Source organism: Chiloscyllium punctatum, chromosome 7, assembly GCF_047496795.1.
Source record: "Chiloscyllium punctatum isolate Juve2018m chromosome 7, sChiPun1.3, whole genome shotgun sequence".
Taxonomy (NCBI): domain Eukaryota; kingdom Metazoa; phylum Chordata; class Chondrichthyes; order Orectolobiformes; family Hemiscylliidae; genus Chiloscyllium; species Chiloscyllium punctatum.
The window spans coordinates 34,359,115-34,431,203 of NC_092745.1; the positions used below are offsets into that span (position 1 = coordinate 34,359,115).

Consider the following 72,089-nt stretch of genomic DNA (forward strand, 5'->3'; position numbering starts at 1 on the left):
TTGGATGAAGAAGCAGAGAGGCACGTCTCTAAGATTGCTGACCACACTGAGTGAGGCAGCTTGGAGGAGGTTACAGAGATAGGGAGGGTGGAGGGCAGGGAGGGATTTGAGAACAAGAATGAGAAGTTGAAAACTGAGGTGTTGCTGGACCTGGAGCCTATGTCGGTCAGTGAGGATGGGGGTGGTCGTGGTGGGGTGGGGTGGGGTGGGGGACTTGGTGAGAGTTCGAATACTGACAGCAGAATTTGGGATGAGCTGAGGTGTGTCGGCCGTTGTGATGTGAGCCAGGATAACATTGATTAGGAGACGCCGGTGTTGGAGTGGGGAGCAATGGCTGTTGTCTGTAGGGAATTCCGGAAGACATTTAAGAATGTTCCACAAAAGAAACATGGAATCAGATCTTATTCTCCACAGCTACCTAATGAAGGAGCAGCGCTCCGACAGCTGCTGCTTCCAAGTAAACCTGTTGGACTAGGACCTGGTGTTCTGTGATTTTTAACTTTGTACACGACAGCCCAACACCAGCACCTCCAACATTGCACTATACAACATATACACAGGTAAACGGACACACACACACATATATATAAGTTTGTGGGGTGAATTCGTATTTGCAGAATTACATTTTATTTTGCTCAAAAACTGCATGAATCCATGTAAGATTCTGTATATCCGTTTTTTGAATGAGTATCAGTCTGACCATTGTGGCACAGACAACCTCACAGGGAGTTAACACCTTCAATACCTTATCAGAGCCAACATGACACCAATTGTTGAAGTTCACAAGAGAATGTAACTTTTAAAAAATGTTTTACAATTTACATATGAAAGAACTGAAACCAACATGATCATTCTAAAAGATGAGAGACTTAACAAACAATCGGGTCTTTTTCAATATATAATTCCAGTTACATCACACTGGAAACTTTTGCCATAAATTCTGTGTCTTACAATCTTATTCTCCACAACCACCTGGTGAAGGAGCAGTGCTCCGAAAGCTAGTGCTTCCAAATAAACCTGTTGGACTATAACCTGGTGTTGTGTGATTTATAACCAGGATAACATTGGAATGGTCATGTTTGGAGTCCCCATGACATTGCTGAGATTTTCAGTGGCTGATCTTTGTGATGTGGAGGATATGGGGCTCAAATCAGCCTCAAATATGAGGCTACCATTGTAAAGAGTCTGGTTGAGCAGCAGACAGTGCTCAGGGAGAGGGATGGAGTTTGGACCGGGAGCTGAAGAGGATGGTTTTGATCTTCCCAATGTGTTTTTCAGTGAACCTGACTCCTCAGTCCTGACTGCTCTTAGCTGCTGTGATTGTCACTGATTGGACACTTATTATTAGAGATTCTGACCACAGCAGAAAGCCCCAGTATAAAAAATAACTGCAAATGCTGTCAGATCGCAAGGTTGAAACTTCACCAATAGAGGAAGTGAAAGAAGGAGCTCAGAGCAGCTGGACATTTGTGACTGAGTCGGAAGAAAGCTGTGAATTGTCTGAACTCCCTGGAATCTTACAGCACAGGACGAGGCCATTCAGCCCATCATGCCTTTGAATGACCCAATTAGTCCCACTGCTCCTCCCTCTCCCCAAAAACCCAGCATATCTTTCCTTTTCAGCTCAATCTCCAATTCCCACTTATAGACCTGGGACCACAGAATGAGACTGCCCTGAAGCTGGGTTCCAAATTGGCATCTCATTCATTCATTGGGAGATAAACTGCCTGGGCTGGGAAATGGAGCTCAGGACCCTGAACATTCCCACTCCCCTCCTGAGGGACACTTCATTTGGTTTTGTATATTCACTCGTGGGAAGTGGGCTTCAAAGGCTGGGCCAGCATTTTTTACCCTGTCCTAGTTGCCCTTGAGGATTTTAGATTAGATTCCTTTCAATACGGAAACAGGCCCTTCGGCCCAACAAGTCCACACCGACCCTCCAAAGAGTAACCCACCAGATCCATTACTCATGACTAATGCACCTTTCACTCTAGCAATTTAACATGGCCTGCGCATCCTTGGATTGTGGGAGGACACCCACAGAGACATGGGGAGAATATGAAAACTTTACACAGACAGTTGACCAAGGCTGGAATCGAACCTGTGAGGCAGCAGTGCTAAACATTTGAGCCACCGTACCATCCCAAAGGTGATGGGAAGCTGCCTTCTTGAATCTTTATAGTCCATAAGCTGTAAGTTGACCTACAATGTTCTTGGGAGGGAATGCCAGCATTTTGACCCAGCAACCGTAAAGGAACAGCAATATATTTTCAAGTCAGGATGCGAAGTTTTTTTTGAGGGAAATGTGTAGCTCATAGTGTTCCCCTGTATCTGCTGCTCTTGTTCTAAATGGAAGAGGACGTGGGCTTGGAAGGAAACCAAAAGAACTGCAGATGCTGTAAATCCGAGACAAAAATAGAAATTGCTGGAAAAGCTCAGCAGGTCTGGTAGCATCTGTGAAGAGAAATCAGAATTAATATTTCATGCTTGATCCAAAATGTTAACTCTGTTTTCTCTCCCCAGATGCTGCCAGACCTGCTGAGCTTTCCTGCTTTTCTATTTCTGTCCAAGGGTTTGGAAGGTGCTATCGGAGGATCTTTGGTGAGTTTCTGCAGCACATCTTATCGATAAGACACACTGCTGCTACTGAGCATCGGTGATGGTGAGAGTGGATGTGATGCCAATCAAGCAGGCTGCTTTGCTCTGGATGGTATCAAGCTTTTTGAGTGGACATAGGATACAATAGACATAGACAGGAATCGATTAGAGGGATATGGGCCAAATGCAAATGAGACGAGTTCACTTCAGAAAACCTGGTCAGCATGTAAAAGTTTGGCCAAAGGGTTTGTTTCTGTGCTGTACGACTCTGTGACACTATCAATCTATAAATGTTATTGGAGCTGCACCCATCCAGGCAAGTGGGGAGTATTCGATCACACTCCAGACCTGATTGACAGGCTTTGGGGGAATCAGGAGGTGAGTTACTCGATACAGTATTCGTTGCCTCTAACCTGCTCTTGTCATCATTCTGTTTCTGTGGTGAGTCCAGTTGAGGTTCTGGTCAATGGTACCTCAAAATGTTGATAGTGGGGATTCAGTGACGGTGATAGCATTGACTGTCAAGGGGCGATAGCGAGATTGTCTGTTATTGCTGATGGTCATTGGCTGGCATTTGCATGGCACCAATGGGAAATGTTGCTTCTCAGATGAAACCTGGGTATTGTGCAGATATTGCTGCATTTGAACATGGACTGTTTCTGTATATGAGACGTTGAGATTGTGCACTCATTGGCAATGATCCACATTCATGCTCTTGCCTTGAGTTGCAATATCTGTTTGGAGTCTGTCCAATAGTAGATAGATAGTACCACACACCAAAATGGAGGGTAGTCTCAATGCAAAGGTCAAACATTGTTTCTACAAAGACAGTGTTATGGTCACTCTTACAAATTCTGTCAAGGACAGATGCATCTACAGCTGAGGTGAGGATGGGGTCAAGTACGTTTTTCCATCTTTTTGGTTCCTTCACCACCAGCTGCAGAGTCAGTCCCTCAGCTACGCCATTAGGAACCAACCAGCTCGATCAGTAGTGCTACTGCCGAGCCACTCTCAGTGGTGGACATTGAAATCCCACACCCAGCGTACAATCTGTGCCTGTCACCACCCTTAGTGCTTCCTCCAAATGCTGTTCAACATGGAGGTGACCAATTCTTCAGCTGAGGGAGGAGACCAATTCATCAGCTGAGGGAGCAAGTATCTGAGGTTTCCTCGCCCATGTTTAACCTGGGTTCATAAGACTTCATGGGGTCCGGAGTCAACTTTGAGGCTTTTCAGTATAATTATCTCCTGGCTGTCGACCACTGTGTCATCAGCTCTGCTGGGTCTGCCTTTCTGGTTGGACAGGACACATGCGGGACAGTGATGGTGGTGTCTGGGGCATTGTCTGTAAGGTATGGTTCTGTGAGTATGACTGTGTCAGGCTGTTGCATGACTAGTCTGTGAGACAGCTCTCCTGAATTTGGCACTTGCCCCCAGATGTCAGTAAGGAGGATGGAGCAGGGAAGACAGGGCTGTTTCTGTCAATACCTTTACTGTGTCAAGATTGATGCCAGGCAGTCCGTTTGGTTTCATTTCTTTGTTGAGATGTTGTCACAATTGATACAACTGAGAGCCTTGCTCGGCCATCTCAGAAGGCAGTTAAGGGTCACCCACATTGCTGGGGGACAGTGCCATGGATCCCAACATCACATTCTGACTTCCCCGACTTTCCCATTCTGTATGTGGAAGGCCGAAGCCTGCCAGTAGGATATTCAACTGCAGGAGCTATCACAGTCCCTGCATAATTCTTTCCCCACATTAATTCAACACAAATCTTGAATTAACATCGCACCTTCAATATCCAAAACATTCCAGGATGTTTCACAAATTTGCAGTATGAGGAATGGGGGAGGGTGGTGGATGAACATAAGAACTAGGAGCAGGAGCAGGCAATTCAGCCCCTCGAGCCCACTCCACCATTTAATACAATCATGGCTGATCCCGTCTCAGCCTCAACTCCACTTTCCTGCCCACTCTCCATCATCCTTTAACCCATTACTCAGTAAATATCTGCCCATTTCCTCCTTGGTGTGAGACAGGGAAGGGACCACTCCATTTCAGACAGTTGGGCTGTATGGAGTGGGTGGAAGGAAGGTGAGAGAGGACACCGGAATTATGGAATTAGGAGGTGGGATGAACAGGAATAAGGGTTTCTGCAGTCAAGGGACTGACGTAGTGATGGAGGGGATGTGGGGTTTAAAGCTAAGATACTGGAGGGTGCCGTGGTAAGGAAGCCCATGTTTACTGGTCTCTATTGGAAGATCCAGTGGTAACAGGATGCATGTCTACTGGTCTCCATTGTAGGGTCCAGGACAAAGAAGGCCCTAGTTTACTGGCCTCTACTGAAGTGTCTTGTGAGATGGTGACCCATGCTTATTGGAGTCTATTAGAGCATCCAGTGGGCTGGGGGCCTGCGATTACTGGTATCTGTTGAAGGGCCCAGTGTAATGGAGGTCCATGTTTACTGATATGTATTGGATGATCCAATGGTATGGAGATCCATATATACTGGTCTCTGTTGGACATTCAGTGGGAAGGAGGCTTATGTTTACTGGTCTGCATTGGATAGTCCAGTGCACCATGGACACCATGGTGGGTGTGGGGCTCAGTTCCTTTCCGTTGTAATTGTGTGATGGTCCTGACCTCATCCCAGTAAAACACCCTCACCCAGAACCTGACCGTGGAAGGAGAAAGAGAAGGGAAGGGATTAGGTCATGTTGTGAATGGACGGGATGTGTCAGTGGGTCAGAACCTGTCCTGTCCTTCCAGCTTACACTGATGACCTGAGGATCTCCTCTCTCTGCTGGGCCTTCATGGAATGAGGTTTGTGTCCAAACCAGTCCTCAGTGAGAACAGGCCAACAGCACAGAACTGCCCTTTGTTTAACAAGAATCTGTCCAACATCATGAGACAGGCTAATGCCTGGTCAATGTGGAAAATGGGGACTTAGTCCTGGAGAAGACATGCTTCTGGGGTCAACATCCATTAGTGGGCCAGAGCAGAGGGAAATTTGCCCTGCAATTAACTGTCACCACCTGGGATACTGTGAGAGAGAGGGAAGAGAGACAGAATGAGAGTTGGAGGGAGAGTGTGTGTGTGTGTGAGAGAGAGAGAGGGTGGTGTGTCTGCAATAGTGTGAGATGTGTGGAGGGAGTGAGAGAGATGCAGACCTGGAAGTAGAGATGGTGAGGTTGAAGGATATGGGGAGAGAAATAGAGTGGGAGACAGCGTGACTGAGAGGGACGGAGAGAGAGACAGAAAGAGACCAGGAGATGTGAGACCAAGAGTGAAGGGAATCAAGAGAGAGATGGTAGGGTTGAAAGTGTGTTTGTGTGTGTGTGTGTGTGTGTGTATGTGTGTGTGTGTGTGTGTGTGTGTGTGAAGTGTGTGTGTGATAGAGAGAGAGAGAGAGAGAGGATGGGAGAGATTAAGAGTGCCAAAGAGAGAGAAAGAGAGAAAGAATTGGCAGATGTGAGACAGAATGGGAAGAGAGGGAGTGATAAAGAGAGAAAGTGATAAAAAGAGAGAGACAGCGTCTGGTCACCAAATTGTGGGAAGGAAATGATTGTACTCGGGAGGGTGCAGAGATTTCCCAGGATGCTGCCTGGGCTGTAGGGTCTGAGTGATGAGGAAAGATTGGAAAGACTGGGGTTGTTTTCTTTGGAGCAGTGAAGGTTGAGAAGAGACCTGACAGAGGACTATAAGATTACGAGGGGCACAGATAGATTCGACAGGAAGGTAGTTTTTATATGAGTAGAGGGGTCAAAAACCAGGGTCAGAAACTGAAGGTAACACAGACACAGAAACACAGAAACGAGAAGCAGGAGTAGGCAATTCGGCCCTTTGAGTCTACTCTGTCATTCACATTGACCAGGCATTAGTCTGTCTCATGGCTGATCCGCCATCTCAAAGCCATATTCCTGATTCCTCCCCATTCCCTTCATGCTGTGAAAAGGCAAAACAATAATCTGAAATACATTCAATTCCCTCTCCTCCATAGCCGTCTGCATTGTAGGTACAGAATTTAACAGGTTGACTATCCTCAGAGTGAAGAAATGTTTCCTCATCTCAGCCCTAAATGGTCAACCTTGTATCCCCCAAGTCTGGGTCCCCTGGTTCCAGAATTCCCAACTAGGGGAAACCTCCTCCTTGCCCAGCTCTGTTAGAATTTTATACATTTCAATCAGATCCCCTTTTATCCTTCCGAACTCGAGTGAGTCTCGGCCCAGTGGAGTTGGAGAATGAGAGGAGAGTTGAGGCAAAATGTTTTCACCCAGAGGGTGGTAGGATTCTGGAACTCACTGCCTGAAAGAATGGTTGAGTCACAAACTCTCATGACATTGGAGCAGATAATCACTTGTGTTGCTGTAGCTTCCAGGACGATGGAACAAGAGCGGGAAAATGGGATTAGTTTGTCAAGGACTTTGTTGTCTAGCACAGACACAATGGGCCAAATGGCCTCATTCAGAGCTGTTCACATCAATGACTCTCTCAGACAGACAGAGAGAGAGAGAGAGAGTGCAGGGCTGACGTGGCTCTCCCTGCCTGATGCCATTTACATACTGAGGTACACCCAATCAGACTCTCACAGGCTGAAGCTTTATAAAGCAGAGCCCAGTGAAGGGAAAGTTTATCAGGGACCAGGCACAGGGACAGGAGCACACACCATGATTTCACACATCCAGCTGATCTGGCCCCTGGCATTCTGTGTCACAGGTACAAATCTCTCTCCTTCCACCTTGAATCATTAGCTCCTTTCCATTTCTCTTCAATTCCACTGACTTGTGATTGAAGGGAAAATGCTGAAACCAGAGGAATGCTCAGTGTCTCCAACAATTTCTCATTTGATCGGCTCTTTCTGTGACAGTTCTGACTTCACTGTGTTTCTCTCTGACCCCTCAGGTATCAGTGGGGACATCACCATGAGCCAATCTCCCCCGGTGCTGTCAGTGGGACTGGGCCAGACCGCAACCATCACCTGTACGGCCAGTCAATCTGTTAGCAACTATGTTAGCTGGTACCAGCAACGAGACGGTCAGAAACCTTCTCTCCTGATCTATGCTGCAACAAGTCGATTCACAGGAGTCTCCGATCGATTCACCGGCAAGGGCTCAGGGACCAGTTTCACCCTGACAATCAGCAACGTTCAGAATGAGGATGTCGCTGACTATTACTGTTTTCAAGGTTACAGCATCCCTTGACACAGTGTTGCAGAGCCATACAAAAACCTCAATAGGCACAGTCCCACTGCCAGTACTGACACATCCAGTCACATATAAATGCAAATGAACAAACTAATCCATGCTGGATTGTCACTCTCCACTACACACTCCAGTCTCTGTGGTGTCCACCATTTACTGAAGGCCTCACGTTTCCCTCTTACACTCCATTGCCACACGTGAAGAACAGCTGCAAAACTTAACATTTGAAAAATACATTTGACAAACCGCCCTGGCCCAGCTGGACACAACCCAGAGAGACAGAGGCAGAAAGACACATGAATGAGGGAGAGAGAAAGAGAGTGAGAGGGAGAGTGTGAGAGTGAGTGAGAAAGGGAAGCAAAGAGCAGAGGTTTTTGTACAGCCTCTGCACTGGGAGCTCTCACTGTGGCATACGTTCGGTAAAGGAACCAAGCTCCGACTGAGTAAGTAAACCTCAATCCTCCGTTATGAATCCTGTCAATACTGAAATACACTTTCTAAAACATAAATGCTGAATTGTTGAAGGTGTTGGTGGGGAGCTGCAGTGAATGAAATGTTTGATTGAGGAGCACTGAGTCTGACAGGGTGTCCAGCTGTATTTCTGTAGTTCCATTGTCCGTTTAAGCAGCAAGATATAAGTCTGTTAGTTTTACTCACCGTGTGGAGGAGTTCTGTCCATTTGCAGCCTGTGGTCCCATTTCTGCAGCATGGAGTGAAATCAGCGAGTAGCCTCCTGCCAGTCTCAGTGTGACAGACACGGGCAGAGTTTGATGTGAGCTCTGGCTCCCTGTCCCAGTCTCTGATCTCACTGACCTCAGCAGCAGGAACAGCAGCAGCAGCAGCAACACAGTGAGACACCGAGCTCCCACCTCCCCCAGCTTTAACTCTGCTCAACCACACAATCACAGAATTGTTACAGTGCACAAGGAGGCCATTCCGCCAATCCTGTCCATACTGGCTCTCTGAATGAGCAATTCACAGAGTGTGATTCTCCTGCCTTCTCCCTGTCACCCTGCACATTGTTCCTTTTCGAACAACAGTCTCATTCAATTCAGAATGTTTCAATTGAAGCTGCCTCCACCCCACTCTCAGGCAGTGCATTCCACACCTTAACCACTCACTGGCTGAGAATGATTTTCCTCATCTCACTTTTGATTCCCTCACCAATTACTTTAAATCTGTGCCCTCTCCTTTTCAACCCTTTCATGAGTGGGAACATTTTTTCCCTATTTACGCTGGCCAGACACTTTCTGATTTTGAATTAAATAGACAATAGACAATAGACAATAGATGCAGGAGTAGGCCATTCAGCCCTTCGAGTCTGCACCGCCATTCAATATGATCATGGCTGATCATTCCTAATCAGTATCCTGTTCCAGCCTTATCTCCATACCCCTTGACTCCACTATCTTTAAGAGCTCTATCCAATTCTTTCTTAAATGAATCCAGAGACTGGGCCTCCACTGCCCTCTGGGGCAGAGCATTCCACACAGCCACCACTCTCTGGGTGAAGTAGTTTCTCCTCATCTCTGTCCTAAATGGTCTACCCCGTATTTTTAAGTTGTGTCCTCTGGTTCGGCACTCCCCCATCAACGGAAATATGTTCCCTCCTGCCAGAGTGTCCAGTCCTTTCATAATCCTCTACGTTTCAATCAGATCCCCTCTCAGTCTTCTAAACTCAAGGGTATACAAGCCCAGTCGCTTCAGTCTTTCCGTGTAAGGCAATCCTGCCATTCCAGGAATTGACCTCGTGAACCTACGCTGCACTCCCTCAATAGCCAGAATGTCTTTCCTCAAATTTGGAGACCAGAACTGTACACAGTACTCCAGGTGTGGTCTCACCAGGGCCCTGTACAGCTGCAGAAGCACCTCTTTGCTTCTATACTCAATTCCTCTTGTTATGAAGGCCAGCATGCTATTAGCCTTCTTCACGACCTGCTGTACCTGCATGCTTGCCTTCATTGACTGGTGGACAAGAACACCCAGATCTCTCTGAACAGCCCCTTTACCTAATTTGATACCATTGAGGTAGTAATCTGCCTTCCTGTTCTTGCCACCAAAGTGGATAACCAAACATTTATCCACATTAAACTGCATCTGCCATGCATCTGCCCACTCACCTAACTTGTCCAGGTCACCCTGTAATCTCCTAACATCCTCATCACATTTCACCCTACCACCTAGCTTTGTGTCATCAGCAAATTTGCTAATGTTATTGCTGATACCATCTTCTATATCATTTACATATATTGTAAAAAGCTGCGGTCCCAGCACGGATCCCTGCGGTACCCCATTGGTCACTGCCTGCCATTCTGAAATGGAGCCGTTAATCACTACCATTTGTTTCTCTATCCAATCTAGTACTTTGCCCCCAATCCCGTGCGCCCTAATTTTACTCACTAACCTCTTGTGTGGGACTTTATCAAAAGCTTTCTGAAAGTCCAGGTACAGTACATCCACTGGATCTCCCTCGTCCATCTTCCGAGTTACATCCTCAAAAAATTCAAGAAGATTAGTCAAGCATGATTTCCCCTTCATAAATCCATGCTGACTCTGTCCTATCCTGTTACTATTATCCAGATGTGCCGTAATTTCATCCTTTATAATAGACTCCAGCATCTTTCCCACCACTGAGGTCAGACTAACTGGTCTATAATTTCCTGCTTTCTCCCGCTCACCCTTCTTAAAAAGTGTCACAACATTAGTCGCCCTCCAATCCTCAGGAACCGACCCCGATTCTATTGAACTCTGGAAAATAATCACCAGCGCATCCACGATTTCCCGAGCCACCTCCTTCAGTACCCTGGGATGCAGGCCATCAGGTCCCGGAGACTTATCAACCTTCAGACCTAACAGTCTCTCCAACACCAAATCCTGGCAAATATAAATTCCCTTAAGTTCAGGTCCTTCAGCCACTGTTACCTCAGGGAGATTGCTTGTGTCTTCCCCAGTGAACACAGATCTGATGTACCCATTTAATTCCTCTGCCATTTCTTCGTTCCCAGTAATATATTCCCCTGCTTCTGTCTTCAAGGGCCCAATTTTTGTCCTAACCATTTTTTTGCCTTGGACATACCTAAAAAAGCTTTTACTATCCTCCTTTATATTCTTGGCCAGTTTACCTTCGTACCTCATTTTTTCTCTGCGTATTTCCTTCTTACTAATCCTCTGTTGTTCTTTAAAAGCTTCCCAGTCCTCAGTTTTCCCACTTATCTTCGCTAAGTTATACTTTTTCTCTTTTAACCTTATATGTTTCTTTACTTCCCTCGTCAGCCACGGCCACCCATGTCTCCTCCTGGGATGTTTCTTCCTTTTAGGAATGAACTGATCCTGCAACTTCTGCATTATACACAGAAATATCCGCCATTGTTCCTCCACGGTCTTCCCTGTTAAGGTATTGAACCATTGAACTCTGGCAGTTGCTCCCTCATAGCTCCATATTTCCCTTTATTCAACTGAAATATTGTCACTTCAGATTGTACCCACTCCCTCTCAAATTGCAGATTGAAGCTTATTGTATTATGGTCACTACTTCCCAATGGCTCCTTCACTTCGAGGTCACTGACCAATTCTGGTTCGTTACACAATACCAGATCCAGAATCGCCTTATCCCTGGTCGGCTCCAGCACCAGCTGCTCTAAAAATCCATCTCTGAGGCACTCCACAAAGTCTCTTTCTTGAGGCCCGATACCATCCTGATTCTCCCAGTCTACCTGCATGTTAAAATCCCCCATAACAACTGTAGTAACATCTTTGCGACAAAGCCAATTTCAGCTCCTGATTCAACTTACATCCGACATCCAGACTACTGTTTGGGGGCCTGTAGATGACTCCCATGAGGGTCTTTTTACCCTTAGTGTTTCTAAGCTCTATCCACACTGACTCTACATCCCCTACTCTAGGTCCCCCCGCGCAAGGGACTGAATATCCTCCCTTACCAACAAGGCCACCCCACCCCCTCTGCCCATCAGTCTGTCCTTACGATAGCACGTGTAGCCTTGAATATTCATTTCCCAGGCCCTGTCCCCATGAAGCCACGTCTCAGTTATCCCCACAATATCGTATCTGCCAATTTCCAAAAGAGCCTCAAGCTCATCCACCTTGTGTCTAATGCTTCGTGCATTCATATATAGAATTTTTGATTTGTTACTGCTCTCACCCTTCCCCTCAACCCTTATTTCACCCATCTTTACAGCATGATGCCTTTTCCAGTTTTCTGCCTCCTTGATACAGTTGTCTTTCTTGACTTCTCTTGTTCTAACTACCCCTTCAATTTCCTTTTTAAACATCCAGCTTGTCCCCTCCCCCCCACTACTTAGTTTAAATGTAGCGGTGTTGCAGCAGAAAACCTGCCTGCCAGAATGCCGATCCCTGATCTATTAAGGTGCAAGCCGTCTCTCTTGTAGAATTTATGGTTACCATAAAATATACCCCAGTGATCCAAGAACTTGAAACCTTGCTTCCTGCACCAGTTCCCCAACCACACGTTCAAGTCCATTATCTCCCGGTTTCTGGCCACACTAGCTCGAGGAACTGGAAGCAAACTGGAGATAACCACCTTGGACGTCCTGCTTTTTAGCCTTCTTCCTAGTTCTCCGAAGTCTCGCTGTAGTATGTTCCTCCTATTCTTCCCGACATCATTTGTGCCGACGTGTACCACCACCTCGGGCTCTTCACCCTCGTCCTTGAGGATGTCCTGCACTCTGTCCGCGATGTCTAGCACCAGGAAAGCAACACACCATCCTTAAATCCCGTCTGCTGCCACAAAAACCATGGTCAGTTCCTCTCATGATGGAGTCCCCTATTACCACGGCTCTGTGCGATGTCCGACTCTTCCGCTCTGCTTCTGCGGCAACTTTTGATGGACAAACATGGCCGCCTTGCGAACTGGCAGTGTCATCAGACTTTACTGTTTCCTAAAGCTTCAACTTGTTCCTGACAGGTACTTCTCCCGGCGTCTCTTGCACCTGTCTTCTCTCTGCCTACCTCATCGTCTGCACTCTTCTGCTCTCTTCTGGCATGATTGGTGTAATAACATCACTGAAGGTCTTGTCCAGAAAGATCTTGTTCTCTCGGATGAGCCTAAGGTCTTCGAGTTCTTTCGTCAAACAAATTTCCTCTCAGCCTTCACTTCTCCAAGGAAGACAGTCCAAATTTCTCCAAAGTTTGTTCATGACTGACTTTCCTCGTCCCTGAACCTTCCATGGAATTTTTTTACCCCATCTCCAAAATATTATAACTCAAACCCTCCAGTCTCGGTGACATCCTTGTCATCCTTTTTACACCCTTTCCAATATAATGACATCCTTCCAATAGCAGGGTGACTGGGAATGGGCCTGATCAATACCTTGGAGAGTCGGAACAACTCCCACATGTAATGCTCTGACCGATAGAAGCAATTGTACCAAATGCTTTCTTCACCACCCTATCTCCATGTGACACTAGTTTTAATCCTCTATGTGCCTCCACCCCTTGGTCTCCCTGTTTGACAACACTCCCCATGGCCCCACAGTTAACTGTGTTAGCCCTGGCCTGGTTTTTGTACCAAAATGCAACACCTTGCTATTATCTTAATGTGTAATGTAAATGTACTCTCAAATAGCCTTCTTCCCTGTCCATGAAACCACCAATGTTAGTGTCATCTGCAAACTCACAAACCATGCCTCCTATATTCTCATTCAATTTGTTTCTATAAATGACGAACAATGATGAACCCAGAAACAATCCTTTTGCCACATCGCTGGTCACAGGCTTCCAGTCTGAACAACAACCACTCTCTGTCTCCAACCATTCAGCCAATTTGGTATCAGTTATCTTGCCCTCCCTGGATCCAACTTGATCTAACTTACTAACCAGTTGTCCATGCAATACCTCGTCAAAGGTCTTGCTAAAGTCAATGTAGACAATGTCTACCACTCTGCCCTCAGCTATCTTCTTGGTCATGTCTTCAAAAAACTCAATCAAATTTGTGAGACATGATTTCCCACTGACAAAGCCTTGTGGACTATCCTTAATCAATCCTTGTCTTTCCAAATGCATTCAGATCCTGCCTGTCAAAATCGCCTCCAACAACTTACCACTATCAAACTCACCGGTCTATAATTCCCGGGGTAATCCTTGCAGACCTTCCTAAATATCAGCACAAAATTAGCCATGCTCCAGTCTTCCAGCACATCATCCGTGACTGTTGATGATACAAACATCTCACCAAGGGGTGTCAAAAGTCTCTTCCCAAGCTTCCCACAAAGTACTGGGATGGAACTGATCAGGTCCTGGGGATTTATCTACCTTTATGAGTTTAAAGAACAGATTACTGCACCTCTTCTTCTGTAATATGGACTTTTCTCAAGACATCAACATTTATTTCCGGAATTTTCTTCACTTCGATGTCCTTCGCAACCATAAATACTGCGGCAAAATATTAGATGGTAACTCATTCATATTCTGTTTTAAAATAAAATATGAAAATTCTAAGAGTGAGATATGTGGAGGTGATCCATGGGATATGATCCAGGGTCATGACTTTACTCTAGATTGTCCTTTGTCCTTTTCCACTGTCTCCCTAAACCTTGTGATACAATTATCACTCTTCCCTAAATGTCCTCCCACTGACACTTGATATGCTTGGGCTTCCTCATTCCCAAGATCCAGGTCTGGCAGAGCTTCCTTTCTGATTGGAATGGGAACACATGGCTGGAGAAAGTTCACCCGAGCACACTCTCCCAACTCTGGCCCCTCTCTGCCCTTCACACTGCTCTGATTTCATTCTATATTCTGATAATTAAAGTTACCCAAATGTGTGCTGTGAATTTCTTGCAGATTTCTTCCTCTACATCCTTCCCTCGAGTTGATGACCGACAGACTGCACTGAACAACCTGATTGCACCTTTCTTGTTCCTTATCTCAAACCAAATTGATTCTGCCCTTGACCCCTCTGGGACATCCTCTTTCTCCTGCTCTGCACAGATCTCAACCAATTCCACACCTTCTTCCCCTTTTCCTATCTTTATTGAAAACTTTGTATCCAGGAATATTTAATACCCAGTCCTGTCCTCATTTGAGCCTCATCTGTAAGAGCAACAACCCCAGATTTCCACTTGGTAATATGCTTCTGTAACTCCCCGATCTTACTCCCCATACTCCACGCAGGCACACAGTCAGTTGGATTTAGAAATTATCACTCTCTCCCTCACTGTGACCCGGCCAAATAAGTTACTATTCCTTACTTTAGAGTATCTATCTCTTCCATGATTCTGTTTTTCTTGGTGTTCCTCTTTGATATTTCCTCCTGGTTCCCACAGCCCCCCTTCCATATTCATTAACAGCCTCTCCAACAGCACCAGCAAATCACCCCACAAGGAGCTCAGTTCTGTTCAGGAGCAACCCATCTGGTCTATAGAGGTCACATCTCCCACAAAGTCATTCCAATGTCCCAAGAATCTCAAACGCTCCCTCCTGGACCACCTTTCCAGCCTCAGATACACACTGCCTTATCCTTCTGTTCCTATCCTCACTTGCATTGGCCACTGGGAGTAGTCCAGAGATTCACAATTTTGAGCTCCTGTTGCTAATTGCCTCCAGAGATCCCTAAATTCTGACTGCAGGACCACATCCCTTTTTTCCCTCTGTCACTGGGACCACAACTGCTGCCTGTTCCCCCTCTACCCTCAGGATGGGAGACAACACACCATCCTGGAATCCCATCTGCAGCTGCAGAAACACCTATCGATTGCCCTCACTCTTGAATCTCCTCTCACTATTGCTCTTCCAGTCTTCCTTGTGCCCCCCTGTACAGCTGAGTCCCCGTGGTGCCATGGACTTAGCTCCAGCTGCACTCCCAAGATGAACCATCATTCTCATCAGGATTCCAAACTGAATCCTGGTTGGACAGTGGGATGCAGTCAGGAGATTCCTGTACTAGTGGCCTAGTCCTGTTGGACTGTCTGCTGCTCCCCATTCCCTCTCTCCCTGCATACTCTGAGGCTGCAGAGTGACCACATCTAGAAATGCTCTCCATGGAGCTCTCAGCCTCAGGGACTCTCCGCACTGACACCAGCTGCTGCTCAAGCTCCAAAACCCAGAACTCCAACTGCTGTCACTGACCACACTTCCTGAACTCATGGTATTCCAGGAGATGGGAAGCATCCTGAAGTTCCCACATGGAACAGGGTGCACACTCTCACTACTCCCTGGTTATCCCTTGATAAAGGCCTGATAACAAACAGCTCCAGCTGGGCTCAAATCCTGGCCTTCCAGTGTTCTAGGGTTTTGCAGAGTCTGTTCAAAAGACAATATAATAACAGAGCAGAATTAGGCCATTCACCCCATCAAGTCTGCTGTGCCGTTTGGTCATGGCTGATGTGTTTCTCATGACCATTCTCTTGTCTTCTTCCCATTATGTTTGATCGCCTTCCCAATCAGGAACCTATCAATGTCCGTCCGAAACACACTCAATGCCTTCACCTCCACAGCATGAGTTCCACAGATTAACCACCCTCTGGCAGAAGAAATTCCTCCTCATCTCAGTCCTAATGGATTATCCCTAAATTCTGTGGCTGTGCCCTCTGGTCCATGTTTCTCTTACTGGTGGAAACATCTCATTCCTGCCCACTCTATTCAGGCCTCTCAGTATTCTGTAAGTTTCAATGTGATCTCCCCATGCCCTTCAGAACTCTATCAAGGACACATCCAGAGTCCTCAATCTCTCCTCAATAGACCAGGCTGTCACCCCCAGGGTCATTCTCATAAACCTCCTCTGGATCTTCCCCATTGCAAGCACATCCCTCCTTAGATACAGGTCCCAAAACTGTTCACAATATTCCAAATGCAGTCTGGCCAGAGTCTCATACAGCCTCAGCAGTACACACCTGCTCTTGTATTCTAACTCAGTTGAAATGAATGCTAACATTGCATTTGTCTTCCTAAATGCCAACTGAACGCACATATTAACCTGAAGTAAAATCTGAAAGAGGACTCCTAAGTCCTTTTATGTGTCAGAATTCCAAATTTCCCCATTTAGAAAACAGTTTGTGTCTCTATTCTTCCAACCTAAGGTCAAATAACCTCATACTTTCCCACTTTGTATTCCATCTGTCACTTCTTTGCCCATTCTCTGAGCCTTTCCAAGTCCTTCTGCAGCCTCCCTGCTTTCTCAACTCTCCCTGTCCCTCCCCTCCTCTTTGTGTCATCAGCAAATTTAGGAACAATGCCCTCAGTTCCTTTTTCCAGATCGTTAATATATAATTAATTGTTACATGAATAGCTGAGGTCCCAAAACTACCCTCTGCTGAACTGCATGAGGCACCAGCTGCCATCCTGCAAAAGACCCATTTTTTTCCACTCTCTATCCATGTCAGTACCGGGCCCCAAACCCCATGGGCTCTTATGTTGTTTAGCAGCCTCCTGTGTGGCAACTTGTCAAAGGCCTTCTGGAAACCCAAATAGATCATGTCCATTGGCTCTCCTTTGTCGAATTGACTCCTATTATTACATATAATTCCCAGCTTCTCTCTCGAACTGCAGGGTGAATTGTATCACATTATGGTCACTGCCCCCTCAGGGGTCACTCACCTTCAGCTCCCCAATCAGGGCTGCCTCATTACGTATCACCGAATCCGGAATTACCTGTTTCCTGGTGGGTCTACCACAAACTGTTCCAAAATAAAAGCATCTCGCAGACATTCCATGAATTCCTTTCCTTGAGATCCATTCCCAACCTGACTTTCCCAGTCCACCTGCATATTGTAGTCCCCATGATTATTGTAATAATCCCTTTCTTATGTGTGTTTTCTATCTCCTGATTTATTTTCTGCCCCACATCCCGACTACTGAGAGGAGACTTGTACATAATTCCCATCAAGTGCTTTGCTATTTTGTGGGTCCTTAAGTTGACTCACACAGATTCTATGCTTTCCAACTCCATATTTCCTCTTGCTGTCGATGTAATTACAGTTCTTCCTGACAGGGTAAACCTGCTCCTCCCACACACACACCCACCACCCTCACACATCTACCATCATTAGAAACATAGAAAATAGCTGCAGGAATAGGCCACTCAGCCCTTTGAGTTTGCACCATCGTTCAATGTGATCATGGCTGATGACGCAATCTATTATCCCATTCCCACTCCACCCCCATATCCCTTGATTCCACAGGTTCACAACATCGGAATAACTTAACCCTTAATCTTCGACTGTGACCCCTAGTTTTGGACTTTCCTAATATCAACAACATTCTTCCTGCATCAAGCCTGCCAAATCCCATCTTTGAGGTTCCTCTCATTCTTCTAAATCCCAGTGAGTACAAGCCCAGTTGATCCAGTCTTTCCTCATATGTCAGTCCTGCTGTACAGGGAATCAGTCTGGTGAACCTTCGCTAGACTCCCTCAATCGTAAGAATGTCCTTCCTCAGACTAGGAGACCAAACTTGCACATAATACTCAAGCTGAGGCCTTAATTCTGCAAGACCATCCTTACTCCAGTACACAAATCCTCTCACTGTGAAGGCCAGCATGCCATTAGCTTTCCTCACTGCCTGCTGCACCTGCATGCCCCCTTTCAGTTACTGTTCCACCATGACACCCAACTCTCATTGCACCTCACCTTTTCCTAAACTTTCACCATTCACTAATAATCTGACTTCCTGTTTTACCACCAAAGTGGATAATCTCACATATACCCAAATTATATTGCATTTGCCAAGTATTTGTCCACTCAGCCAGCCTGTCCAAGTCACTCTGCACCCTCTTAGTATCCTCTTCACAGCACACATTGCCACCCAGCTAAGTGTCATCTGCAAATTTGGAGGGATTGCATTCAATTCCTTTATCCATATCATTTATGTATATTGAGAACAGCTGGGGTCCCAGCACTGAACTCTGCGGTACCCCACTTATCACTGCCTGCCACTCTGAAAGGAACCCATTTATTCCAACTCTCTGCTTTCTATCTGCCAACAAATTCTCTCTCCATGTCAATACATTACGTCCAATACCATGAGGTTTAATTTTGCTCACTAATCTCTTGTATGGGACCTTGTCAAAAACCTTTTGAAAGTCCAGATCACAACATCCACTGGGTCCTGAGGGAGGGTCACTCAATCTGAAATGTTAACTTCAATTGCTGTCCACAGATGCCTCCAGATCTGCTGAAATTTTTCATCAATTTCTGTTGTCCACTGATTCAGCCTTGTCCATTCTCCACTGATCACATCCTCAAAACCTTCCAGAAGATGTGTCAGGCCTGATTTCCCTTTCGTAGATCCATGCTGACTTGGACCGATCCTGTCACTGCTTTCCAAATGCTAGGTTACTGTATCTTTAATAACTGACTCCAGCGTTTTCTTCATGTATAATTCCTCATTTCCACTCTCCCTCCTTTTATTAAAAAGTGGGGTTACATTGGATACTGTCCAGTCCATTGGAACTCTATCATAGTCGACAGAATGTTGGAAAATGATCAACAATGTGTCCACTATTTCTACACCCACTTTCTTAAATACTCTGACGAGTTGCTGGCTCCTGTGGACTTACAAGTTTTGATACGATCAATCTCCCCAAAACCATTTCCTGACTAACAAGGATTACCTTCAGTTCCTCCTTCACACTTGACCCTTTATCCCCTTGAATTTCCTTTCAATAGGATGTGCATCCCTGGATATTTAGTTCCCAGCCCTGATCCCCTTGCAGCCATGTCCCTGCGCTACAGGCTCATTTACCTTGTTTCATATACTCGATGCATCGATGTACAACACCCTCAGTCATGCATTGACTGCCTCCTTCTCATCGTTATCTCCTTTAGAAATTATGGAATCCCTCCAGTGTGTAAGCAGACTGACCCTCCAAAAAGCATCCCACCCACTCTACAATTCCCATGGATAATCCTCCAAACCTACACAGCTTTGTGACACTGAGGGAAACCCAAGTAGACACATGGAGAATGTGTCAATCCCACATAGACAGTCATTTGGAATTGAGTCTGTGTCTCCGGAGCTGTGAGACAGCAGTGCTAACCACTGATCCACCATTCCACCCTGCAGTGCCTCAAGTTCGATTCTTGATCCTTTCCATACTCTCGATCCTATTACTTGGTCTCGATACTTTAATAACTTCTCCTGAGCTCCTACCTTCTTTAGTTAGTTTAAACTCCTCGCAAACTTGATTTCCCTTGGTTTATGTGGTACCACTTTGTCTACATTATTCCGAAGAGACAAAACCTTTAAGCTTGTTCTATATTGAGCTTCCCTGCACTTTTAAGTTCCCTCAGTACAATATGACATTCACAATACTCTGTCCCTTTCCTTTTATTTTCTGGTAACAATCAATCCCATCACTAACCAGTATCCCTCCCTTCTCCTTTAACTTTCATTTCCTCATTTTCCATCCAACTGTTCTCGTTACTTTCTCTTTGAATCATGTTCAGGCTGATACTTATTCCTGAATAAACATCACTCAAAAATGTTCCTTGGTTCATTGTTGCTTGTGGGATCTTGTTTACAATCTGGTTTGCACATTTTCTACATTACAACAGTGACCACATTTCAAACAAGTCCCACACTGTCTGCAAATGTCTTTGGGACAGCATGGATCTTTCTTTTCTTTGGATGAACTGGGAGTCTTTCAGATGTGAAAGATGCTGTTCCAATAGTGCACAGTTCTCCTCCTGAACTACAGTTACTGCTATATATGTCCCTCTCTTTTGTGAAAACAGACCGGACGTTTTCATGAGGAACCATTTGTCCATCTTCCACCACCGCACACAAGTTCCCTTCCTGCTCTCGAATGGGCCTCATACATTCCTTCATTCTCTTTTTGTTCTTTCTGTGATTATAAAACATCACTGGGATTTCCTTGACTTCATCTGGACACATTTCATCTTGTCAGCTCTTTGCTTTCCTCAGGTCCTGGTAAATTTCACCCCTGCATTTTGTTTTTCAGCCCACTTTTACACAATCCCTGCCCACTTTAGTAAAATGGTTTTGTTCCCAAATGAAAACTTTCACACTTGCTCCATGGTTCTCCAGATCCATCCCGACTCTCAGTCTCACTGAGTCCTGATCACTGTCACTGAAATGCTCCCCCATTGATAGCCCTTCCAGCTTCCCACATTCATTCCCTAAAGAATGATCCAAAGCTGTCCCTTCTCTTTCACCATCACCGTCTCAGGGACAATTAGGGATGGGCAATAAATGCTTGCCCTGCCAGTGACACTCACATCCCAAGAAGCAATTTTAAAAGGCCCTGTCCTTATATGGGGTTTGTTAGGTATTGAAGACAAATGTTCAAATGGATTGTTTTGCCAGTGAATGTCAGAATTGAAATCCCTTTGAATGGCAGGGATTAAAATTGTTTGTCTTGTCTTTCAGGCCGTGAAAACTCTCAGCCCAAACTGACCCTCCTGCCCCCCTCCCCAGAGCAGGTCAATGGCAAGGGCACTGCCACTCTGGTGTGCCTTGCCAATCACTTCTATCCCGATGAGCTGGAGGTGCAGTGGAAGAAGGATGGTACAGTCATTTCAGACGGGGTTCAGACCAGCAACTACCTGCGAGCTTCAGACAGCACCTACAGTGTCAGCAGCCTGCTGACCCTCTCTGGGTCTGACTGGGAGTCCAACGCTCGCTTCTCCTGTGCCCTCACCCACGTGACCCTCCCCTCTCCCCTCAGCAAGAGCATCAGGAGATCAGAATGTGTGTAGAATGTTGGAGACAGTCCACAGAGGAGACACAACTTTAAATGGAACAGGCTGAGCTGGCAGGACAAAGGTCATTGTCAGCACTGAATTTCAACTCTCTTCCTTCTTGGGATTGGCTCGGTGACATTTCTGAGGTTCATGCGTTAAGGCAGGTCATTGGGATCATCAAAAGGAAGCTTTACTCTGCATCAAACCCCGTTCTGACGCTGTCCTGGGAGCGTTTTATGGAGACAGTAATGACTTGTGATGCCAAGTGAAACCTCTCAAAGATGGTGAAGACTGTGAGCTGTACAAAAACCATGTGAACCTCTGAAATCTCTGCTTCAGTAAACCAGATCTCCTTCCTGCTCAGCCGTCAGTTCGAATTTAAGCTTCTGTCACTACTTAAAGGGACAGGATTCGCAGGTTATTGAGAAAATCTCCACAAGTGTTTTTCTTAAGCTCCATTGTGGCTGTGATTTTGAGCAGCTTCCTCTGTCTGGGCTGTTAATTGCAATCTTTTTTTCTGTCAATGTAAATCTGGAAAAGGGATTAAAGATCAAGAAGATTCAGTCTCTGTCTCGTGTGTGCTTTGGAAATGGCCAGAGCTACTGGGAACCCTGCATTGATAAATATGATCAGCAGCATCTTGTTACTCAGAAGAAAAATTTCTAAGAAATTGGGAAATAAATATTCCTTAAATTAGACTTGGGTTTTCTTTACTCTTAAAGTGCGATTGAATGGTCCCGTGTGTCCCTGGAGTAAGATTGAGAATGTTAAGTCTGGGGAGTCTGGGAGTCACGGCTGGGGAGGGCAGTCAATGATAAACTGGTTCCACTTTCTGCTGTCATATTCTGTAACCCCTGGGCCATCTCAGTGAGAGTCATCCAGGGCTCAGGGTGGATTCCAGAGCAGATCATTGAACTGACTGTTGTGTTCCTATTCCTGATGAAGGGCTTTTGCCTGAAACGTCGATTTCGCTGCTTGTTGGATGCTGCCTGAACTGCTGTGCTCTTCCAGCACCACTAATCCAGTATTTGGTTTTCAGCATCTGCAGTCATTGTTTTTACCTTGTTGTGTTCCTAAGTCCACATGTGACTCCAATAATCTCACTCTAGGTCTTTAGTATCAGTGGGAACCAATGGGGCTGAAATCTTATCCAAACAGACCCTCACACAGCGGGGAGGATGCTGGTGGCTCAGAAACCCCTTGGATTCAGTCCCAGATTCCACTGTGGCTCTTTCATTCAAACACAACATTAACACACTGACACCACATTCAGAGGGCAATCCTGAGATGGGGCAAGTTTGGTTCTTGATTCCAATGTGAGGACATGGGGGCTGGGTGTGAAATGTCCAGTCTGAAACTGGTGGGGGTACTTTATAATGAAGAATAGAAACTGATGTCAGAATAAAGTCAGGTGTTGATGGGAGTGAGGAATATCTCAGTGATCTGTCTCCAGAATCCACAGACTGCACACATCCTTCTGTCAGACCCTGAAGACAGAGAAACTGCTCCTTGACATCCAATATTTCACTATCTTTCCCAGAAAAGGTGAAATATTCTCTGCCTCAGTGATTCCCTGGAACAGGACATTTTAAAAAGGGCTGTGGGAAGGGAAATGTTGCCTCTCAATGAAAGAGCCAATGGAAGGATGTGGAGCTGACACTGTGAAATATCAGGGCATAGAGAATGACACCAGAAGCAATTCAATGTTGTCGCTGTCTCCTTTGCAATTGCTAAACTGGTAACAATTACTTTATGCTCACAATTTGCTCTCTCGAATTTCATCCACGTGCCTTTCTTACTTTGCTTTTTTCGACTTCAGTCTGTGGGTAGTTCCATCAAAACCCAATCTCCACTCACTCATCCTGGCCCCTGAAGAGATGAGAGACAAACTGCAAATGCTGGAATGAAAGGTTGACAAGCAGGAGGCTGGGAGAACACAGCAAAACTGGCAGCACCAGGAGGTGGAGAAATCGACGTTTTGTGTGTCAACCTTCTTCTGGAAGTTGGGAGGGCGGGTGTTGGGGGAGCTGCGGATAAAGGGAGTGGCCGGGGAAGGGTGGTTCGGTGGGGATAGGTGGAGACAGGTCGAGGGTAGGACATGTTTGGTCGAAGGGTGAGAGAATTCTGAATTCATCTCTCCCATCGACCAATCAGGTCATACTCTCTATTTTTCTCAACCTATCCCCACCTCACCACCTCGCTCCCACCCACCCCTTTATCTGCAACTCCCCTGACACCTACCCCCCCCACCCCCACCTTTCCTGAAGAGATTAGACGAGGTTATTTCATTGAATCAAATCATCGAGCCCATCAATCCTGAAAACAGATTCCAACATTGAAGTCATATTTCCTGGTTGCACATGTAAAGTGTCTTTCAGGCTGAAAGAAGGAAGCTTTCGATTGAGAAATGAGTGAGCTTAACCCAGATCCTGAACAACAGCACAACAGAATGGAGTGATATAAATCAGAAACAGTATAAATACAGGGCAGTTTATATACTGCAGCTCGCACTGAGTGCAGCCAGCACAGAGGGGAGTGCTGGGAGGTTTATGGAGTGGGTGGAAGGAAGGTGTGAGAGGACACCGGAATTATGGAATTAGGAGGTGGGATGAACAGGAATAAGGGTTTCTGCGGTCAAGGGGCTGACGTAGTGATGGAGGGGATGTGGGGTTTGAAGCTCAGATACTGGAGGGTGCCGTGGTAAGGAAGCCCATGTTTACTGGTCTCTATTGGAAGATCCAGTGGTAACAGGATGCATGTCTACTGGTCTCCATTGTAAGGTCCAGGGCAAAGAAGGCCCTAGTTTACTGGCCTCTACTGAAGTGTCTTGTGAGATGGTGACCCATGTTTATTGGAGTCTATTGGAGCATCCAGTGGGCTGGGGGCCTGCGATTACTGGTGTCTGTTGAAGGGCCCAGTGTAATGCCTGGTCAATGTGGGAAATGGGGACTTAGTCCTGGAGAAGACATGCTTCTGGGGACAAGGGTTAACATCCATTAGTGGGCCAGTGCAGAGGGAAATTTGCCCTGCAATTAACTGTCACCACTTGGGATACTGTGAGAAAGAGAGGGAAGAGAGACAGAATGAGAGTTGGAGGGAGAGTGTGTGTTTGTGTGTGAGAGAGGGAGAGAGGGTGGTGTGTCTGCAATAGTGTGAGATGTGTGGAGGGAGTGAGAGAGATGCAAACCTGGAAGTAGAGATGGTGAGGTTGAAAGATATGGGGAGAGAGAGAGAGTGGGAGACAGCGTGACTGAGAGGGACGGAGAGAGAGACAGAAAGAGACCAGGAGATGTGAGACCAAGGGTGAAGGGAATCAAGAGAGAGACGGTAGGGTTGAAAGTGTGTGTGTGTTTGTGTGTGCGTGTGTGTGTGTGTGTGTGTGTGTGAGAGAGAGAGAGAGAGGGAGGATGGGAGAGATTAACAGTGCCAAAGAGAGAGATAGAGAGAAAGAATTGGCAGATGTGAGACAGAATGGGAAGAGAGGGAATGATAAAGAGAGAAAGTGATAAAAAGAGAGAGACAGCATCTGGTCACCAAATTGTGGGAAGGAAATGATTGGACTCGGGAAGGTGCAGAGATTTCCCAGGATGCTGTCTGAGCTGTAGGATCTGAGTGATGAGGAAAGATTGGAAAGACTGGGGTTGTTTTCCATTATTACATGCAACATGTAATTTTGAATGTATCAATACAGGAGGTGGTGCTGTGTGTATTGAGGTTTTTATACGGCTCTGTATCACTGGGAAGGTCTGGTGTAACGCTGCATACAATAATAGTCAGCGACATCCTCATTCTGAACGTTGCTGATTGTCAGGGTGAAACTGGTCCCTGATCCACTGCCGGTGAATCACTTGGAGACTCCTGTGAATCGAGTTGTTGCACCATAGATCAGGAGAAAGGATTTCTGACCTTCTCACTGCTGGTACCAAGCAAGGTAGCTGCTAATGTCTTCGCGGGCCGTACAGGTGATGGTTGCGGTCTGGCCCAGTTCCACTGACAGCGCCGGGGGAGACTGGCTCATGGTGATGTCCCCATTGATACCTGAGGGGTCAGAGAGAAACACAGTGAAGTCAGAACTGTCACAGAAAGAGCCTGTCAAATGAGAGATTGTTGGAGACACTGAGCATTCCTCTGGTTTCAGCATTTTCCCTTCAATCACAAGTCAGTGGAATTGGAGTGAAATGGAGAGCAGCTAAAGATTCAAGGTGGAAGGAGAGAGATTTGTACCTGTGATGCAGAATGGGGACAGTAATGGTGAGGCTTGAATTCATCTCTTTGAAAGATTGGACCGTCGCCCAGAAACAGAGCCTTGAAATGGGTGAACCTGGTTTGTCTGACTGAAGGGTGGAGTGTCCTTCGGATTAGCAGTGGGACCAGCAAAAAAATATTATCCGCAAAGATCTAACAAAGCGTGCCACCAAAACGCAAAGATCAGTATTTGAAGCTCCACGTCGCCATCTCCATCCTTGCTTGTTGCTCTTCCCGAATTGTGCTGCAGAGGGCAATGGTGAGCCATGAGTTTCTCGAAGAGGATCTGACAGAGGGACAAAGTCATATCCTCGGCCTGAGCACAACTGCCTGACCTGCTGTGCTTTTCTAGTGCCACACTTTTCGACTCCGAGTAAACTATCCCTCAGGAGAATGAGCTGTGACACAAAAAGAAACGTGGGAGTGCTGGAAAGGCACCGCCAGCCTGGTCAGCCTCCAGAGCGGCAGAAACAGATTTGATGAATGAGCTGATATCCTTCTGAACTGAGATGCAGACTCAGGCTTTCAGAGCCACACAGTTTACATTGTTACTGAATGTGGCTCCATGGGCAATGCTCCTGCCTCATCGTCAAAATGGTCATTGGATTGAAACCCACCTCAGAAATTAGAGCACAGAATCCAGGCTGAGACTGTGGTGCACTGCTGAGAGTTGCACAGTCTCTGGCACCATCATTTGAGGCTCCACCACCACCACTCCCCGACTACCCCCACCCCCACTTCAGGAGGATCGACAAGATCCCATTCTGAAAGATTCCCTCGGGTATCCTGCTCACTATTCAACTTGTGCCAACAAAACAGATGTGTTCCGTCATTCGTTTACTATCTGTGGGACCTCACCATCTTGTCCGTGAACGTGACTGCTCTGTGCTCACAGCTTTGAATATTCTGAAATGATTAAAAGAAAACTGCACCAAAAAGAGTTCTTTGCTCATTATCGTGGAAAAGGGGAGCAATGAGCAAGTGAAAACCCACACAATGCAAACACTGAAGCTGCAGCGAAAAGGCTTTTTGCACCAATGCTTCTTGGGCATTTCCTTCCAATGTCCGAGATGGTTATCAGGCCGGGGCAGAGTCTGACAGATCACATGGAATCCTTCAGGCAAGGTACACAAGGGCACAGTCCAGGCTTGCTGCAAACCTTGAAGGGCTGGGAGATTCTCTGTGGCAGTTTCGCGTGCACATCCTCCATGGAATTATCACAGACTTTACTGAAATGGAATGAACTCAGAGAGGAGAAGGAAATGGGAAGAATTAACCAGACAAGGGTGAGCATCAAAAGAGGTGGGAGTGTGTGGAAGATTCAGTACCATTAAAATTCGCAATTGGGTTTCACAAGGAAAACTCAAATCGTTACTAGGATATAACAGGGAGAATACTCGCTGACATAAACAGGCTGAGTGTCAGAGATCCTGAGCCTTTGGTGCCTGACTCTCTATGAGGCATTACAGTTAAGGACTGTTCATGTGTCAATAAAGGGAGACTTGGTGACATGGGGTTGCGTCATGATTAATGACTGGAGAGGTACAGATTAAAGAGAAATGGCTGAATGTTAAGAGGGGACATAAGGAAACACATTTTCACCCTGAGGGTGGTGGCAGTCTGGGACTCACTGTCTGTAAGGGTGGTTGAGGCAGAAGGTCTCCCATAACGTTGAAGTATTTCGATGTGCAGCTGTGATGCCAAGGCATACAGGGCTACGGGCCAAGTGCTGGAACATGGAATTAGAATAGTGAGGTGGTTGTTTGACTGGCTTTGGCTCATTGGGCCAAATAGCCTTGTTCTTGTAGACCTGTTGTGGATGTCTGAATCTGCCAGGACTCCAGCAATGCGGCTGACCCTTACCTGCCATTTGAAAGGCTGAGCAAGCCACTCAGTTTCAGGGCAGTTCGGGATGGGGAACAAACGCTGGTCTTACCAGTGACACCCAAAACCCAGGAAAGAGTAAACAGCCTCAATGGTAACACAATCACCTGAACTTTCAGGTTTCAAGCCCCACTCCAGAGACTGGAGCACTATCCTGAGGCTGGCAAAGGCAAAGATGCCATCTGCTGGATGATTGGTTAAACCACTGCCTTCTCAGGTCAATGTGAATGTAAGGGTTTTACGATCATCTCAGACAAAATCGCCCCCAGTGTGCTGACCAATACTTCTCTTCTAATCAATGGCATTAAAACAGATACAGAAACAAAATACTGCAAATCTCAAATAGAAGTGCGATGCTGCAGAAAGGGAACAGGTGCAGCCTCTGTGGGTAGAGGAGGAGTTAACTTTTTGGGGTTCACTGATGTTTTATCAAAAAAAAGCAGCATTTTATTTTATTCCATTTTAAGTTTTTTTATGTTATTTTATTTAAATTTTGTTTATCAAATTTTAGCCTGCCTGATTGGCACCACTTCCACACACATCCATTCCCACCACACCAACACTCAGTAACATCTGTGTGTACTATTTGCAAGATGCACTGCAATAAATTCATCAAAAGTTCTGAGACAACACATTCTACTCCCATGATTACTTGAATCAAGATGGACAAGGGCAGCAGATACAATGGGAACATCACCCCAGCAAGTTCCCTCTAATCTATTCACCAGTTTGATTGGAAATATCATCACTGGGTCAGAATTCTGGAATTCCCTTCCTAAGGACATTGTGGGTTTACCTACAATTATTCCTGGACATTGGTGTGATCCCATCTGAAATACTGTATTGTGTTTAGTTTTGGCCTCCTTATTGAAGGAAGAATATAAATGCATTGGAGGTGGTTTAGAGGGGTTTTACCCAATTGATCACTGGAATGAGGGGGCTGTGTGATGTGGAAAGATTGGAAAGGCTGTCCTTGTTCTCACTGGGGTTTACAAGAGTGAGGGGTTTTCCTGTCCCACAGTATTCTCCAACTCCCTATCTGCCTCCCTTATGGGTCATACCCTCCTGCCCCTTACTACATGTGAATTGAACTGTGCAGTCCTGAGGCCTATAACTTCCTTCTGGAACTAAGTTTCCAGGTATCTCTGGCACTCCCTGATATATTACTGCTTTTTCAATTCAGCATTCATTCCAAACTCCCTGAGTGGGAGTTCCTGTCGGTTTTTACATTCATTGCAGGTATATTTACCCTGAATCATTTCAATGCAATAAAGAAATGTTGATCTCACTTACAAATAAAAAATATCCATTCTTTCATTAAAGCAGTAATTGTCTTCAGTCTGTTTTGAAGTTTCAGTACTTACCATTTATTAACCTTCCCTAATGGACATGTCCTGAAGCAGTCTACTTAAACAGCCCCTCAAACTAAACAAATCCCAGATTCCTATTTTCTTGTTTATCATTTTGTTTCAATCAAACCAAGTGCATGTGCAGGCTCCCAGCAGCTGAAGTGACAGTTCCAAATCAGTTTGAAAAAGCAAAGGTCGACTCCTTCCCCGAGTTCACCGAACTCCCACACTGACCAAACCTCCCAGCATTCCCCTTTGTGCTGGTTGCACTCAGTGCGAGCTGCAGTATATAGGCTGCCCTGTATTTATACTGTTTCTGATTTATATCACTCCATTCTGTTGTGCTGTTGTTCAGGATCTGGGTTAAGCTCACTCATTTCTCAATCGAAAGCTTCCTTCTTTCAGCCTGAAACAGATTTTACATTTGCAACCAGGAAAAATGTCTTCAATGTTGGAATCTGTTCTCAGGATTGATGGGCTCGATGATTTGATTCAGTGAAATAACCTCGTCTAATCTCTTCAGGGGTCGACATTTCAGATGTAACGCTTCTTCCGGAAGGGGCGGATTGCAGTTAAAGGGGTGGGTTGGAGCAAGGTGGTGAGGTGGGGATAGGTTGAGAAAGATAGAGAGTATGACCTGATTGGTCGATAGTAGAGATGTATCCAGAATCATCCCTCCCCTCGACCAACCAGGTCCTATCCTCTACCTGTCTCGATCTATCCCCACCTGACCACCCTGCCCCCGCCACTCCCTTTATCTGCAGCTCCCCAACACCCACCCACCCCACTTCCTGGAGAAAGGTTATACCCAGAACGTCGACTTCTCTTCCTCCTGATGCTGCCTGGGTGTGCTGTGTTCTCCCAGCCTCCAGTTTGTCAACCTTGGATTCCAGCATTTGCAGTTTTGTATTTGTCTCTAATCTCTTCAGGAGCCAGGATGAGTGTGAGGAGAATGGGTTTTGATGGAACTACCCACAGACTGAAGTCAAAAGAAGCAAAGCAAGAAAGGCACATGGATCGATTACAAGGGGGCAAATTGTGAGCAAAAAGTAATTGTTACCAGTTTAGCAATTGCAAAGGAGAGAGCGACAACATTGAATTGCTTCTGGTGTCATCCTCTGTGCCCTTATATTTCACAGAGCAGCTCCACATCCTTCCATTGGCTTTGTCATTGGGATTCAACAGTTCCCTTCCCACAGCCCTTTTTAAAATGTCCTGTCCCAGAGAGGCAGAGAATACTTCGCCATTTCTGGGAAAGATAGAGAAATATAGGATGTCGAGGAGCTGATTTCAGCCTTCAGGGTCTGACAGAAGGATGTGTACCATCTGTGGATTCTGGAGACAGATCACTGAGATATTCCTCACTCCCATCAACACCTGACTTTATTTTCTACAATAGTTTCTATTCTTCATTATAAAGTACCCCCACCAGTTTCAGACTGGACATTTCACACCCAGCCCCCATTTCCTCACATTGGAATCAAGAGTCAAACTTGCCCCATCTCAGGATTGCTCTCTGAATGTGGTGTCAGTGTGTTAATGTTGTGTTTGAATGAAAGAGCCACGGTGGAATCTGGGACTGAATCCAAAGGGTTTCTGAGCCACCAGCAGCCTCCCCATTGTGTGAGGGTCTGTTTGGATAAGATTTCAGTCCCATGGGTTCCCACTGATATAAGAGCCATGGACTGAGATTGCTGGAGCCACATGTGGACTGAGGAACACAACAGTCAGGACAATGAGCTGCTCTGGAATCCACCCTGAGCCCTGGATGATCCTCATTGAGATGGATCAGGGGCTACAGAATATGACTGCAGAAGGACCATCATTGGCCGTGACTCCCAGATGCCCCCGGACTGAGCATTCTCAATCTGACCCGATGGACACACAGGGCAATTCCATCCCATTTGACGAGGAAAGAAAACCCAGGTCTAATTTATGGAATATTTATTTTACAAACCCTGTAGAATTGTTATTCTGAGTAACAAGAATCTGTTGGTCATATTCATAAATACAGGGTTCCCAATGGCACTGCCTCACAAACAGTTGAGTTGAATTTCTTGGCCTGCGATCTTGCTGTGCCTAAGGGATGGGTGAGGGAATTTCCATCAGATTATTGTGTTCCCCAGTGTCCCTTCCTGCCTTCCTTCTTTTCTCCATTTATTGGGAAAGAATTCCTTGGCGCCCTGCATTCCTTCTGAAAGAATGCCTTCTGGACGCAGTTTTAGAGTTGCCCTCCTGCTCCAGGGACCTCATTACCCCCTTGATTCTCCCCCTCTTGGTCCAGGCTTTGAAGGTGGAGGTTAACACTTCACACACCTTTCCCTGAGGTTTCAGCTCTGGCCATTCCCAAAGCACACACGAGACAGAGACTGAATCTTCTTCATCTTTATTCCTTTTTCCAGATTGACATTGACAGAAAACAGACTTCAATTAACAGCCCAGGCAGAGGAAACTGCACAAATTCACAGCCAGAATGGAGCTTGAGGAAAACATTTGTGGAGATTTTCTCAATAACATAAGAATCCTGTCCCTTTAAACAGTGATAGAAGCTTAAATTGGAACTGGTGGCTGAGCAGGAAGGGGATCTGGTTTACTGAAGCAGAGACTTCTCAGGTTTACACTGTTTTGTACAGCTGACAGTTTTCAGCATCTTTGAGAGGTTTTACTTGGCATCACTCGTCTTCACTGTCCAATGAAACACTCCTAGAACAGGGGGCATGGGGTTTGATACAGGGTAAAGCTTTTTTTTGATTATCCCAAAGACCTGCCTTAACCGTTCAACCTCAGACGTGTATCTGAGCCAATCCCAAGAAGGGTGAGAGTTGAAGTTCAGTGCTGACAATGATCTTTGTCCTGCCAGCTCAGCCGTGTTCTATTTAAAGTTGTGTCTCCTCTGTGGACTGTCTCAAACACTCTACACACATTCTGATCTCCTGATGCTCTTGCTGAGGGGAGAGGGGAGGGTCACGTGGGTGAGGGCACAGGAGAAGCGAGCGTTGGACTCCCAGTCAGACCCAGAGAGGGTCAGCAGGCTGCTGACACTGTAGGTGCTGTCTGAAGCTCGCAGGTAGTTGCTGGTCTGAACCCCGTCCGAAATGACTGCACCATCCTTCTTCCACTGCACCTCCAGCTCATCGGGATAGAAGTGATTGGCAAGGCACACCAGGGTGGCAATGCCCTTGGCATCGACCTGCTCCGGGGAGGGGGGCAGCAGGGTTAGCTTGGGCTGAGAGTTGTCACGGCCTGAAAGACAAGATTAACAATTTTAATCCCTGCCATTCAAAGGGATTTCAACTCAGAACATTCACTGGCAAAATAATCCATTTGAACATTTGTCTTCAATACCTAACAAACCCCATAAAAGGACAGGGCATTTTAAAATTGCTTCTTGGTATGTGAGGGTCACTGGCAGGGCCAGCATTTATTGCCCATCCCTAATTGCCACTGAGAAGGGACAGCTTTGGACCACCATTTATGGAATGGATGTGGGCAGCTGGAAGGGCTATCAATGGGGAAGCATTTGAGTGACAGTGATCAGAACTCAGTGAGATTGAGAGAAGGGATCGAAATGGAGAACCATGGGGCAAGTGGAAAAGTTTTCATTTGGGAACAAAACCATTTAACAAAACTAGGCAGGGATTGGGTAAAACTGGGCTGAAAGACAAAATGCAGGGGTGAAATTTACCAGGACCTGAGGAAAGCAAAGAGCTGACAGGATGTAATGTGTCCAAGTGAAGTCCGGGAAATCCCAGTGATGTTTATAATCACAGAAAGAACAAGTGAATGAAGGAATGTATGAGGCCCATTCGAGAGCAGGAAGGGAACTTGTGTGCGGTGGTGGAAGATGGAGCAATGGTTCCTCATGAAAACTTCCAGTCTGTTTTCACAAAAGAGAGGGGCAAAGCAGAAACTGTAGTTCAGGAGGAGGACTGTGCAACATTGGAACGGCATCTTTCACATCTGAAAGACTCCTAATTCATCCAAAGGAAAGAAAGTTTCATACTGTCCCAAAGACATTTGCAGACAGTGTGGGACTTTTTTTGAAATGTGGTCACTGTTGTAATGAAGGAAATGTGCAAGCCAGATTGTACACAGCAAGATCCCACAAGCAACAATTAACCAAGGAACATTTTGAGGGATGTTTGTTCAGGGATAATTATCAGCCTGAATGCGATTCAAAGACAAAGTAACTGGAACAGTTGGATGGAAAATGAGAAAATGAAAGTTAAAGGAGAAGGTAGGATTCCTAGGTGGTGATGGGATTGATTGTTACTTGAAAATAAAAGGAAAGGGACAGAGTATTGTGAATGTCATATTGTACTGAGGAAAAGTAAAAGTGCAGGGAAGCTCAATACTAGAACAAACTTAAAGGTTTTGTCTCTTAACGCACAAACCATTCGGAATAATGTAGGCAAAGTGATACCATACAAACCAAGGTAAATCAAGCTTCCATTGAATTTAACCTAATTAAAGAAGGTAGGGGCTCAGACACTTTATTAAAGCATTCAGACCAACTAAAAGGATCGAGAGTATGGAAAGGATCAGGAATCGAACTTGAGGCCCCACAGGGTGGAATGGTGGATCAGTGGTTCGCACTGCTGTCTCACAGCTCCGGAGACACAGACTCAATTCCAACTGACTGTCTGTGTGGCGTTTACACATTCTCCCCGTGTCTACTTGGGTTTTCTCCCATTTTCACAAAGATGTGTAGGTTAGGAGGATTATCCATGGGAATTGTCGGGTGGATGGGATGCTTTTTGGAGGGTCAGTCTGGGCTGAAAGGCCTGCTTCCACACTGTAGGGATTCTGTGATTTCTAATGGAGATAACTATGAGAAGGAGACACTCAATGCATGACTGAGGGTGTTGTACTTCGATGCATCGAGTATATGAAACAAGGTAAATGAGCCTGTAGCGCAGGGACATGGCTGCAAGGGGATCAGGGCTGGGAACTGAATATCCAGGGATGCACATCCTATTGAAAGGAAATGTGAGGGGATAGTGGGTCAAGTGTGAAGGAGGAACTGAAGGTAATCCTTGTTAGTCAGGAAATGGTGTTGGAGAAGCTGATGCTTTCAAAACTTAATATGCCCCCAGGGCCTGATGCTCTGCAACTCAGAGTCCTTAAGAAAGTGGGTGTAGAAATAGTGGGCACATTGGTGATCATTTTCTGGCATTCTGTCGACTCTGACAGATTTTCAATAGACTAGACAGTATCCAATATTACCCTACTTTTTAATAAAAGAAGGGAGAGTGAAAATGAGGAATTATACATGAGGAAAACACCAGAGTCAGTTATTAAAGATACAATAATCGAGCAGTGACAGGATCAGTCCAAGTCAGCATGGATTTACGAAGGGGAAATCAGGCCTGACACATCTTCTGGAAGGTTTTGAGGATGTGATCAGTTGAGAGTGGACAAGGCTGAATCAGTGGACAACAAAACCAAAAAAATGATGAAAGATTTCGGCAGATCTGGCATTATCTGTGGAGGGCAATCGAAATTAGAGTTTCAGATTGAGTGACCCTCCCTCAGAACTCAGTGGTTGTTGTGTATCTGGAATTTCAAAAGGCTTTTGACAAGGTCCCATACAAGAGATTAGTGAGCTACATTAAACCTCATGGTATTGGAGATAATGTATTGACATAGAGAGAGAACTCATTGCCAGATAGAAAGCAAAGAGTTGGAATAAATGGGTCCTTCTCAGAGTGGCAGGCAGTGATGAGTGCTGAACCAGGGTTCAGTGCTGGGACCCCAGATGTTCACAATATTGATAAACGATATGGACAAAGGAATTGAATGCAATCCCTACAAATTTGCAGATGACATGAAGCTGGGTGACAGTGTGTGGTGTGAGGAGGATGCTAAGAGGCTGCAGGGTTACTTGGACAGGCCGGCTCAGTGGACAAATGCTTGGCAAATGCAATTTAATGTGGGTAAATGTGAGATCATCCACTTTGGTGGTAAACAGGAAGTCAGATTATTAATGAATGGTGAAAGTTTAGGAAAAGGTGAGGTGCAATGAGAGCTGGGTGTCATGGTGGAACAGTCACTGAAAGGGGGCATGCAGGTGCATCAGGCAGTGAGGAAAGCTAATGGTATATTGGCCTTCACAGTGAGAGGATTTGTGTATTGGAGTATAAGGATGTCTTGCAGAATTAAACAGGGCCTTGGTGAGGCTTCACCTTGAGTATTGTGTGCAGTTCTGGTCTCCTAGTCTGAGGAAGGACATTCTTGCTATTGAGGGAGTCCAGCGAAGGTCCATGCGACTGATTCCTGGGACAGAAGGACTGACATATGATCGACTGGGCTTGTACTCACTGGGATTTAGAAGAATGAGGGGAATCTCACAGAAACATGTAAAGTCCTGATGGGATTTGACAGGCTCGATGCTGGAAGAATGTTCCCGATATTAGGGAAATTCAAAACTCAGGGTCAAAGATCACAAATAAGGGCTAGGTTATTCAGATGTTGTGAACCTGTCGAATTCTCTACCACAGAAAGCTCGTGGGGCCAGTTTGTTAGACATATGTCAAGAGGGATGTGGCACTTGCAGCTAAAAGGATCAAGGGATATGTGGGAGAGTGGGAATGGGATACGGAGATTGCATAATCAGTTATGAACATATTGAACGGTGGGGCAGGCTCTCAGGGCTAAATAGCCTATTCCTGCAGCAGTTTTCTATGTTTCCACGTTTCTAATGATCGGTAGATGGGCAGGTTGGGATGTTGGGAAGCGGGTTTACTCTGTCAGTTCGAATTGAAATTACATCGACAGCAACAGGAAATATAATGTTAGAATGCATAGAATCTGTGTGATGCAACTTAAGAAACCACAAAGAAACAAAAACCCTGATGGGAGTTATGTACAAGCCTCCTCGCAGTAATCGGGATGTGGATCAGAAAATAAATCAAGAGATAGAAAAGGCATGTCAAAAAGGGATTATTACAATAGTCATGGGGACTGCAATATGCAGGTGGACTGGGAAAGTCAGGTTGGGAATGGATCTCAAGTAAATTTGCTGATGACACAAAGATGAGGGGAGGAACAGGCAGAGTTGAGGAAACAGGGAGGCTGCAGAAGGACTTGGAAAGGCTCAGAGAGTGGGCAAAGAAGTGGCTGATGCAATACAATGTGGGAAAGTGTGAGGTTATGCCCTTAGGTTGGAAGAATAGTGCCAGGGTCAAGGATGTCACTGAGCTGCTGCAGAGCACCCTGAGGGGAGAGAGGGATCAGGCAGCAGTCGTGATCCACATCGGTCCCAGTGACAGAGGGAGGAAAGGGATGTAGTCCTGCAGTCAGAATTTAGGGGCTCGGGAGGAGATTAGCAATAGGAGCACAAAAGTAGGAATCTCTGGATTACTCCCAGTGACCAATGCAAGTGAGAATAGGAATAGGAGGATACGACAGGTGAATGTGAGGCTGAAAAGATTGTCCAGGAGGGAGGGTTTGAGATCTTGGACATTGGGAATGATTCCAGGGGAGATGCGACCTCGATAGACGAGATGGGTTGCTCCTGAACAGAGCAGGAATTGAGCTTCTTGTGGTGTGACTTGCTTGTGCTGTTGGAGAGGGTTTAAACAGCTTGTGCTGTTGGCTGAGGGAACCAGGAGGTAATATCAGGGAGGAACACCAAGGAAGACAGAATCCTGGGAGATAGATACACGAGAATAAGGAATAGTAACTTCTTGGGCAAGGTCAGAGTGAGGGAGAGAGAGTAATAAATTCTAAATCCGGTTGACTGTATGGGACTGCACACATGGACAACTGGTTAGTAATGTTAGATCAAATGGGATCCAGGGAGAGAAAGCCAATTGGTACAAAATTGGTTTGATGGCTGGAGACAGAGAGTGGTGGTAGAAGGTTATTATTCAGACTGGAAGACTGTGACCAGTGGTGTGGCAAAAGGATTGGTTCTGGGTTCGTCATTGTTCATCATTTATAGAAACAAATAAGATTGGGGAGTTACAGACACAGATTGCTGAGCAGAAATCTAATGTTGCTGTGAACAATGAGGCTGAAATGAGGACAGGACTGGGTGTTCAATATTCCTGGATACAAAGCATTCAGGAAAGATAGGAAAGGGGGAAAGGGTGGGAGGTGTGGGATTGGTTAAGGAGATCGGTGCAGAGCTGGAGAAAGAGGATGTCCCAGAGGGGTCAAGGGCAGAACCGATTTGGTTCAAGATAAGGAACAAAAAGGTGCAATCAGTTTTTTCAGTGCAGTCTGCAGGTCACCGACTAATGGGAAGGATGGAGAGGAACAAACCTGGAAGGAGTTTACAGTGAAGTGCAAACATTAGGGGGACTTTAATTACCAGAATATAGAGTGGGATAGGAGCAGTGTGAAGGGCAGAGAGGGCCAGAATTGTGAGAGTGTGCACAGGTGATTTTTCTCCAGCCGTATGTTTCCAGTCCAATGGGAATGGAGGCTCTGCTAGGCCTGGATCTTGGGCATGAGGCGGCTCAAGTAGATCAAGTGTCAGTGAGAGGACATTTAGAGAAGAGTGATCATTGTTTAGGGAGACAGTGGAAAAAGACAAAGGACAATTCAGAGCAAAGTCAGGACCATGGATCGTATCCCGTGTATCACCTCCAAATGTCTCACACTTTGAAATTTCCATTTCTTTTTCAAACAAAATATGGATGAGTCACAAATCTAATTTTTTACCACAGTATTTACATGGAAGACCTGGAAGTGAAGAAATTTGGGAAATAAATGTTGATGTCTTGAGAGAGTCCTCATTACAAAAGAAGAGGTGCTGTAATCTTCTTAAAACTCATTAAAGTAGATAAATCTCCATGACCGGATTAGATCTATCCCAGCACTCTGTGGGAAACTTGGGAAGAGACAGCGACGTCCCTTGCAGAGATGTTTGTATCATCAACAGCCATGGGTGATGTGCTGGAAGACTGGAGCTTGACTGATGTTGTGCTGTTAGTTAAGAAGGTCTGCAATGAATACTCAGGGAATTATAGACCGGTGAGTCTGATACCAGTGGTGAGTAAGTTATTGAAGGGATTTTGAAAGATGGGATGTACACACATTTGAAAAGACAAGGATCGATTCGGGAAAATCCACATGGCTTTGTAAGTGGGAAATTGTGTCACAAATTTGATTGAGTTTTTTGAAGACATGACCAAGTTGATAACTGAAGGCAGAGTGGTAGATATTGTCTAGATGGACTTTAGCAAGGCCTTTGACAAGTTCCCACATGGACAACTGGTTAGTATGGTTAGATCGAATGGAATCCAGGGAGAGCAAGCCAATTGGTAAAAAATTGGTTTGATGGTTGGAGACAGAGAATGGTGGTAGAAGATTATTGTTCCGACTGGCAGCCTGTGACCAGCGATGTGGCAAAAGGATTGGTTCTGGGTTCATCATTGTTCATCATTTATAGAAACAAATTGAATGAGAATCTAGGGGGCATGGTTTGCAGATGACACCAAAATTGGTGGCAAAGTGGGCAGTGACGAAGGCTATTTGAGAGTACATTTACATTCCGTATTGAGATAATAGGGAGGTGTTGCATTTTGGTACAAAAACCAGGCCAGGGCTAACACAGTTAATTATGGGGCAATGGGGAGTGTTGTCAAACAGGGAGATCAAGGGGTGGAGGCATATATTGCGTTGAAGCTGGAGTCACATGTAGGCAGGGTGGTGAAGACAGCATTTGGTTACACTTGCCAGTCAGAGCATTGGGTATAGGAGTTGGTCAGGCCACATTTCTGGTCACGCTGCTATTGAAAGGATGTCATTAAACTGGAGAGGGTGTAAAAAGGATGACAAGGATGTCACCGAGACTGGAGGGTTTGAGTTATAAGGAGAGGCTGGTTAGGCCTGGGCTATTTTCTTGGAAGGTCAGAGGCTATGGGGTGACATTTTAAAAGTTAATAAAATCATAATGGGCATAGATAAGCTGACCAGTTAAGGTCTTTTCCCCAGGGTAGGGGAGTCCAAAACTAGAGGGCAGATGTTTAAGGTGAGAAGGGAAAGATTCAAAAGGGACCTGAGGTGCATCTCTTTCACATAGAGGGCAGTGCGTGTATTGAATGAACTGTGAGAGGAAGTCGTAGAGGTGACTCTGATTAAAACATGGATAGGAAAGGTCGACAGAAATTTTAACCACATGCAGGCAAATAGGACGACAGGGAATAGATAAGGTGAATATTTCACGAAGGATGTGAATAGTTAGCAGATATGTTAAAAACAAAACCGTGGAAGTTTCAAGGATGAATAATGCCAGTTATGAAAATACAACGGAGAAATTTGGACTGTCTTTCTTGGAGAAGGCTGAGAGGAGATGTGTTTGAGGAATTCAACATCAGGAGGGGACTGGACAGAGTAAACAGGGAGAAAATGTTCCCAATTGAGAAAGGATTGAGAGGGAGAGACCACAGATTGAAAGTAATTGGTAAAAGAAACAAAAGTGAGATGAAGAAAAATATTTTCAGCCAGTGAGTGGTTAAGGTGTGGAATGCACTGCCTGAGAGTGTGGTGGAGGCAGCTTCAATTGAAACATTCCAAAGGGAATGAGACTGTTGTTTGAAAAGGAACAGTGGGCAGGGTGACAGGGAGAAGGCTGGAGAATGACACTCAGTCAATTGCTCATTCGGAGAGCTGGTGTAGACAGGATGGGTGGAATGGCCTCCTTGTGCATTGAAATAATTCTGTGACTGTGTGATTGAGCAGAGTTAAAGCTGGGGGAGGTGGGAGCTCGGTGTCTCACTGTGCTGCTGCTGCTGCTGAGGTCAGTGAGATCAGAGACTGGGACAGGGAGCCAGAGCTCACATCAAACTCTGCCCGTGTCCATCACACTGAGACTGGCAGGAAGCTACTCACTGATTTCACTCGCTGCTGCAGAAATTGGACCACAGGCTGCAACTGGACAGAGCTCCTCCACACGGTGAGTAAAACTGACTGACTTATATCTTGCTGCTTAAAGAGGGCAATGGAACTAAAGAAATACAGCTGGACACCCTGATAGAAACAGTGCTCCTCAATCAACCATTTCATTCACTGCAGCTCCCCACTAACACCTGCAGCACTTCAGCATTTGTGATTTAGAAAGTATATTTCAGTATTGACAGGGTTAATAACGGAGGATTGAGGTTTACTTACTCAGTCTGAGCTTGGTTCCTGAACCGAACGTGAGCCACAGTGAGAGCTCCCAGTGCAGAGGCTGTCCAAAAACCTCTGCTCTCTGCTTCCCTCTGTCACTCTCACCCTCTTCCTTTCTCTCTCTGTCGCTCATTTACTTTCACCTTCTCCCTGTCCCTCTCTGTCTGTCACTTACTCTCACCTTCTCGCTGTCTTTCTCACTGTCACCTATGTCGTCTTTTATCTCTGTTTTTCTCAAACTGTTTCTCTCTTTCTGTTGAGGCCCTGTCTCTCTGTCTGGGCTGTGTCCAGATGGGCTTGGGAGGGTTGTGAACTTTATTTTTCAAAGATTACCCTTGCAGTTGCTCTTCACATGTGCTCATAAGTGTAATAATGAAACTCGAGGCTTTAAGTGAGCAGTGAATACCACAGGGACTGAATAATGACAAGCCTGGCATGGAGCTAAATTGTTAAGTTTTGTTTACATATAACTGTGACTGTGTGTTCATTATTATATATTATGTATGGTGGTGAGATGTGTCAGCGCAGGATGTGGGACTGTGTGTCCATTATTATATATTATATACAGCAGTGGGATGTGTCAGTACAGGCAGTGGTGCTGTGTGTATTGAGGTTTTTGTATGGCTCTGTATCACTGTGCCAAGGCCAGCTCCTACTTTGCTGACAGTAATAGTCAGCGACATCCTCATTCTGAACGTTGCTGATTGTCAGGGTGAAGTGCGTGCTGGACACTTCTGTCCCAGTGAATCTGTCGGAGACTCCTGTGTATCGTGCTACTGCATTGTAGATCAGGAGAGAGGGTTTCTGTCCTTCTCGCTGCTGGAACCATTCAACATCAGTCGTGGCACTCTGACTGGATTTACAGGTGAGTGTTGTGGTCTGGCCCAGTCCCACTGACAGCACCAGGGGAGACTGGGTCATGATGATGTCTCCACTGATACCTGAGGGTTCAGAGAGAAACACAGTGAAGTTAGAACTGTCACAGAAAGAGACTGTCAACTGAGAGATTGTTGAAGACACTGAGCATTTCCCTTTCAATCACAATCAGTGGAACTGAAGTAAAATGGAGAGCTAAAGATTCAGATTGGAAGGAGAGATTGCTGATGTACCTGTGACACAGAATGCCAGGGGCCAGATCAGCTGGATGTGTGAAATCATGGTGTGTGCTCCTGTCCCTGTGCCTGGTCCCTGATAAACTCTCCCTTCACTGGGCTCTGCTTTATAAAGCTGCAGCCTGTGAGAGTCTGACTGGGTGTTCCTCAGTATGTAAATGGCATCAGACAGAGAGAGCCACGTCAGCCCCTCACACTTCCTCTTCTCTCTCTCTCTCTTTCCCTCTGTCTCAAAGAGTGATTAATGTGAACAGCACTGAATGAGGCCATTTGGCCCATTGCGTCTGTGCTGGTCAACAGTGATCTGATGACACTAATCCCATCCTCCAGCTCTTGGCTCATTACCCTGGAGCCTATAGCAACACAAGGGAATTTCTAAACACTGATCTAATGTCATGAGAGTTTGTGACTCAACCAGCCTTTCAGGCAGTGAGTTCCAGACTCCCACCACCCTCTGGGTGAAAATATTTCTCCTCAATTCCCCTCTCACTCTCCAATTTGACTGGGCCTGGATTCACTTGAGTTCAGAAGGATGAGAGGGAATCTGATTGAAACATACAAACTTCTAACAGGGCTGGGCAGGGAGGAGGTTTCCCCTGGTTGGCGAGTCTGGAACCAGGGGACCCAGTCACAGGGGGATACACGGTCTACCATTTAGGACTGAGATGAGGAAACATTTCTTCATTTAGAGGGTGGGCGGCACGGTGGCACAGTGGTTAGCACTGCTGCCTCACAGCGCCTGAGACCTGGGTTCAATTCCCACCTCAGGCGACTGACTGTGTGGAGTTTGCACGTTCTCCCTGTGTCTGCGTGGGTTTCCTCCGGGTGCTCCGGTTTCCTCCCACAGTCCAAAGATGTGCAGGCCAGGTGATTTGGCCATGCTAAATTGCCCATAGTGTTAGGTAAGGTGTAAATGTAGATGTAGGGGTATGGGTGGGTTACGCTTCGGCGGGGCGGTGTGGACTTGTTGGGCCGAAGGGCCTGTTTCCACACTGTAAGTAATCTCTTCTAAACCTGTGGAATTCTCTACCACTGAATATATTCAAGAAAAAGAGAGAGATAATTGTTTTGCATTTTAACAGCATGAAGGGAGAGGAGAGAAAGCAGGAATATGGCTTTGAGATGGAGGATCAGCCATGATCATACTGAATGACAGAGCAGACTCAAAGGGCGAAATGGCCTGCTGCAGCTCTGAGTTTCTGTGTGTCCATGTCTGTGTTACCTTCAATCTCTGTCCCTGGTTTTTGAGTCCTTTACTTGTGTAAAAATGCCTTCCTACCCACACTATCACTGCCCCAAATAATCTTATACCCCTCTATCAGATCCCCTCTCAGCCTTCACTGCTCCAAGGAAAACAACTCCAGCCTTTCTAATCTTATCTCAAAGCTCACATTCAGGCAGCATCCTGGGAAATCTCCCCGTACCCTCTCAAGTACAATCACATCCTTCCCAGAATGTGGTGATCAGGACCTGTCCTCTTCTCTCTCTCTCTCTCTCTCTCTCTCTCTCTCTCTCTCTCTCTCTCTTCTCTATCTCTCTCTCTATCTCCCTTTCTGACTCACATCTTACACTTCTTTCTCTCTACCTCTATCTCTCTCTCCCCCACTGTTAATCTCTTTCATATTCTCATTCTGTCTCAAATCCACTCCCTCCAACTCATTCACAGTTCCTCACTCCGTCTCATAATCTCTATTTCTGCAACTTTCTCTGTCAGTCGCTCCAAATCTCACTATAATTGAAAGCATCCAAATGTTATCTTCCTTCCATTCCATGATGAGTCTCTGAGTCAGGCTGTTTCACTGGGATGAGGGTTGGACTATCACACAGTTACAACAGAAAGGAACTGATCCCCATCCCCAATAGCGACCAGTAAACATGGGCCTCCTTCCTGCTGGAACCGCCAATAGAGACCAGTAAACGTTGGCCTCCTATTCACTGGAGTTTCCGATGGAGACGAGTAGATGACTGAGTTTTTGAAGAAGTAATCACAAAGATAGATAAAGGTAGAGCAGTACACTCTGTCTACATGGACATTAGCAAGGCCTCAGATAAGGTTCCCCATGGGAGACTGCTTAGAAAGATTATATCACATAGGATCCAGGGAGAGCTCGCCAATTGGATAGAAAATTGGCATAATGGTAGGAGGCAGAGGCTGGTGAGAGAGGGTTGTTCTTCAGACTGGAGGCCAGTGACCAGCCGGATGCCACAAGAATCGATCCTGGATCCACTGTTGTTCATCATTTATATGAACAATTTGGATTGGAAAATCGCAGGAACGGTCAGGAAGTTTGTGGCTGACATTAAAATTGTTGGCATCGTGGACAGGGAGAAGGTTATCCAAGAGTGCAATGTCATCTTCATCAACTGGGCCAGTGGTCACCAAATCTAGATGGAGTTTAATTTCAATAAATGGAAGGAGTTGCATTTTGGTAAGACTAACCAGGGCAGGAATTACACAATTAATGGTAGAGCCATGGGGAGTGTTGTTGAACAGAAAGACTGAAGGGTACAAGTACATATTTCCTTGAAAGTGGTGTCACAGATAAACAGGGTGGTGAAGAGGGTATTTGGCACGCTGACCTTCACTGGTCCAAACAGGGAGTACAGGAGCTGGGACATCATGTTACAGCGTACAAGGCATTGGGAAGGCCACATTTGGACACTGTGTGCATTTCTGCTCACCCTGCTATAGGAAGGAAGTTATTTCACTGATTTGGGTAAAATAAAGATTAATTGGAAAGTTTGAATCATAAGGCAAGGATGGAATGCAGGAGATTGAGGGGTAACCTTATAGTGGTTTATATAATCATGAGGGTCATACATAAAGTGAATAGCTAAAGTCTTTTCCCCAGTGCAGGGGAGTACAGTACTAGAAGGAATAGGTTTAAGTCGAGAGAGGAAAGAATTTGATGGGGCTTGAGAGACAACCTTTTCACACACAGAGGTTGGTGTGTATGTGTAATGAGCTGCCAGAGGAATTTGTAGAGGGGAGTACAATTACTACATTTCAAGGACATTTTTACAGTAACATGGATGGGAAGGATTTAGAGAGAATTGGGCCAAACACAGGCAAATGGGACTAGTTCAGTTTTGGTAACTTGGTCAGCATGGATGAGTAGAGCTGAAGGGCCTGATGCCATGCTATAAACCTTTGTGACTCTATGATGATGTATACATGGGCCACCTTCCCATAGGACCAGTCAACATGGGCCTCCTTCCCACTGGATTGTCCAGTATCTGAGCTGCAAAACCAACAGTGTGTCCTCTCTTATTTCAATCTCAATCACGTTGTCTGTCTCTGCACAGAAACTCTAATTCCTGCTTGTCCCACCTCCTAACTCTATGATTCCAGCTTCCTGAATCCACATTCCATAAAAGCCAGCTTGTCTGACATGGAGTGGTTTCTTCCCTGTCTTACCATGTGTTGTTCCAGAATGGTCCCCGAACTCACTGCCAGCCAATTGCTTCCATGGCCTCTCTCCTCCCTCAGTCTGTGTCCTGCTGCAGACTCACATTCCCTCCCTCCCCCTTCCATCTTCTGTCTCTGGTCTCCTGCCCATTGCTGCTTCCTCCATCCCACCATTGACAACAGAGCCTTCAGACACCTACTGCGTGCTCACTGACCTCCTGCCCTTCATCCCTCCCCCTCTCGATGGCTGTGCTCTTGAATATACTGTTCACTTCCATCACTTTTGGTTCACCGTTGCTTTGCCATTGATTTGCTGACTTAATCTGGTAAATCTAGTCTGGCCGGTTCCCTGAGTTGGTTCGAGAGCATTTTGCTTGAGAAAACACTCTTCTGTAAACTGGGTTGTCTGTTTCTCCCAGTCTTTGTGTAAAGGTGAGACTAAGTGTGTGTAAGCTCTTATACAGCACAGACAGAGGTCACTGGGCCTATTGTGACTGTTCGTCAAATGAGTCCAATGAGTCCCATTTACCCAGCCCTTCCTGTATCACTCTGCAATTGTTTCCTTTTCAGCTATTTCTCCAAATGCCCTTTTGAAAGTTGCTGTTGAATCCACTTCCACTCTCCTTGCAGACCGCCATCGTGAACGTGCTGGATAAAAATGTTCCTATCTTCTCCCTTGTCCTTCAGACCCTTTCTGAAATGTGTGCCCTCTGGTTACTGACTCTCCTGACTATAGAAACAATTTATCCTGTATTTCCTGCATCCAAACTCTCTAATTGTGAACCTCTCATTGAGTGAGACCTATTTCCAGCACAGGGGGAGAACATTCAGCCTGTCAGGTAAATGCTGTCATTTCCTGGAGCAATCCAGTCAGTCCCACCCCCTCCCCTCCTCAGCCCCCAGGGCCTTGCAGGTTTATTTCCATCAAGAGCCCTTCCAATCTGTCATTGTAATAACTGAGTGTCTTCACCTGCCTCACCTGAATGGGCACTAATTTCCACGTCATTACCAATTGCTGCTGAAAACAAAGTTCTTCCTGACACCCCGTATCTCTTGCCCAACAAAGTATAAGGTAATCTCAATGTAAAGATGGGATTTTGTCTCCACACGGACTGTGAGGTGGTCACTCTTACTAATACTGTCATGGACAGATTGGTGAGTGTGATAGTGAGTATGTTGGTTCCCTCACCACCTGTCCCAGGTCCAGTCAAGCAGCTGAATCAGGTGGAACTTGACCAGCTTGCTCAGTAGTGATGCTTCTGAGCAGCTCTTGATGGTGAGCTTTGAAGTCCCTTACTCAGGGTATATCCTGCATCTTTCCCACCCTCAGTGCTCTCTCCAAGTGTTGTTCAACATGGAGGCGGACTGACTACTCAGTTGAGGTTAGAGGAGAGGGCGGTGCTCTGTGGTAATCAGCAGGAGGTTTCCTTCCCCATATTTGACCTGCTGTCATGAGGCTTCATGGATTCCATTGTTAATGGTGAGGACTCCCAGGGCAACTCCCTTCCAACTGTACACACCACTGTGTTGCCTCCCCTGCCTGGTCTATCCTGCCAGTTAAAAACTGAATGATGGAACAATTCTGTGCAGGTTTCACAGCTTGGAGACAGAGCTGCTGCTGGATTCTGTTTCTGATCTCCGAGTGCAGGCCTGTGTATTTATGAGAGAGTGACTGACACTTTTTCCATTACTGTGCTGTTTCTGCAAAACAAATCCCAGAACCAGCCTCCTGTGCTGTCAGATTCCAGGGAGCGCAGATGGTAGACAGTTTTCTCCCATCTCAGTAACAAACGTCCAGCTGCTCAGAGCTCCTTCTTTCACTTCCTCTCTTGGTAAAGTTTCAACCTCGCGATCTGACAGCCTTTGCAGTTATTTTGTACACTGGGGCTTTCTGCTGTGGTCAGAATCTCTAATAATAAGTGTCCAATCAGTGACAATCACAGCAGCTAAGAGCAGTCAGGACTGAGGAGCCAGACTCACTGTGAAACACGTTGGGAAGATCAAACCATCCTCTTCAGATTCTGGTGTAAACCCCATCCCTCTCCCTGAGCACTGTCTACTGCTCAATCAGACTCGTTACATACTTGGCCACATCCATGCAAATGATGTGAGCTCCATATCACAAAGATCAGCCACTGAAAATCTCAGCCATGTCTGGGACTCCAAACATGACCATTCCAATACTGTACTTGCACTCTTCACAGTCACAGCCCTCCATAATCTTGAGCTCATTCCAAATTCTGCTGCCCATATCCCAACTTGCAGCAAGTCCCATTCCACCAATCCCCTGCACCCTAGGTTTACATTGGCTCCTAGCCCAGAAACACTTCAATTTTCAAATTTTCATCCTTGTTCTCAAATCCCTCCCTGTCCTCCACCTTCCCTATCACTGTGACCTCCTCCACGCCGCTTCACTCAGTGTGGTTAGCAATCTTGGATATATGGCTCTCTCATCCTTTATGCACATCATTGAGAAACATTGTGCATAGCTGAGCACAGATCCCTGGGGACACCACTTGCTCATTAGAGTACACACACACATTATCCGTCCTCTCTGACTCTTACCTCCAAACTAATTCCTGACATAAGACAAATACTTTTCACTAATTGGTTTGGTGGGAGAAAGCAGAGGTTAATAGTGGAAAGATGCTTGTCAGACTGGACGCCTGGGTCTAGTGGAGTGCCTGAGGGCTAGGTGCTGGGCCCATTACTGTTTGTTATGTGTATCAATGATTTGGATGAGAATCTGTAAGGCATGATTAGTAACTTTGCAGAAGACATTACAAAAGGTGGTATCATGGAGATTATCAGATATTGCAGCAGGACCTTGATCCTCTGGGGAAGTGGGAAGAGAAATGAAAGTTAAATTTATGTAGATTAGTGTGAGGTCTTGAATTTTAGAAAATTAAATCAAGATCGGGGTTTCATTGTGTAGGGCTTAAGGAGTGTCGTGGAACAGTGGGATCTTACAGTTCAGGTACACGGTTCTCTGAAAGTTGCGTCACAGTTAGACAGGGCAGTGAAGAAGGCTTTTGGTGCTCTGGCCATTATCAGTCGGGGCACTGGGTACGGGAGTTGAGAAGTTATGTTGCAGTTGTACAGGACATTAGTGTCGCCGAACTTGGACTATTATGTTCAGTTTTGGTCGCCTTGTTATAAGAAGGATATTATTCAACTGGAAAAAGTGCAGAAGAAATTTACAAGGATGTTGTCAAGTTTCAATGTCTGAGTTTTTGGGAGAGATTGGACAAGCTAGGACATTTTTCTTAGAGTGTCGGAGACTGAAGGGGAATCCTTTAGAAGTGTATAAGACCATGAGAGACACGGTTAGGGTGAATGCACCCAGTCTTTTTCCCAGGGTTGGGAAACTGAGAGCGATAGGGCAACAGTTTAAGGTCAGAGGGGAAAGAGAAAAAGGGAACCTGAGTGGCTACATTTTTACACAGAGGGTGGTACACATATGGAGTGAGCTGCTAGTTGAAGTGATTGAGGCGGGTGCATTAACAACATTTAAAAGGCATTTGGACAAATACATAGATAGGTAAATGTTTAAAGGATATGGGCCAAGTGCAGGGAAATGGGGTTAGTGTGGATGGACATTTGGTCAGCACAGTCCAGTTTGGGTCAAAGGGCCTGTCTCTGTGCTGTAGGACTCTATGACTCTATAATTCCATATGTTTCCAGTTTTATGAACAGTCTCTCAAACATAGAAACAAAGGAAGTAGGAGCAGGAGCAGGCCATTCAGCCCTTTGAGTGGGCTCTACCATTCAATATTACCATGGCTGATCATCCAACTTAGTCCCCTGTTCCCACTTTCTCCCCGTAACCTTTAGTCCCTTTAGTCCTAAGAACAATACCCATCTCCTTCTTGAAACTATTTAATGTTTTGGTCTCAACTGCTTTCTGTGACAGAATATTCCACTTGCTTCCCGGTCTCTGGCTAAAGAAATGTCTCCTCATCTCAGTCTGAAATGGCCTTTCCCTTTTCTGTAAACTGTAATTACTGGTTCTGGATTCCCCAGTCATCAGGAACATCCTTCCTGTGTTTTTCCGGTCTTGTCCTGTTAAGACTTTACAGGCTTCAAAGTGATTCCTCTCAGTCTTCTAACCTCCAGTGAATATAGTCCTAACCAATCCAGTTTCTCCTCGGATCTAAGTGCTGTCATCCCCGCAATCAGTCTGGTAAACCTACGCTGCCCTCCCTTCACAGCCCAAACATCCTTCCTCAGATAAAGAGACCAAAACTGCACAAAATACAATCATAAAATCGTACAGTATAGAAGAGGCCCTTCAGCCCATTAACTGTGTACCAGCCAAGCTACACTAAACCTACACCATTCCAACTTTCCAACATGAGGCCCATAGTTTGAATGTTATGACATTTCAACTGCTCATCCAAGTACTTTTTAAATTTTGTGAGGCTCCCCAATTCAACTACCCTCCCAGGCTGTGCATTCCAGACCCACACCGTCCTCTGGATGAAAAACATCTTGAAACCTCCTATCTTTCATATTGAATGTGAGCCAACTTGTTATTGACCCTCCCACGAAGGAGAACAGCTGCTTTCTCTCCACCCTGTCCATTCCCCTCATAACCTTATACACCTCGATCATGTCCCCCCTCTCTACCTTCTCTGCTCTGAAGAAAACAACCCGAGCTGATCCAATTTCTCTTCATCGCTGAGAGGTTCCATCGCACACAACATCCTGGTGATTCTCCTCTGTACTCCATCCAGAGCAATCACATCCTTCCTACAGTGTGGTGACCTGAACTGCACACAGTACTCCAGCTGTGGCCTCACCAATGTTCTGCTTAACTGCGACATATCTTCCTGCTTTTATAACCAATACCTGAAATGACAAACGCAAGTGTCCCATATACCTTCATAACTGCTCTGTTAACCTGTCTTGCCACATGCAGGAATCAGCTGACAAGTACACAAAGATCACTCTGTTCATCTGAGCTTCCGCAGTTCAAAGAACAAAGAACAAAGAAAATTACAGCATAGCAACAGGCCCTTCGGCCCTCCAAACTTGCGCCAATCCAGATCCTCTATCTAAACCTGAGACCTATTTCCCAAGGATCTGTATCCCTTTGCTCCCTGCACATTCATGTATCTGTCCAGGTACATCTTAAATGAGGTTGTCATGCCTATCTATATCATCTCCACTGGCAACATATTCCAGGCACCCACCAACCTCTGCGTAATCTACTTTCCATGATATCTCCCTTAAACTTTTCCCCTCTCACCTTGAACTCATGACCCCGGTAATTGAGTCCTGCATCCCGGGGAAAAGCTTCTTGCTATCCACCCTGTCTATACCTCTCACGGTTTTGTCGACCTCAATCTGGCCCCCCGCCCCAACCTTCATCTTTCCAATGAAAATAATCCTAATCTACTCAACCTCTCTTTGTAACTAATGCCCTCCATACCTCAATTCTGATTAACCTCCTTTGCATACTCTCCCAAGTATCCACAATCTTCTGATAATGTAGTGACCAGGATTCTACGCTGTTTTCCAAATGTGGCTGAACCAAAGTCTGATACAATTTTAACATGACCTGCCAACTCTTGTACTCAATAACCTGTCCGATGAAGGAAAGCTTGCCATCTACCTTTTGAACCATTCTATTGACTTGCATTGCCACATTCACGGAACAATGGACCTGAACACCCAGACCTCTCTGTACATAAATTTTCCCCAGGGCTTTCCATTTACCATATAGTTCACTCTGGAATTGCATTTTCCAAAATTCATCACCTCACATTTGACCGGATTGAACTCCATCTGTCTGTTTCTCTGCCCAATTCTCCAATCTATCTATGTTCTGCTGTATTCTCTGACAAACCCCTCCTCTACCTGCTATTTCACCAATCTTAGTATCATCTGCAAACTTAATAATCAGTCAACCTATGCTTTCCTCCAGATCATTTGTCCATGTCACAAATAAGAGTGGTCCCAGCACTGGTCACAGTTCTCCATTTTGAGAAATTTCCTTCCACTATTACTTTCTGTTTCCTGTTGCCCAGCCTGTTCTCTATCCATGTAGCTAGAACACCCTTGATCCCATGTGACTTCATTTTTTTTCATCAGGCTACCATGGGGAACCTGATCAAACTGAAGTCCATGTATATGACATCTACAGCCCTTCCCCCATCAATCAATTTTGTCATTTCTTCAAAGAATTTTATTAAGTTGGTAAGACATGACATTCCCTGCACAAAATCATGCTGCCTATCACTGATAAGTCTATTTTCTTCCAAATGTAAATAGATCCTATCCCTCAGTATCTTCTCCAGCAGCTTCCCTACCACTGACGTCAGGCTCACTGGTCTGTAATTACCTGGATTATCCTGGCTACACTTTTTAAATGAGGGGACAACATAAGAAATTCTCCAATTCTCTGGGGCCTCTCCCATGTTCAAAGTTTGCGACAACACCCCAGCTATTTCCTCTCTCATTTCCCTCAGTAAACTGGGATAGCTCCCATCTGGGCCTGGGCACTTGTCCACCTTAATGCCTTTTTTTAATACCCAAAACTTCTTCCCTCCCTGTGCTGACTTGACCGAGAGTAATCAAACATCAATCCCTAACCTCAACAATCATCATTTCCCTCTCCTTGGTGAATACCAACACAAAGTACTCATTAAGAATCTCTCCCATTTTCTCTGACTCCACACCTAACTTTCCTCCTTTGTCCTTGAGTGGGCCAACCCTTTCTCTCGTCACCACCTTGCTCCTTATATACGAATAAAAGCCTTTGGATTTTCTTTAACCCTGTTTGGTAATGATATTTCATGACCCCTTTTAGCCCTTTTGATTTTCCATTTCAGATTGATCCTACTTTCCTCATAGTTTTCCAAAGATTCATCTGTTGTCAGCCACCTAGACCTCATGAATGCATCCTTTTCCCACTTGGCCAGTCTCACAATTTCACATGTTATCCAGGGTTCCCTAATCTTGCCATTTCAATCACTCATTTTCACAGGGACATGTCTGTCCTGCACTCTTATTAACCTTTTTTTAAAAGCCTCCCACACATCAAATGTGGATTTACCTTCAAACTGCGGCTCCCAATCTGCATTCCCCATCTCCTGCCGGATTTTGCCCTCAGTTTAGCCCTCTTCCTTTAGGACCACTCTTGTCTTTGTCCATGAGCATTCTAAAACTTATGAAATTGTGATCACTGTTCCCAAAGTATTCCCGACTGAGATTTCAACCACCTGGCTGGGCTCATTCCAGTACAAGGGTCCAGTATGGCCCCTTCCTGAGTTGGACTATTTACATATGGCTGTATAAAACCCTCTTGGATGCTCCTTACAAATTCTGCTCCATCTAAACCTCGAACTCCCAGTGAATCCCCGTCAATGTTGAGAAAGGTAAAATCTCCCATCACCACCACCCTATTGCTCCTACATCTTTCCATAATCTGTTTACAAATTTGTATCTCTCTCTCGCGTTCGCTGTTGGGAGGCCTGTCGTACAGCCCCAACATTGTTATCGCATTCTTCCTATTTCTGAGCTCTGTCCATATTGTCTCACTGCTCGAGTCCTCCATAGTGCCCTCCTTCAGTACAGTTGTGATATCCACTCTGACCAATAATCCAACTCCTCCATCCCTTTTACCTCCCTCTCTTTATCCACCTGATGCACCTGTATCCTGGAATATTCAGTTGCCATTCTTGCCCTTCCCTCAACCAAGTCTCAGTCATAGCAATAACATCATACTCCCAGATACTAATCCAAGTCCTAAATTCCTCTGCCTTACCTACTACACTTCTTGCATTAAAACAAATGCACCTCAGACCACCTGTTCCTTTGCGTTCCTCATCTGCTCCCTGCCTATTCTTCCTCTTAATCACACTGACTTCATTATCTAGTTCCTTACAGGCTTTAATTACTCCCTCCTTACTGCCCACTAACCTCCTCATTTTGTTCCCATTCCCCTGACAGATGTGAAAAACAGCATAAGATTTGTTGGATTCATCAAAGGCAAAGTGCCAATTTCTAATTAGAGTGGCAATCATAATGCTAGCCAACTATTATAATCCCAACTGCTGGTATTATTGGACAACACAGCTCTCAGACTGCAACACAAACAGAAACTGCTGAAGAAATGCAGTTGGTCTGCAGCATCTATGGAGCATAAGCACACAATGCTGATGATTTAGATTTAGTAATAAGACCTCTTTACACAATCCAAATGAAGATAAAATAAAACATACTGACAGAAAATACAAATTCAAAAGATTTCAAAACACACAGCAAAGTAAATGAATGTTTGAATGTTATTGATTTATAGTTCTCAAATAATGGGGAAAAGGGGTTCATTTCTCTATCGCACCTTTAGGTTTAACTTTACTGTATCTTTCATTTCATTGTCTTGAAAGTTTGATTGCCTTTTCCTTGATTAATACTTCGCTGGCCACAGGTGATGTACCAGACTGGAGGATTGTCAATGTGGTTCCTTTGTTCAAGAAGAACAGCAGGGATAGGCCAGGCAATTCCAGACCAGTTAGTCTGATGTCAGTGTGAGGGAAATTATTCGAAAAAATCCTGAAGTACAGGATACTTGGAGAGTTAGGCTGGTCCAGATGGTCAGAGCCCATGGGATCAAAGGCAAGTTGGCAAATTGGATCCAAACATGGCTTCCAAATATTGGAAGTCTGTGATCAGCGGTGTATCACAGGGATTGGGGCTTGAACCCTTTCTGTTTGAAACAAATTGGATGTGATTGTACAATTAGAAAGTTTTTAGATGCCACATAAATTGGCGGTGTTTTTGATATTGATTTGATTTTTATTTTAGTTTATTGTCACGTGTACTCACATACAAACGTATAGGATTACAGTGAATGGTATGTCATGTTGCTTCACATGGTGCCATCTTAGGTCCAAGGACCTCGGTACAGAATCTCAAGAGTAAGTTAGAAAAAAAGATTAAAGTTAAAAGTTACACATTACAGACATTTTTAGTTTCAAGATGAAAATAAAAAAATAAATCTGGAAGTTCAAACATTACAGTATTTCTGAAGCACTGAGCTACCATGGGATCATTTACTTTGCGTCATCACCTCGAGAGTGGACATCCATGCTGAGGCCGTGCTGAGCCGAGAGACCACCATATACAGAAAAAGACCACCTTGTGGGCCAAGAGACAACCAAACTGGGCCACTGAGAGATCACCACACTAGGCTGAGAGTCAATTACGCTTGTCTGAGAGACCAGCATGCTGGTCACCACATTGAACTGAGAGATCATCATGTCTGACCAAGAGTCTGACTCACCAGGCTGGGAAATCGCCCTGCCAGGCCAGGACACTGCCACACCAAGCCAAGAGGCCACATCACTGGGTCTGCACTGGTTCGGATGCCAGGCATCTGAGCCAGGAGAGAAAAGAGAGAAGGACAAAAGAAAAACACAAAAGAAAAGAAGAAAAGGTGGAATAGAAAGAAGAAAAGGAAACAGATGGAGCAGATGAACTCGGTCTGAAGTGTCCTCCTCTGCTGCCATCTTGGATCACCGGGTCTGATATTGATCAGCTGGTAAATTGGGCAGTGCAATGCAGATGGAATTTATTCCTGATAAGTGTAAGATGATCCAATTTGAGAGGTCTAATAAGGGAGGGATATACACAATGAAAGCTATGTGCCTTGGGTGTCCTTGTGCATGGATCACAGAAGGTTGGCCTGCAGGTACAACAAGGAATTAGGAAGGTAGATGGAATTTTGTCCTTCATTGCTAAAGGGATTCAGTTTAAAAAGCAGGGAGGTTATGTTGCAGCTGTACGAGGTGCGAAGAGGCCACACCTGGAGTACTGCGTGCAGTTTTGGTGTCCTTATTTGAGAAAGTATGTTCTGGCACACAAAGGGGTGCAGAGGAGATTCACTAGGTTGATTCCAGAGTTGAGAGGGTTGGCTTATGAGGGGAGACTGAGTAGACTGGGATATATTCATTGGAACGTAGAAGAATGAGGCGGGTGGGGGATCTTATAGAAACATAAAATAATGAAGGGAATAGATAAGACATAGAATGTTTCCACTGGTAGGTGAAACCAAAACAAGAGGGCATAGCCTCAAAATTAGGGGGAGCAGTTTTAGGACCAAATTGAGAAGGAACTTCTTCACCCAAAAGATCATAAATCTCTGGAATTCCTTGCCCAATGAAGTAGTCGATGCTACTTCAGTAAACGTTTTCAAAGTTAAGATTTTTTTTTGAACAGTAAAGGAATTAAGAGATACTGTGAGAGCGTGGGTAAGGGGAGCTGAGTCAATGAAAAGATCAGCCATGATCTTATTGAATGGTGGAGTCGGCTTGAAGGGCCAGAAGGCGTACTCCTGCTCCTAGTTCTTATGTTCTTATGTGCCTTGGGAGTAATGAGGAACAAAGGGACCTTGGTGCACAACTCCATCGATCCCGGGAGGTATCAGCACAGCTAGACAGGGTGGTGAAGAAGGCACATGGGATGCTTGCCATTATTAGCCAGGGTGTAGAATATAGGAGCAAGGAAGTCTTGTTGTTAATTTACAGAGCATTGGTTAGGTCATATCTGAAATACTGTGTACAGTTCTGGTCATGACACAGTCAGAAGGATGTAATTGGACTGGAGCGGGTGTAGAGGAGATTTACCAGGATGTTTCTGGGATTGAAAGTCTTTCCTATGAGGAAAGACTGGTTAGACTGGGTTTGTTTTCTCTGGAGCATAGGAAGCATGGGGGGAATCTAAAGAAGGGATAAAAAATGTTGAGACACATAGACAAAGTCAACCGTGATCACATTTTCCCCATGGCAGGCATGTCTAAGATCAGAGGGAATAAGCTTAATGTGAAGAAAATGTGTTTTAGAAGGGATTTGATGAAGCTTTTTTTCCCCCAGAGGGTGGTAGAAATATGGAATGTGCTGCCTGAGATTGTGGTGGAGGCAGGTCCTCTCACAACATTTAAGAAACATCCAGACGTGCACATAAAATGCCGGGGCATGGAAGGCTACGGACCAAGTGCAGGTAAATGGGATTAGTGCAGTTTGATGTTTACTGATCGGCAACGACATGGTGGGCAGAAGGGCCTGTTTGTTTGCTGTATGACTGTATAACTATGAAGAGAAGGATGTGGAAATATTTTTCATGTTGTTTGAGAAGATAGTTAAACAAGTGAGGTAGAGAAAAACAATGGAACTTGCCCATGCAAAAATGAATTTGGGAAGTACACGAGGTTACTGCATCCCTGTCAGAGGAACGTTTTCAGGATCACGACGATGTGAAAAGGTGAAAAGTGCAGATGAGTTGGCCTCAGAAACATACAGGCAGAGGTTTCAGAACTTACAGAAACAGCCTCCATAAAACAGCTGAGAATACTTACAATGCTCTCAGAAAAATTATTCTCTGAGAAGAATTCAAAACTTCCTTCCCTTCATGAATCAGAATTCATGTAGAAGACCAAAGGGGAACGGCAGTAAGACAAGCAGCTATAATGGTTAATGATTAGAGACTTCGTTAAAGCCAAACACCTGCAGATGCTGAATCCAAAGTAGACAAACAGGAGGCTGGAAGAGCACAATAAGCCAAGCAACATCAGGAGGTGGAGAAGTCACCTGATGAGAGACTGATCCAGAAACCTTTTTCCCATCAGGCCCAGAAATGGGAGAAAAATAAAAATTGAGAGAGTGTGAGGAAGGCAGGGAGCCAGGGGAGAGAATGGACAGGAGGGAACAGCCCGAGAACTCCACCTCAGATTAAGAAGGAAATTGCTGAGGGTGGAAGTGATGCTCAGAAGCTGAAATGTTTCTCTGGGAATAAGGGGGGACATGTGTGTTTGGAATGTTGGAAGTTGTGAGGTAGACCCATGGGATTTATAGGAGTTAGTAAAAATGAATCAGAGAAAGGAACACAAACTGACAATCCCACAGAGCAGGTTGTAGCTGTAACTATAACAAAAAGGCTGGAGGTGAATTCTGTCATTCGTAAAGGAAGTTGGAAGGTAGATGAGAGGTGGACAGGATTTTTGTCAAAAGGAACGGTGACCACTTTTTCTTCAGCTAAACCCAGAACCAAACTGAGAGATACAGAAGCAACACAATCACTTTTACTGGAGAAAGAATTGATTTTCCCTCCAGAGAGCTCCATTGGGAGCTAAGGTATTAATCAATGGGATTGGTGGAGAATATATTTCACTTCAATTGTATACAGGACAACTGGCATGTGATTTGTTATCAGGAGAAGTCATTGTCAGTGTGGGGAAAATATTCCCTGTCGAGGGAGTCGATTTCCTTCTGGGGAATGATTTGTCAGGACTAAAGGCAGTAGCTTCCCTGATAATTACAGAATGTCCAAAGGAGGTCCAAGAAACACAACAATGACAGGAACAGGTTCCTGGTCTCTCTCCTTTGTGTTAGGTAACCAGGGCAATGGTTAAACAAAATCCATCAATAAGGGGAGATGTGACACCACAGCAAGTGAAAGGATCGCTGAAACTTTCCGAAAGGGTGAAGATAATCCAGGTGGAGTGTTTGGTGCGATGTTCCTAACTACAGCAGATCCAAAAAGCAGATCCTGAGTGAAATAAATGAGCACAGTCAGCTCATACTGAGGTCGAGGCTGGAAGAGTTTCAGAGTGTTATTACCTTCAGAATGGAGCGCTGATGAGGAAGTGGAGCACCCCCCCCTCATAGACCCCCAGATGAAGAATGGTTGGTTAGACATTGGCTAGTGGTCCAATCCAGCTATCATAGGGAGATATTGTGAGGAGTACATCAGATTCCCATGACAGGACCATGGGGATTTGGAAAACGCAGGCGTCGAGAATCACGGGTACTGAACCAAAAGTATGTAAACATGTGGTTCAGTTTTATAAAACGTGTCATATTTGACCTCATCCTTAGAAATCTGTCAGTTACAGATGCATTTGCCCATGACAGTATCAATAAGAGTGACCACCACATAATCCTTGCGAAGATCAACTCCTGCATTCACATTGAGAATAATCTCTATTGTTTTGTGTGGCACTATCACCACGCTAACTGGGACAGACTTACAACCGATCTCTCAACTCATGACTGGGCATCCATGAGGCACTGTGGGCCATCAGCAGCAGCAGAAATCTGCTCCAGCACTATCTGAAACTTCATGGCCCAGTGTATCCCCCACTCAACCATTACCATCTAAGCAGGGGATCAACCCTGGTTCAATGGAGAATTGATGAGTGTATGTCTGGAGCAGCACCTGCCATATATCAAGATGAGGTGTCAACCTGGTGAAGCCACCAAGCAGGACTCCTTGCATGCCAAACAGCATAAGCAGAAAGTGATAGACAGAATTAAACAATCCCACAACCAATGGATCAGGTCTAAGCATTGCAGTCCTGTCACATCCAGTCGTGAGTGGATCTCATGACATCCACATGATGTCAAGAAATGGTTGGAGGCCCTAACAAAACTGTAATCAATGGGTATTAGGGGCAAACTCTCCGGTGGTTAGCATCAGACCTGACACATAGGAAGATGATCATGGTTGTTAGAGTTCAGTCATGTCAGCTCCAGGTCATCTCTGGAGGAGCTCCTCAGGTTCGTGTCCTTCAGTTGCTTCATCAATGACCTTCTCTCCATAAGGTCAGAAATGGAAATGTTCACTGATGATTGCACAATGTTCAGCACCATTTTTGACTCCTCAGATATTAAAACAATCTGTGTCCAAATGCAATAAGATCTGGACAATATCCAGGCTTGGGCTGACAAGTGGCAAGTAACATTCATGTCACACAAGTGCCAATCTATGACCATCACCAATAAGAGACAATCTAACCAGCGCCCCTTGACATTCAGTGGTGTGACCATCACTGAATCCCCCACTATCAACACCCTGGGAGTTACCATTAATCAGAAACTCAACAGGACTCACCAAATAAAAACTGTGGTTATAAAAGCAGGTCAGAGGCTAAGAATACTGCGGCAAGTACCTCACCTCCTGACTCCTGAAAGCCTGTCCACAATCTACAAGGCACAAGTTGGGAATGTGATGGAATACTCTCCACTTGCTTGGATGTGTGCATCCCGCAATATCATCCAAGAAGCTTAACACCATCCAGGACAAAGCAGCCCGCTTGAATTGGCACTGCATCCACGCCATCTGCCACCAATGCTCAGTAGCAGCAGTGTGTACCATCTACAAGATCCACTACAGAAATTTGCCAAAGATCCTCAGACAGCACCTTCAAGACACACAATTTGTTCCATCTAGAAGGACAAAGGCAGCCGATATATTTTCAAATTCCAAGCACCACTTTCACGTTCCCCTCCAAGCTACTCACCATCTTGACTTGGAAAATATTGCTTTCCTTCACTGTTGCTGGCTCCAAATCCTGGAATTCCCTCCATAATGGCATTGACGGTCAGCCCACAGCAGGTGGACTGCAGCAGTTCAAGAAGGCAGCTCCACACCACCTTCTCAAGGAGCAACTAGGAATGAGCAAGAAACGCTGGCCATCCAGCGCTGCCCACATTCCACAAAATGAATAAATAAAAATAACTTGATGAGTTGTAGGTAAACACGTGATGAAAGCAGGATTCTTAATTCCTCTCCTAGGTTTTGAAAAATCATTCAGTTGTGTAGAGGTGTGTGAAGCAGTGAGGGAGCAGAGAGGGATGAGAAAAACTGTGAGAGCCAAAGAGAATTGGACAATTCCCAAAGTGAACTTTCTCCTGCGAGGTGAACAAACTCAGAGGCATTAGAGAATTCAGACACTGTATTTTTGTATCTGGAGAAAGATTAACAGAGGGACAGAGGGAGATTGCTCAGAGAATATATAGAAGTTTGCATGAGGAGTGGTTGAGGCCTGTACTCAATCCCATCCCTTCCCCACATTCCATTTATCTCTCAGCCCCCGGCTCACAGGTCTTATTCCTGCTGAAGGGCTGATGCCCAAAACATTGATTCTCCTGCTCGTAAGATGCTGCCTGACCTGCTGTGCTTTTCCAGCACAACACTCTCAACCCTGATCTCCAGCATCTGCAGTCCTCACTTTCTCACAGACCTGTCCTGAGCCAAGAGAACTGACAGCGAGAACCTCACCAACAGGACACATTTTAAACCTCTATTTTCCTCGGTGCTGAGCTGAAAATCCTGAGACCCCAAAGTTTCCCTCTGAGCTCGCAGGGAGGGGATGGCGGCTGGTGACAGTGCATTGGGACCCCAAGGGGAGGGAGCCTGATTAAAGTTTGTGTGATTCAAACTGTTTTGCTTCTAATAGTAGAAAGTGAGGACTGCAGATGCTGGAGATCAGAGTTGGAAAGTGAGGTGCTGGAAAAGCGCAGCAGGTCAGTCAGCATCCGTGGAGCAGGAGAATCGATGTTTTCAACGGATGCCCTTCATCAGGAATGTTGGGAAGAACGACTTGCAGATCATTTCTGGGACACATGGACCAAACAACCCCACCACCCTGTGGCCGGACACTTCAAATCCCCCTCCAACTCTGCCAAGGACATGCAAGTCCTGGGCCTCCTCCACTGCCAACTCCAAGCCATTCGACGTCTGATTGGATTAGATTAGATTCCCTACAGTATGGAAACAGGCCCTTCGTCCCAACCCTCCAAAGAGTAACCCACCCAGACTCATTCCCTGACCCTATATTTACCCCTAACTAATGCACATGACACTATGAGCAATTTAATATGCCCAGTTCAGCTAACCTACACATTTTGATTAGGTTTGGTTCTTTAGAAGTTGGAAACAGGCCCTTCGACCCAACCAGGCACCGACTTTCCGAAGAGTAACCCACCCAGACCCATTTCCCTCTGACTAATGTACCTAACACTGTGGGCAATTTACAATGGCCCATTCACCTGACCCGCACATCTTTGGACTGTGGGAGGAAACCGGAGCACCCAGAGGAAACCCGCATATGGGGAGAACGTGCAACCTCCACACAGACAGTCGCCCAAGGCTAGAATCGAACCTGGGTCCCTCATGCTGTGAGGCAGCAGTGCCAACCACTGAGCCACCATGTCTGGGGGCAGAATGCCTCATTTTCCACCTTGGGACACCCCAACTACACGGCATCAATGTTGTTTTCAATAGTTTCGTTATCTCCCCTCCCCCCACCCACCAACGAATATCCAATCCTCCAACTAGACACTACCCTCTTGAATTCTCCTATCGATCCATCATCCATCCACCTATCTGCTCCACTATCCCTTCTGAACTATCACTACCACCTTCACCCCCACCTGCATCTACCTATCCCCTTCCCAGCTACTTTCCTCCACCCCCGCCCCACCCTCCTATTTATCTCTCAGCCCCCTTCCACTCCCCCATCCTTCCTGATGAAGAGCTTATGCCTGAATCGTCGATTCTCCTGTCCATCAGATGCTGCTGTGCTTTTCCAGTGCCACACCTTTCCACTCTAGCTTCTAATACTGTTTAACCAGTGTTTAATTTGGTAGTGCATTTAATTACTGTTCTCTGTATAATGGATACTGTTAATTTCATTGATTATTACATTTGCATTTGCTCCTGTATTATACTTACCTTTTGTATTGAATAAACGCAGAAATTCTTTTGCCCTGAAACACCCATCTACTGCCTTCTTCGTTTGACATTTTTAAATAAATCCAGTGGCAGAACCAGGGATCTGGGGTTGATTCAAACCATCTAAAAATCAGCAAATTATTGATCATAAACTAGACAGGGTACCCTGATTGAACTGTTAGAGTAATTGGAGTTCTCTTGCAGTGTTGGTTCTGAAACCAAATGTTTCAATTCGATTCTGTGTAGACAGTTGGAAAGTGAATGTTGTCACAAAGATGGATTTGTACCCTATTCCCAGGACAGGAGATTGTATTGATAGGATAGGTAGTGTGTCATTCTTATCCAAAATTGATTTGTTAAAAGTACCACTGACAACAAGAGCAAAGGAAATTTCTGCATTTGTTGCATTCTGGATCTTTGTATACAATGGAAAACTCAAATACATTCTCAACATTTTGGGATAACAGGGTATAGACTGAAAGCAGAACTGAAGAAAACTAGCTTTATTCGGGAAATGTTTTTGGAAAATTTATGGGATTAAATTCTGATAAATCCACAGGATCCAATAATCTACACCTCAGATTACTTCAGAAAATGCCCAAAACGCGTGGAAACATTGATGTTCAAGATTCTATACATTCTGGAATAATTCCCACTGACTGGAGAGTTGCGACTGTAACATCACTATTTAAAATGGGAGGGGGAGAGAAACTGGACATCTTAGACCAAGCAACCTGAAAATACGCAAGTCTATTATGAAAGATTTAATCACTGCGCACGTGAAAGACAGTGATAGGATTAAACAGAGTCAGCATGGTTTGTGGAAACAGAAATCATGCTTAACAAATCGACTGGAATTGCTTGAGTATGTAAAAAGCAAATTTGAACAAAAAGGAGGCAATTGACGTGGTATATTTGGAACTTTCACAAGGTTTTTAATAAGTCCCACAGAAGAGAGCATAAAAAAATTAAGATTCCTGGGACTGGGAGCAGGGTACTGACATGGATAGAAAACTGGTTGGTAGGCAGGAAATAAAGAGTAAAAATAAACTGGAATTTTTCTGAAAGGGTACCACAGGCCTGGATCCAGCTATTCACGATATGTGTTCATGGTTTAGATGAGGGAACGTAAGAGTAATATCTCCAAGTTTGCAGATGAGACAAAGCTGGAGGGGGAGCTGTGAGGAGGATGCAGAGATACCTCAGTTGATTTGGAAATGTTGAGTGATGGCAGATGAAATACAATGAAGTTAAATGTGAGGTTACCCAGTTTAGGAGCAAAACGTTGAAGGCAGATTATTATCTGAATGGTGATAGATTTGGAATGGGGAGGTGCAATAAGACCAGTGTGTCTGTGTATACCAGTCACTGAAAGACAGTGTGCATGTGCAGCAGGCAGAGAAGAAGGTAAATGATATATTACCTTCATAGTGAGAGGATTTGAATACAGGAGCAGAGATGTCTTGCTGGAATTGTATGGTGACATAGTGAGACCACACCTGGAATATTCAAACCAAAACTGGTACAGTGACAGGAGACAGAAGGTGGAGGCAAAAAGTTGTTTGTGTGACTGGGCCCAGTGTGCAGTGGGATACCACAGGGATCAGTGCTGGGTTCATTATTGTTCAGGATGTATTGAAACAATGAAGATAACAATATGAGAGGTGAGGGGTGGGGGTGAGTGGATGGTGACTGAGTTTGTAGATGACACAAGGTTTGGCAGATGGTTTACAGTGAGGAAGAAGGTCTTAGGTTCCAGGACGATCTAACTGGATTGGTCAGATGGGCAGATCAGAGACAGATGGAACTTACCCCTGATAAATGTGAGGTGATGAACTTTGGAAGATATAACAGGTGAATAAGATATTTATGAAGGTAGACAGAACACTTGCCTTTATCATTTCAGGTATAGATGAGAAGACCAGGGAAGATATGTTGGAGCTATACAGAACTTTGGTTAGGCCACAGCTGGAGTACTGTGTGCAGTTCTGGTCACCACGCGATCGGAAGGATGGGATTGTACTGGAGGGAATGCAAAGGGTATTCACTAGGATGTTGCTTGGGATGAAGCATTTCAGTGATGAAGAGAGGCTGGATAAGCTCGGGTTGTTTTCTTTGAAGCAGAGAAGGTGGAAGGGGGACCTGATAGAGGGGTATAAGGGTGTGAAGGGAATGGGCAGAATGAATAGAAAGCAGCTTTTTCCCTTACTCAGAGTTGGCACACATTCGATGTAAAAGACAGGAGCTTTAGAGGAGATTTGAAGAGCAGGTTTTCATTCAGAGGGTCGTGGGGGTCTGGTTTGTACTGCCTCGGATGGTAGGTGAGGTGGCAAATCTCTCAATCTTTAAAAACTACTTGGATGAACACTTGAAATTTCATAGCATTTAAAGCTATGGGCCACGTTTTGGAAAGTGGGACTGGTGTAAGCTCAGTGTAGTTTGGCTGGTACACAGTTAATGGGCTGAAGGGCCTCTTCTGTACTGTGTAACTTTATGTTTCTATTGCCCTCAGTTTTGGTCTCCTTATCTGAAGAAGGATGTTCTGGCTGTGGGGGGAGGGCAGCGAGGGTTTACCAGACTGATTCCTGGGATGACAGCACTTAGATCTGAGGAGAAACTGGATTGGTTAGGACTATATTCACTGGAGCTTAGAAGATTGAGGGGGGGGGGGGGGGGTCACATTGAAAACTCGAAAATCCTAACAGGATAAGGCAGGATGTTCCTGATGACTGGGGAGTCCAGAACCAAGGATGACAATCTAAGGATACGGGAAAGGCCATGTAGAGCTGAGATGGAGAGAAATGTTTTCATTCAGTGAATGGGAAGAATGTGGAAGTTTCTGTCACTGAAAGAATTGAGCTCAAACTGCTGAATGCTTTCGAGAAAGGGCACGATATAGTTCTCAGGGTGGAAGGGTTCAAAGGTTACGGGGACAAAGTGGGAACAGGCGATTGTGTTGGATGATCAGTCATTGTCACATTGAATGGCGGAACAAGCTCCAAGGGCTACTCCTGCTCCTAGTTTCACTGTTTGAGAGACTATTCATCAACATGGAAACAAATTGATTGAGAAAACACATTTGCCTTGGGTCAGGAATTAGTTTGGAGGCAGGAGACATAGAGGAAGGGTAATGTGTGTGCTCTCCAGTGAGCAAGATGTGAATAGTTGGGTCCCCAGGGATCTGTGCTGGGACCTCAATGTTTCACAATATCTCTCCATGATGTGCATAAAGGATTAGACAGCCATATATGCAAGATTGCTAACCACACTAAATGAGGCAGCAAGGAGGAGGTTACAGAGATAGGGAGGGTTGAAGGACAGGTAGGGTTTGAGAATAAGGATGAGATTTTGTAAATCAAGATGTTGTTGGACCGGGAGCCAATGTCGGTTAGCGAGGATGGTGGGGGAGGGGGGTGGGCTTGGTGCGAGTTTGGATACGCGCAGTAGAGTTTGGGATGAGCTGAAGTTTACAGAGGGCAGTGGCTGTGACGTGGGCCAGAACAACATTGGATTGATCATGTTTGGAGTCCCAAAGCAAAGAGATTTTCAGTGGGTGATCTTTGTGACATGGAGGATTTGGGGCTCAGATCAGCCTCAAAGATAAGGCCAAGACAGCAAGGAGTCTGATACGAAATAAAAGGTGAAAAAGCTGTGGTTCTGTAAATGAGAAACAGAAACAAAATTGCTGGAAAAGCTCAGCAGGTCTGGCGCCATTTGTGGAGAGAAAGCAGAGTTAACATTTTGAGTCAAGTGAACCTTTTTTAGAACTGTTCTGTTTTTGTAAAGAGTCTGGCTGAGCAGCAGACAGTGCACAGCGAGAGGGATGAAGTTTTTAGTAGGATCTGAAAAGGATGGCTTTGATCTTCCCAATGTGTTTCCCAGTGAGCCTGGCTCCTCAGTCCTGACTGCTCTTAGCTGCTGTGATTGTCACTGATTGGACACTTATTATTAGAGATTCTGACCACAGCAGAAAGCCCCAGTGTAAAAAATAACTGCAAAGACTGTCAGATCGCAAGGTTGAAACTTCACCGAGAGAGGAAGTGAAAGAAGGAGCTCGGAGCAGCTGGACATTTGTTACTGAGACGGGAGAAAACTGTGAACTGTCTGCACTCCCTGGAATCTGACAGTACATAAGGATATTAAATCTAGGAGCAGGAGTAGGTTATCTGGCCCCTCAAGCCTGCTCCGCCATTCAATAAGATCATGGCTGATCTTTTCATGGCCTCAGCTCCTCCTACCCGCCCCCTCACCATAACCTTAATTCTTTTACTGTTCAAAAAATATCCACCTTAGCTTCAAAACATTTACTGAGGAAACCTCAACAACTCTGCTGGGCGGGGAATTTCATCAATTCACAACTCTCTGGGTGGAGAAATTCCTTCTCAAACCAGTCCGAAATCTGCTCCCCTTAGCACAGGAGGAGGCCATTCAGCCCATCGTGTCTGTGAGTGATCCAATTAATCCCACTGCTCTTCTCTCTCCATAACCCAGCAAATCTTTCCTTTTCAGCTCAATCTCTAGTTGTGTCTTGTAAACCTGGGTCCACAGCAGAGACTGTTCCCTAACCTGGGCTCCAAATTGGCGTCTTATTCATCCGTTGGGAGACAAACTGCCTGGGCTGGGAAATGGAGCTCAGGAGTCTGAACATTCCTTCTCCCCTCCTGAGGGTCACTTGATGCTGAGGGATTGTTGCATGGAGTGCTACAATATATACCCTACCATACACACTTCCCCATTCTGTGTGTAAAAGGCTGGAGCTTGCCAGCAGGATATTCAACTGCAGGAGCCGAGATCGGTTTGATCAATTCTGACCACATTCACTTTCCAGAATATTTCAACTCGTTACTTATATAAGATTTGTCCATCTCCTCCTACGTGTGAGGCAGGGAAGGGGCCACTCCATTTCAGACAACTTGGAATTTATGCAACACAAATGGAGTAAGCTGGGAAAGGACATCGGAATCATGGAGCTTGGAGGTGGGATGAGCTGGAATAAGGGTTTCTGTGGTGAAAGGGCTGGTGTCGAGCAGAGACAAACAATGTTGTGGAGTTTGAAATAAGAGACCTATGTGATGGAGAGGATGTGAGGTTTGAACCTCCAATACTGGAGGGTCCAGTGGGAAAGAGGCCCAGGCTTATTGCTGTTCATTGGACATTCCAGTAGGATGGAGGCCCATGTTTACTGATCTCTGTTGGAGGTTCCAACTGAATCCCATGGAATTGGAATGTTGGTATTTCTTGCAGCAATTGGAATCTTGGTATTTATTATAAAAGGACTGGATTACAAAAATAAAGAAATATTGTTACAATTCTGTGAGGCATTGGTGAGCTCACATCTGAAGCATTGTGTCCAATTGTGGTCTCCTTACTTGGTGAAGGATATGGTGGCATTGGATGCAGTTCAGAGGATGTTCACCAGACTGATTCCCGGGATGAAAGGGCTGTCATACAGGAATGGCTGAATAGCTGGGGCTTGTACTCACTGGAGTTCAGTCGCATGATGGGAGATGTGAGTGAGCTATATAAGATGCTAAAGGGGATTGATAAGGCAGACATGAAACAGATGTTCCCTCTTGTGGGCCAGTCTCAAACAATAAGTCTTAGATATAGAGTGAGAGGAGGTAGGTTCAAAACTGAGATGAGGAGAAACTACAGGTGGCACAGTGGTACAGTGGTGAGCACTGCTGCCTCACAGTGCCAGGGACCCAGGTTCGATTCCACCCTCAGGTAAATATATGGAGATTGCACATTCTCCCCCTGTCTGCATGGGTTTCACTTGGGGGCTCCGGCTTCCTCCCATCGTCTAAAGATGTGCAACCTAGGAGGATTGGCCATGCTAAATTACCCGTAGTGTCCAGGGATGTGTAGGTTCGGTTCATTAGTCATGGCAAATGTAGGGTTACAGGGAAAGGGTAGGGGGAATGGGTCTGGGTGGAATGCTCTTTCAAGGGTCATTGTAGACTTGTTGGGCCGAATGGCCTGTTTCTATACTGTAGGGATTCCGTTCTATTGTAACTCCTTCTCTCAGAGTGTTGTGAATCTGTAGAAGTCACGACCCCAGAGAGTGCAGTGAAGGCAGAATCAATCAACAGATTCAAGAAAGAAACAGATATCTTTCTGATTAAAAGCAGGATAGAGGGCAATAGGGAGCAGTCTGGAAAGTGGAGATGAGGATAAGATCAGCCATGGTCATGTTAAACGGCAAATGGGCTTGAAGGGCTGAATTACCTATTCCTGCTCCTCATTCCGAAGTTCCAATCTTGCTACGGCAATGTGATCCATGTTAACTGGTCTCTACAGGAGGATCCAGTTGCAAGAAGTCGCAAGTTTACTGGTCTCTGTTGGAGGGTCCAGTTTGAAACTGGTCCATATTTACTGGAGAGTTCAATGAAATGAAGGCCTTTCTTTCCTGGTTTCTATTGGAAGGTCTAACGGGAATAAGGTCCATTTTCGCTCATCTCTGTTGGAGTATTCAGTGGGAAGAAGGCCTATATTTACTCATCTCCATGAGAGAGTTCAGAGGCAAAGAGGCCCATGTTTAATGGTCTGTATTTGATGGACCGGTTGGAATGAATTCCATTTTCCTGTTCGCTATTGGAGGGTCCCAATGGGTCATGGACACCATGGTAATTGTGGGCCTCAGTTCCTTTCTGTTGTAATTGTGTGATATTCCTGGCTTCTTTCCAAAACCTGACTGTAGAAGGGGAAGGAGAAGGAGATTGGACAATGTTTTCGATGGATCAGTGGGTCAGAGCCTGTCCTGTCCATCCAGCTCACACTTTTGGCCTGAAGGTCTCCTCTCTCTGCTGGGCCTTCATGGCATGAGGTTTGTGTCCAAACCAGTCCCCAGTGAGAATACGCCAACAGCACAGAACTGCCTTTCATTTGACAAGAATCTGTCCATCTTCCTGAGACAGGCTGATGCCTAGTCAATGTGAGAAATGGGACCTTACTCCAGGAAAAGTCATGCTTCTGGGGTCGATAGTTAACATCCATAAGTGAGGCAGAGCAGAGAGAGATTTACCCTGTATTTAAATGTTGCCAACTGGGACATTCTGAGAAGGAGAGAGACAGTGTGTGTGTGTGTGTGTGTGTGTGTGTGTGTGTGTGTGTGTGTGAGAGAGAGAGAGAGAGAGAGAGAGACAGAAGGACAGACTGTGAAAGAGAGAAAGGGATAGAGAGAGTCTGAGGCAATGTAATATGAGTAAAGGGAGAGAGAGAGAGCAAAATAGAGGGAGATAGAGATGGTAAGGTTGAAGAATAGAGAGAGAGAGAGATAGGGTATGAGACAGTGTGACTGAGAGAAGAATAGAAAGGAGAGAGAAAAAGATAGAGTGAGTGTGAGACTAGGGATAAAGGGAATCGAGTGAGAGAGACAAACAGACAGGTTCTGGTCACCACATTTTGAGAAGGATATGACTGTACTCAAGAGGGTGCAGAGCAGATTTCCCAGGATACTGCCTGGCCTGGAGGGTCTGAGCTATGAGGAAGGATTGGAAAGGCTGGGATTGTGTCTCTTGGAGCAGTGAAGGTTGAGAGGGAACCTGCTAAAGGGCTATAAGATTATGAGGGGCAGAGATAGAGTGGACAGGAAGGCAATTTTTCCATGAGTGGAGGAATCAATACCCAGGGGCAGATTGAAGATAACACAGACATACAAAGATAGAAACAGGGAGCAGGAGTAGGGTTACGGTTTCGTCCTGTGAGGCTGCTCTATCATTCAATATGATCATGGCTGATCCTCTCCCTCAATGCCAAGCTGGGATGAGTATTGTTAGATCATTGATGACCTGGATAGATTTGTTAAATGCTGTTCATGTCATTGAGCTTCTGATTGAGAGAGGGACAGAAAACACACAGAGAGAAAGAGAGAGAGAGAGAGAAAGGTTCACATTGTGAGATTGAGTGAGAGGGCAAGGCATTTAACTGCTACCCAGGACTCAGTGTTCCAATGTCCCAGAATAGCGCCTGCTATAGAGATCAATTAGAGAGTGACAGGAGGGAGGGACAGAGACAAAGAGAGAGTGAGAGAATGAGAGATTGAGGGTATGAGGAGAGAACAAGTGAGGAAACAGGTAGATAGATAAGTGAAGGAGAGCAATGGATGATAAGAGAGAGAGAGAGGTCAACCAACACAGAAGGAAAGGGAGATAAACAGTATCAAACATACATGGAAAAAGGGAAAGATATATTTGGTTATATAATTGGTAGAGGACAGAGTGGGAAATGGAAATAGACAAAGAGGGAGTAAGTCAGTGAATAAAAGGAACATATACAAGAGAAAGGGGAGAAGGAGAAAAAAGGGAAAAGGGAGGGAGGAAGTTCGGAAGGATGAGCAAGAAAGAGAGAGAGAGAAGAGGAAGTGTGGGGGGATGACGTGGCTCTCTCTGCCTGATGCCATTTACATACTGAGGAACACCCAGTCAGACTCTCACAGGCTGCAGCTTTATAAAGCAGAGCCCAGTGAAGGGAGTGTTTATCAGGAACCAGGCACAGGGACAGGAGCACACACCATTATTTCACACATCCAGCTGATCTGGCCCCTGGCATTCTGTTTCGCAGGTACATCAGCAATCTCTCCTTCCAATCTGAATCTTTAGCTCTCCATTTTACTTCAGTTCCACTGATTGTGATTGAAAGGGAAATGCTCAGTGTCTTCAACAATCTCTCATTTGACAGTCTCTTTTTGTGATAGTTCTGACTTCACTGTGTTTCTCTCTGAACCCTCAGGTATCAGCGGAGACATCATCATGACCCAGACTCCCCTGGTGCTGTCAGTGGGACTGGGCCAGACCACAACACTCACCTGTAAATCCAGTCAGAGTGCCACGACTGATGTTGAATGGTTCCAGCAGCAAGAAGGACAGAAACCCTCTCTCCTGATCTAAAATGCAGTAGCACGATACACAGGAGTCTCCGACAGATTCACTGGGACAGAAGTGTCCAGCACGCACTTCACCCTGACAATCAGCAACGTTCAGAATGAGGATGTCGCTGACTATTACTGTCAGCAAAGTAGGAGCTGGCCTTGGTACAGTGATACAGAGCCATACAAAAACCTTAATACACACAGCACCACTGCCTGTACTGACACATCCCACTGCTGTATATAATATATAATAATGGACACACAGTCCCACATCCTGCGCTGACACATCTCACCACCATACATAATATATAATAATGAACACACAGTCACAGTTATATGTAAACAAAACTTAACAATTTAGCCAGGCTTGTCATTATTCAGTCCCTGTGGTATTCACTGCTCACTTAAAGCCCATCTGGACACAGCCCAGACAGAGAGACAGGGCCTCAACAGAAAGAGAGAAACAGTTTGAGAAAAACAGAGATAAAAGACGACATAGGTGACAGTGAGAAAGACAGCGAGAAGGTGAGAGTAAGTGACAGACAGAGAGGGACAGGGAGAAGGTGAAAGTAAATGAGCGACAGAGAGAGAAAGGAAGAGGGTGAGAGTGACAGAGGGAAGCAGAGAGCAGAGGTTTTTGGACAGCCTCTGCACTGGGAGCTCTCACTGTGGCTCACGTTCGGTTCAGGAACCAAGCTCAGACTGAGTAAGTAAACCTCAATCCTCCGTTATTAACCCTGTCAATACTGAAATATACTTTCTAAATCACAAATGCTGAAGTGCTGCAGGTGTTAGTGGGGAGCTGCAGTGAATGAAATGGTTGATTGAGGAGCACTGTTTCTATCAGGGTGTCCAGCTGTATTTCTTTAGTTCCATTGCCCCCTTTAAGCAGCAAGATATAAGTCAGTCAGTTTTACTCACCGTGTGGAGGACCTCTGTCCATTTGCAGCCTGTGGTCCCATTTCTGGAGCATGGAGTGAAATCAGTGAGTAGCCTCCTGCCAGTCTCAGTGTGACGGACATGGGCAGAGTTTGATGTGAGCTCTGGCTCCCTGTCCCAGTCTCTGATCTCACTGACCTCAGCAGCAGCAGCAGCAGCAGCAGCAGCAACACAGTGAGACACCGAGCTCCCACGTCCCCCAGCTTTAACTCTGCTCAATCACACAATTACGGAATTGTTTCAATGCACAAGGAGGCCATTCCACCCATCCTGTCAGCACCAGCTCTCCGAATGAGCAATTGACTGAGTGTCATTCTCCTGCCTTCTCCCTGTCACCCTGCCCACTGTTCCTTTTCAAACAACAGTCTCATTCCCTTCGGAATGTTTCAATTGAAGCTGCCTCCACCACACTCTCAGGCAGTGCATTCCACACCTTAACCACTCACTGGCTGAAAATGTTTTTCTTCATCTCACTTTTGTTTCTTTTACCAATTACTTTCAATCTGTGGTCTCTCCCTCTCAATCCTTTCTCAATTGGGAACATTTTCTCCCTGTTTACTCTGTCCAGTCCCCTCCTGATGTTGAATTCCTCAGCCTTCTCTTCTCCAAGAAAGACAGTCCAAATTTCTCCGTTGTATTTTCATAACTGGCATTATTCATCCTTGAAACTTCCACGGTTTTGTTTTTAACATATCTGCTAACTATTCACATCCTTCGTGAAATATTCACCTTATCTATTCCCTGTCGTCCTATTTGCCTGCATGTGGCTAAAATTTCTGTCGACCTTTCCTATCCATGTTTTAATCAGAGTCACCTCTACGACTTCCTCTCACAGTTCATTCAATACACGCACTGCCCTCTATGTGAAAGAGATGCACCTCAGGTCCCTTTTGAATCTTTCCCTTCTCACCTTAAACATCTGCCCTCTAGTTTTGGACTCCCCTACCCTGGGGAAAAGACCTTAACTGGTCAGCTTATCTATGCCCATTCTGATTTTATTAACTTTTAAAATGTCACCCCATAGCCTCTGACCTTCCAAGAAAATAGCCCAGGCCTAACCAGCCTCTCCTTATAACTCAAACCCTCCAGTCTCGGTGACATCCTTGTCATCCTTTTTACACCCTCTCCAGTTTAATGACATCCTTTCAATAGCAGCGTGACCAGAAAT

General features: G+C 45.4%; 1 long non-coding RNA gene and 1 gene segment (V, D, J or C); one reads left to right on the top strand and one right to left on the bottom strand.

The window, feature by feature from the left end:
* Positions 1–8,208: 8,208 nt before the first annotated feature.
* LOC140479576 (uncharacterized) lies at positions 8,209–22,039 on the top strand. Its single transcript, XR_011961079.1, has 2 exons — positions 8,209–8,242; positions 21,162–22,039. It is a non-coding gene; the product is annotated as an uncharacterized lncRNA (long non-coding RNA).
* Positions 22,040–31,318: 9,279 nt separating this feature from the next.
* On the bottom strand, positions 31,319–41,250 carry LOC140479438 (Ig kappa chain V region Mem5-like). The segment is given in 4 exon segments: positions 31,319–32,196; positions 40,075–40,108; positions 40,717–41,015; positions 41,184–41,250. Coding segments are annotated over 4 exon segments (711 nt in total).
* Positions 41,251–72,089: the final 30,839 nt, after the last annotated feature.